Genomic DNA, 72,089 nt, shown 5'->3' with positions numbered 1-72,089 from the left:
CAGAAAGAGAGACACACACAGAATCCGAAGCAGGCCCCAGGCTCTGAGCTGTCGGCACAGAGCCTGACGTGGGGCTTGAACTCATGAACCATGAGATTGCGACCTGAGCCAAAGTCAGACGCGTAACTGACTGAGCCACCCCGTTGACCCAAGAATTTTTAGTTTAAGACTAATCCAGGGGCAGGTTTGCTATGAATTAATGAAACTTAATGTTTGGGGGGGTCCTTCATTTGCCGGATCTCTCTTCTAAATAAATGTTTACTCAAACCACTCATGTCTTAGGCCCCACAAAACTTGCAACAACCCCTAAACAGGTCGAATCTGAAAGCTTCCAGCACAGTTCTCCCCTGCTTATAACTTGGCCTCTGGGATTGGCTCACTTTCTTCCCAACTACTCATGTTCTTTGACTCATTGTACACGTCTTGGGTAAATCTAAGGGTAGGCAGGGCAGTAAAGGTTATTACCAGCAACTCCAAATATCATACCAGCTCTTTGTGGCTCAAGGTGTACCCTTCAACTTCCATTCTCAGAAAACTTCATCCTTCTCCTCTGAGTTTAAAGGAATATGTTTATGGTCACTCTGCTTATAAAATAAATGATTAAAAACGTACGACGTGAAGGGGTAGCCGTGGGTGTTTCTTTGTGGTGATGGAACAGTTCTGTTTTGGATGGGGATGGTAGTTACATGAATCTATCCAAATGATAAATTTCATAATAGCATGCATTTTGAAAGAGTGCAGGTAAAAACTGATAGTCTGAAAAGGGCTTGCAGTTTACTTAATTGCATTGTATCAATGTCAGTTTCATAAGGTACGATGGGTCATTGGGGAGCTTTGTCATTGGGGAAAGCTAGTGAAGGGTATATGGGAAATTTCTATGCTATTTCTACAACTTTTTGTGGTACGTCACTTATTGCAAAATATAAAGTTGAAAATACATAATGGATTACTTCTACACTTATTTGAAAAATTTTCAAGTTTGGGGCTTGGCTGATAATACAGGTCGAAAACCATCTCTAAGACACTGCCTCAGTCCACCAACTCTGCTACCCTCCTCCCCAAAATGGAAGAACAAAACAACAAAGAACGTAGAAAAGTCTCGGTTTTCAATAGCATCTTGTTTTAATATATATTCCAGGGCAGAATAAAAAGTCCCGCTTTCTTCTGCCTTTCTCCAAGTGCCGGAAAGGTGAGCGGTAGATTTGGGGGCACGCCTGCTGTGATCCTCTTTCCCATCTATCACTAATCACAAACAAGAGGCGGGAGGCTATGTGACGGCTGGATGTGCAACATGCAGATCTTCAAAGTGGTTTAAAGAAGAAGTTTTACTCGGGTGGAAGGTTGGACTAGGTTGGTGGTTTCTAAAGTGTAAGGACTATGCTAGTACAATATGAAGATTTGCTGCTACGTGAGAAAAGTAAGGAGAAGAAAATAAACAAGCAGTTTTATATCTGATGGACCTATTTTGGGTAAGGATCAATTTTGTTGTTAATCCCAACATAATGTCCTTTGAATTTTGTTTGTGCATGTTGGACTTTATTTTTAAACCCTATTTTGCTTCTATGCTGTGTTTTATGAAATAATGATGATAGATAATTGTGTGTTTAAAGCTCTTGGCAAAATAAAAAAACTGGCGGTTCTAAGTCACCATCCCCATGTTTTTCCTTCTTATTTCACCAAATCTGTGAAATCCAACTGGATTAAATGCCTTTAACGTATTTTCAAATTCTAATCATTGTTCATTCACGTAGCGGTTTATTCATGTCCTCATCTTTGCAAAGCACAGTCTTCGTCATTATGGGGTTCTGCTCTCCAAAAACTAAAGATAAGACAGGTGCAGAAATAATAATAATGCGAGGTAGAAAGTGAAAAATGCTGTGCAAAGTTTGGAAAATGAGCTGGGAATTTATTCTGACACCTATAAACCCAGGCAAAGCTGGAAAAGGTGGGAACTGAGATGTCAAGTGGCATGAAATGCATTGGCTCGACCTTTCGATAGACAGGGAGCCTCTCATATCAAGACTGACAAGGATGAAGCTGGAGAATGGCAAAGCCTGTCAAGCTCGAAATAAACATGCACTGAACTTGAGTAAGTTTAGAGGGGCTCAGACATGAACCAGAATATACATTTCGGGTGGTGGAGGGGGGGAGGGTCCTCACAGCACAAAGGGAATGGAATCATTTATCTCTGTACCCTTAAGCAGGTTACAATGACACTTCTTTACAAGCTAATCCTGAAAAAAAAAAATTGGCTCTAACCTTAGAATTGTTTGGTAGTAGATTTTTTTAAGCTGAATCCTTAAAGCCAGTAAATTTTTAAAAAATCAGTATCTCAATACCTGGATTTCTATAAATGATGAGCAAAAGAAAAAAGCAAAGCAACAAAGGGAAAGAGGATGCGAAAAGAAAGACAAATTGTAGAAGTTACCACTGCAAAAACTTGGGGGCAGGGGGAAGGGAGAGAAAGGTTGGTGAAGGAAGAAGCCAGAAATTCTTCCATTGAACAGAAGGCTTCATTTTTTCACTTCTTATTGTCACTTACAACTTTGTTCACAAAACACACAAGTAAGTATGAGTTTGAAAGGTCCAGGGTGGTGGCTGTATTTGTTTCAGTGTCTACACAGGTGAAATTCCAATCATCAGACTCATCATTAATTATGCTGACATTTTACCCCACTACTACAAGCAGGACAGTTTATAACACTACATGTTTATTATTCTTAAAGTTTCTGTGGTTCAGGAGTCTGGGCATAACTTGCCTGGGTCCACTTCCAAGAGACTACCGGGCCACAATTATAGTATTGGCGGGCCTCAGTCTCATCTGAAGACTCAACCGAGGAAGAATCTACTTCCATACTTAGAATGTGGGAGAATTCGTTTCCTGGCTCTGTATGCCAGAGGCCCTCAGTTCTTAGAGGCTGCCCCAAGTTCCCCAAAGCATGGGCTTCTCCACAGGCAGATTCATAGCACAGCAGCTATTCCTTCCAGAGGGGCATGCGAGAGACGGTATTCTTAGGGTCTGTCCACCACGGCTGCTAAAATAAACTTTTCATATTTCCAGTATCTTCTATACGTCAAAAATAGACAGAACTTAGAAGGTAAAAGTGATAATAGGGCACAGTGCTTTTTAATAGAGGGTGAAACGGTTAAAGAGAAGAACACTCTTAAATTTTTTTTTTTAATGTTTATTTTTGAGACTGAGACAGAGCATGAGTGGGAGAGGGGCAGAGAGAGAGAGGGAGACACAGAATCCTAAGCAGGCTCCAGGCTCTGAGCTGTCAGCACAGGACCCAATGCGGGCTCAAACCCACAAACTGTGAGATCATGACCTGAGCTGAAGTCGGATGCTTAACTGACTGAGCCACCAGGTGCCCTGAACAAAACTTTTTTTAAAAAAATGTATTTTAATGTTTATTTTTGAGAGAGAGAGAAAGACAGAGACAGAGACGGAGCCCGAGCGGGGGAGGGACAGAGAGCGAGGGAGACACAGAATCTGCAGCAGGCTCCAGGCTCTGAGCTGTCAGCACAGAGCCCAATGTGTGGGGCTCAAATTCACGAACCGTGAGATCATGACCTGAGCCGAAGTTGGCCAGTTAACTAACTGAGCCACCCAGATGCACCTGAAAAAAACTTTTTAAAGGTACTTTTAGTAAACTCAGAATAAGATTTTAGGAAATAAAATCCAAGTTTACACTTTAAAAATTAATTAAATGATAATTAAATGGAACTGAATAAATATGGTAGCTGATTTCTTGAAATGTTTACATGTTAGCAATATTTTTACATGTTCAAACAAGATACAGAAATCTAAAAAGAAAAAAAAAAGCAATGAACCAAGAGAAAATCTTTGCAACATATTTATTAGAGAATTCATATCCAAAGTACATGAAAAACTTCAACAACCCACTAAAGTAAAAGCAAACAACCTGAAAGAAAAATAGACGAATATGAATAGGCAACTCTCAAAGAATGTATATGGTAAATAAAGACATACATGCTCAATCGTTCTTATAATTAAGTAAATAAATGATCAAAATAATAATAAAATATAAATGTTCATGCATACAATTGGAAAGATAAAAAAAAAAAAGAAGATTTGTAATCCCAAGGGCTTCCCAGGATATGAGAAAATGAGTACTCATATATTTAGTGAAAAGATAAGCTTTTTGGAAGGCAATTTACCAAAACCTATAAAATTTTTTAAAAACCTTACTATTTGACCCAGCAATTTCATTTCTGGGAAACTATCCTAAAGAAACACTCCCACTTTTCAAGAAAGTAATACACAAGGATATTCATTGTTGAGTTTTATAACACTAAAATACCAGAAGTAACTTAAATGTACTATAATAAGGAGCTGAATGTGATAGATTCATGTTATGGAATTCTAGGTAGCCAATAAAAAGAAAGACTTTGATTTGTGGGTACTTCCCTTGAAAGAAAGTTCTATGACATATGGAGCGAAAAAACCTAAAGGACAACATATAAATCATGATCTTATGTATATAAATAAGATATGGATAGATATGTGCATATATGTGTGAAGCACATGGAAAGGGAACTGAAAGCATGTACGTTCAGCTCTCAACCACCCATACCTGTGAGTGAGATGTAGCAGTGGGGAGGGTGGCCAGACAGATTCTCATGCTTTGTTTGTGAACTTGATTTGGCTGCCTCATGAGCATTGAGAACAGAAATAAATGAAGTGGGACTACCTTTTTCTTTGCCATTCTAAGTGGAAAAACACCCCACTTGAATAGTTAAAAAATAACCAATATTTTTAAAAAACAACCACACCTAAATTCATTTCCATCCTTCCTTGCAAACTTCTGGCTGAGTCCGCTAATTTTCTGGCTTCTGATAAATATAAGGAAGAAATGTACAATATAAGGGAAACTTCTAATATCCACCTACTGATTGACCTACCTGCCTACCTACCTAACAATGTCCCAATCCCGCTATGTATATCCTCTGCCTTTCCTAAATAGCTTGCACTGCCCCGTTGCCGGTCCTAAAATGTACACCATCTTCCCCTCATGAGTTTTATTTCTCAAAACCCATGAACTAACTACGGCAGAATGGAAGAATGACAAGACTATAATAACAAAAGCGACAAAATTAATAGAAGAACTGTATCAAAATACAGCTTGAGAATCGTGGCATCATCTGAAAAACCTTCCCTGCCTGTGCTCAGTTGTCACGTAGGAAAGATTCAGTAGCTCTGTTTTCTCAGCAAAATGATAACAAGCTGCAAGAGGTTTGCCATGTAATTCTGATTTATTTTGTCACAGTGAGGAATTTTTTTAACATGGCCTCGTGTCACTTTCTGCCGATATGAGTGTTTATTGTCATAGTCGGTGCATTTTATTATGATACAAGCAACATTCTTCAAAAAGCTAACCCAACTTCTTTTCCATCAAAAAGAGCAACTAAAGAGCTTAAAAATTAAACCAAAAATGAGAAACATATGGTTTTGGGTCTTTGGATTTGATTGGGTAAATATGTATATAAATTCTACTTAGACTTGAACGCACCCTTTGCCTATTTTTACTTTATGATTACCTTAAGTCAGTGTAGTGCCTTGTAAAAATGTACCTATGCTGCAGCCATTCCATAAAATCTATGAAATAAAACACATCTCTCTGGCTCGGCGAAGTTCAGAAAATCTGGGTCTTTGCTCCTATAAATGTATCATGTTGCATTTACTGCCTAATAAAGTCTCAAAGAACAAGACTGCCCTTCTTTTCACAACTTGATCCTTTACAAATTTACAAATGTAATGCTTTAACCTATTTGAACTCGACTCTGGCTCCCTGAGGGAAGATGCTTAACCAAGTAAAAGTGTCTGTTCTCGGTTAGTTGGGCCTTGGCTAGCAGCAGCGGGTATCAGGAGGGCAGCCCCCATGCCGGAGGGGTACAGCTGGCCTCCCGGCCTCTGCTAGAGGTCTGTGGCAATGAGGTCAAAAGAAGAAGACGACAGGAGTGGGCACTGAGAAGGCAAAAACAAGGCCCTGGTACCAGAAGGTTAGGTCACAAGGGAGGGCAAGAAGTGTTATCAAGCTGGAGGCCAACTCCCTGAAAACCAAACAGAGATAAAACCAAATAGGTGACATTCTTCAGAATTGAGGCATTCATTCCTTCCCAGCCACCAAATGCTTAGAGAAAATGTTCTCCACAGAGCTTCTGTGTCTAGACGACCTCAGCCTGAAAAGCAGTTGGGACATTCAGGTGGCGTGCTGGAGGGGCCTGCAGAAAAAAGCCCGGACCCGAAGCCCACCCCCAACAAGTCATTTCAGTGTCTTTTTTTGCGAAAAGGTTATAGTTTCAAAAGCAAAGCTCCAGGGGAGGTAAATATGTAAGGAGGGAACTATAATAACCCCGTAGGCAGTGACTTGAATGTGACCTCGTATGAAAATGGAAATTTCTTTATCAAACACTGAAATGTTTTGTCTACACAACTCAAAGCATTCTGAACGTGGAGTAGTAAACCAGTGAGTTTGTATAGGAAGCAGAGGCAGGTGGAGAAAGTAAAGGCCAAGGAAGAGAGAAGACGTAAGGGGTAGGCGGACCACAGATGAAAACATTCCCTCTCAGGAGCAGGGGAACACTTCCCCCGTCACGTAAAAAGAGCCAGGCTCTGCTAGAACCTCAAAAGTCTGAAAATTATCCTCATGTAAGGTTGGATATTTTCGGAACTCCCTGGATATTTGACATCAAGACCGTTCGCCTAGTGAAATGGGCGACTCAAGCTGTTTCCTAAATAATTCAAAGAATTGCTTCAACCACACCCCCCAGATGCAACACATACATCATCTAGATACTTTCAAATCAAAGCAATTGTATCTAAAATGATTATCTAGCTTTCCATTCTGACCTGTTCGTTGAGGAACACTAGAAAAAGTCCAAATGATTTTTTCGAGTGCGAAATGCACAGGGCCCATGTGTATGGAAGTTTTTAACTGGGCAGAGGCACCCTTCCCTGGTGGTTAAGAGCCCCCTCTAACTACCTTGTTACCTCCTCAAAGAAAAAGCCGTCCATGATCACCACCAAAATGCTGACAATAGAATCTGTCTGTTTCACTAAGCTTCAAAACCAACCACGGAAAGCACTCAATGACCACTGGCCACCTCGTGCATGTTTCCTCCATCTTTTAACAATTCAGAATCTTATGGAAAGCAAGCAATTTTCATCAAAATGGTTGTAGTTCTGGCTGTCTCTGGATGAATATGGGGCCCTCAGGAAATAACTTTTCATAAGGTCTCCAATTACTAACATTTTAATCCAGGTGAAAAATCAAGTTACATGAGTCTTTGTGGCATCCCTAAAGAATGAAAGGAGATCAACCTGAAGGTGGAGGTGAGGAGGGGCAGGTAAGGAAATACTGAAAGGCCATATTTTCCGAAGAATGTTCTCAGGGAAACGAACACCCCCTCCCTTCCCTTTTCTGTTTCCACTCCATTTCCTATGATGTAAGAGATGGGTTTCTTTTCTTTCTTCTTTTTCATTTTTTTTTTTTTTAAGCCTCTATGGGGAGCCACCTCCATCATCCCATGAGCTGCTGTCTTAGTCCCACAAGGCAGGGGCTGAAACAACTATCTTCGATTAACATAAGGAGAACAAAATCCACCCTAGGTCCAGCCGAAATACCAGTCGATCTTTGTTTTACCAACGTTTCTGTAGTTCTATCTTTATTTTGGATGCACTTGAGACAACATGTTCGTGTGTGTGAGTGGGAGTGGGAATGTGTGTGTGTGTGTGTGTATGCATGTGTGTTTAACATTTTGAACATAAGAGAAAAGCTTTCCAGCGAAAAAATCTGTTTACAATGGTAACGTGCAAAATAACATGTCTGTTTGATCCAGAAAGCAGTTGTTCTAGAAGATAAGACAATAGACCCGTTCTGGAAGATAAGCCTGTATAACTGTCAATAGCTTACTGATTAAGCCGAGCAACTTGCTCAACAAGATTCTCTTCAAAACCCTAGCCTTGCTTTGCCCTTACCCGGAGCCATTATGGCACAAACTGCCCCATCTCCCCCAGTGAGCTCCTACCTTACAACACTCCCTTCAAAGCATCAGCTCAGACTCTCATCCCTTTCCCAATTTCTCCACTTTGAGGCATCACTGAGACTGTCCAAGTGGTATTCATTCTCATTGCAACGGATCTGATACGCTTCTCTTGGCTTGACCAGTTGCTTTTTCTGGTCGTTTTTGAAGATGTCAGTGGTTGACACATTCCTTAATAATATCTCCAGCAGGTTTCATATAGGCCATTCTGGAACTAAAACACATACCTACCTGGTCTGGCTTACAGACTTCAACTTATATCCTCTTCAAAGCACCTAGCAAGCCTTACCTCACCCCAGATGGATGGCTCAGGGGACTTGAGCTGGGGAGGCAACTTGGCTTTCTCTTTAAATCAGGGTGGGACAAGAGGGGAGGGACATGTGGTTTGAGATGGCCTTACCCTGTTTGAAGATGTAACACCTCTGGGAAAAGGAAGGATCTTCGTGGGTCACCAGTCAGCAGTGTGGAGAGCTGCTCTGGTTGGTTCCATATGTTTCCATGTCCACCAATATGGCGAGCCCTGTGTACATAGTATGCATGGCTTTCTCTGAGCAGAGTCCACACCACACTGGCCCCTCTCTCACTGGTGTCCCATCCGAAGAGGATCGTCCCCTCCATCAGTTTCCTGGTTCCATAACCTTTCATGCATTTTTGCCCTGTTCTTCCCCCTCTTATAAACATTGTGTCCCTTTGTAAGGAGACACAGGAACCAATGAGAAAATGAGAATAAAATAGAATATTGTTCTGAGAATTAGACACACTTTTCAAATATGTGCCCCATAGGCAGCGACTAGTAATCTTTCTTTCCTATTATACACAATACACTATGTTGGCAATATTACTTTTGTAATTAAGAATGAAATGTGAGAATATTGTATTAATTTAACAATTTTAAGAATATAAAGAAAGGCTCATAAACATTTGTACTGCAAGAACTAAATGACTTCGGTTTCGTCAAAATAGAAACCAATGCAAATTTGCCAACAAGTATTTTAAATTTTTTTTTTTCAACGTTTATTTTTATTTTTGGGACAGAGAGAGACAGAGCATGAACGGGGGAGGGGCAGAGAGAGAGGGAGACACAGAATCGGAAACAGGCTCCAGGCTCTGAGCCATCAGCCCAGAGCCCGACACGGGGCTCGAACCCACGGACTGCGAGATCGTGACCTGGCTGAAGTCGGACGCTTAACCGACTGCGCCACCCAGGCGCCCCAAGCCAACAAGCATTTTAAAATTCTAGTTCAGATCAAGAAGGAAGAAAACTTTGATGCTGGAGTGACACTCTGTTTTGGCTTCTTTGTTGTTGCCCCTTAATAAATGCTCTTCAATTTTCTTTAAAAACATGGATATTTCATTGTTGCTGTGGTTAGACGTGATTCAAGGTGTGAAATTAGTATGTGGCAACATGAAAGGGGGGTAGTTCTCTGCCTAACATCGTCCATGACATGTCTTAAACACTGCAGCCATTCGGGGGACACCCAGAAGAGCAGAGTGAGAAATACTTATAGCATATGAGTGTAATAAAAAATGTAATCATGAACAAACAATACATTAAATTGGTAGGACACAGTTTAGATTAGATCACAGGAATGGATATCAAAAATATAGTCAATATTTTTGAAAAAACAACCAGCAGTGAAAAATTTATTTGTAATACAAACCAGACACTCCAAAATAATTTGTGGTTTACTTAATTCTTACCGTTCATCCTATATTCTTTTGAATAAGCTGAAGTAAGGCACCCGAGTAACTACCTCAGCTGTTTTTAATTTTGATATTGAATTTTCAGTGAGATGAAAACTCTGGTCTATGTAACAAACAGAGATGGCATTTTTAGAAATTTGGATTTTTCCCCCTCAGTGTAGATTCCTATTAAAAAGAAATGTATTACGATAAATTACTATATTTCCAAATTGTCTCATTATTGCTGGGCAAACAATAATTGCATATAAATTCTGAATAAAGAAATATCACATTGCATTTTATGTGTTCTGCAATATGCACTCATAGAAAATCATTACAGTAACAGAACCAGCTGCATGTAATAGAAAGCAAATGATTTACAATGTTACTATGAGAAACTACTTTATTTCATATTATCATAAAAAGAGCAGAGCTGAATATTTGCATGACAAACAGAAGAATCCAGGAAATTCCAAAAGCAACTCGGTTTTTTTTTTTAATAGGTATTAATGCTGGAAGGTGATTTGAAAGCCTTCTACTCTAGAGAATATTAGCAATTATAATTTGCAGTCATTATTAGGCCAACAATTGAGAAAGAAAAAAATCTACAAACATTAATAGGATATAGAAAGAAATACTTGAAGTAACATGTTGTGTTTCTATCATACGACATCTATGTTACAAGAGCTTACATTTAGTGATGTTGAACACTTCATTTCATTTAGGCTGAGAAGTAGAGTGTGTTTTTGTTCCTAAATGAAGCTCAGTCCTGAAATTTGAGCCACACCGAAAATCTTCAATGTCTGTATTTTAATGTGTTTTGCATGCCAATCAACGTATCTGCCTATCAACAGCTCAGTCCAAGTGAATTGGCCCCGCCCACGTCCCTAGTACAAGGGGGAAATCATCTGCAGACCTCAGGGCCCTGCGCCCTCTCCTCCCACCCATCGTGTGCACAGGTGCAGGTGGCATAGGCAGAGCTATGATATGGCTTGCAGAAGAAAAGTTGGGCTGGGTTGATGAGACTCCCTCTCAGCCATGAACTTAAGTCCTGGCAAAGGGGAAGGAGCATTCAGATGAGGAAGAGGTGGCAGTATGAGGCAGAGATCATCTACACAGTCCAAGGTGGGAGTGGGTAGTAGGCTACACAGCGGGAAGCCAAAAGCAGCCTGGGCCCAGAGGAGACACACATCGGTGGTGGATCACTGGTGCAATACATAAACCCCTGCCACCAAGAATGCCAACCGTCTCCAACTCCAGCTCTGATCTCCCGGACACCAAGCCCAGAACCGACTCCTAGGCTTAAGTACCCATATCTCTAGTACCTCTCTCTAATTTTACTCCATATATTATCAGTGTAGTAAACAAATTAACTGGTAGGAGTCTCAGTTTGTGCAACCCCCAACACCTATAAATTATATATATATATATATATATATATATATATATACACATATACATATTAATTATATACCTTATACACAGTTCATAAATAATAAAATAATTGGCATATAATATGACATAATTGTATACTTTATATTTATAATATGGTATAGTATAATATATATAATAGTATATATAGTATATATATAGTATAATATATATATAATATAGTATATATATAGCATACTATATATAATAGTATAATATGTATTATATAATATATATAGTATATATAGTATACTATATACTATACTATATGTATATACCATATGTATATACTATATGTATATATGTATATGTATATATGTATATATACTATATGTGTATATACTATATATATATAGAATACTATATATACTATATACTATATATACTATACTATATACTATATACTATAGTATATATACTATATACTATATATAATAATACTATTTATAGTATAGTATATATATAGTATATATATAATAATATATAGTATACTATATAGTATATATATATAATAATATATAGTATACTATATATAATATATAATATATATATATAATATTTATATATTTTTAATATTTTATATAATACTAAATATATGGTAGCCACATATATGTTATATGCTATATTTACATGTATAACATTGTATGTTCTTATATAAAATACATATTTATGTATAAGTATATATAAAATCAGAGAGAATATATATTACCTATATAACACTGTATGTTCCAATTAGCGATCGCACTTTTCAAAGGATCAACTGGTTTGAGTTATTTAGTAAACTTTATGGTAGGAGCAGAGTATAAAACATATTTTAAACATAATTTTACAAGGCACTAAATGAGTACAATAAACTGATTCATGTTTTCATTGCTTACCGTTGTATCTCACAGTGAACTTACACAGTCACACACCAAATGCTACAAGAGTAGGTCATCCCTCTGAACCTTGGTGTTCTTGTAGGATGTCTTTGCTTTATAAATTTGAACATTAATGGTCCCTAAAGGATGATAGATGTAAGTGGTTAACTATGTCAAGTGTTGTTAGTCGGCCAAGGAAGATGACTGAAGATTGACTCAGGCAATATGTAGGTGTAGAGTGGCCAAAGACAAAAATCTGATTGGAGCATGTTCAAGAGAAAATGGGAGAAAGAGAGAGCAAGTATGGACGAGTCTTTCAGGAAATGTTTCTTTGAAAACAGAGAAGTGGTGTGGTAGCTGGAGGGGATATAGGGTCAAATGAGTTGTTGTTTTAATATGAGAAGTATTAGAGAATATGTCCGTGGATGAGATTTGAGTCAGCAGAGAAGAAAACAATTGAGAATGCAAGAGGGAGAAGGGATACGGCAGATGCAATATTCATGTGTTCATGAGAACATATGAGGAGATGAGGCCCATTACCTGTGCTGAGGAACTGTCTTCAGATGAAAACACAGATAGGCAATCACTGTAACAGGGGAGGAGAAGGAAGGATAGTATTGGGGCACCTTCGTGGACTGTATTTCCATTAATGCACCCAAAATTTGCATTAGCTTTTCCAGAAGCTACACCACAATATCAATTTCAGTGGCAGTTGGGTTCAACCATGGCCCTACATCTTTTCCCCGTATGCTGTTGTGAGGTCGTCCAGTTCACTTGCAGGTGATTTGTAAGACCACATTCGTTAGAGACTTCACTTCAGGTTAATACATTTGTATATGTTTTACATATGTTAATACATTTTAACAGGCAGCCCTAATGTACAACCATAAGCTGATAGAAAAGGAGATCCGACGCTATCTTATAACATCATGGAGGGGCCTCTCAAATCCATGGGTTCTGGCAGTTCCCCCACTTTTCTTGCAATGTATTATCCCTTCTAGCAAATGTAGCATTTCAGGCCACGTACTCAGGTGATATGAAAGATGTGTAACTCCATTTCCCTGTCATTCAACTTCATCTCTATTTGGGTTCTCCCATTTCCGCTCCTGTCAAAATTCATCCAGAAAACATCCTAACTGGATACATTCAGTCATTTCAGGTTTTACACTCAGTAAGATAAGAATTTCTGTCTCTCTAGCCTTCTCCCCCGGACAGATGTGAAATTCTAAGGGCTAAACTGAAGCGGAGGCCCCAGGGGAGAAGCCAGGATGAGCCCATGGCTGTCGTGTCTATTCCCACTGGCCTGTCATGTGTCCCCCATCATAGTGGGGCCCTTGTCCTTGATCCCTGTACTGCATATCTTCCAGATCTCTTGAGTTGGGCAATCATTTAGGTCTACCGGTGTTTTCTTAGTCATTTTCACACCTTTGTCGAGAAGATAAAACTCTCAGAGTTTATCTGGTGCTTCTGATGACAGGGAGCTCATGGAAAGCTTTCCTCCAAGCTTCTCTGTCCAGGGCGTCTCTGCCCTGCTAATCTGCTGCCACTGATGTTCCTTCAAGTCAGCATGGTGCAAGGCACTGGGGCTGGGGGGGTGGCTCTCGGACCTTCCTCACTTTCAAGGACCCTCCTAGGAACCAAGATTCAACTGATGACTGCCTTTGGTGCTCAAATTGGGCTGGAGGCTCTATCAACAATTTGCTCAGTTCCCATTGCCAACAAGGGGGAAAGGAAAAGGTCTTGGAGACATTTAAAAATGTGCAGCAAACTTGATCTTCTCCCCCAGTCTTTTTTTCCTTCCCCCTGACCAGTGACATCTTTGTCAGTTCAGGCTCTTTCTTCAACTGGATTCCTCCAAAATTCTTCATTTACTGCGTAAGCTTTGCTTTTTATACCTCTTCCCCTACTGGCTACTATGAAATGGGAAAAGTGAAAATGGTCGCTGGAGCAATAGTAAAGTCTGGCTCTGCCCAATGCTGCCTGAAACTGGGAGAAAGGTCACAAGGGGGACTGGGTACTATTGGGAATGAAAAACACACCAGTTATTATCAACATATTATCAACCTTACAGCCACATGAGCTTGTGAGAGTGTGTTTTTCCGAGTGTGTTTATCCACTTAGCTATCAAGTTCTTTATCCGTTGCCCTTACAAAGTTGATTGTATTCAACATAGAATTCTCTTGCTTTTAAATCTGTTCAACTCTCAATCATTTTAAGCAACTGTGGATGCCAGAAGAATGTGGGGATGCTACGAGGTGTGTGTTTAATAGATACATGTCTAAAAATTACGATAAAATCTTATATTTGTAAAATTTTTCACAGTTTAACAAACTGCTTTTCCATACATTGTTGTGTTTTGTTCTCCAGCAAATGTCCAATAAAACATAATGGGTAGGTTGAGATGGTGTGTGAGTTTTGTTCTCCTGAATGAATGAAAATCCAGTGTTTTTCTTTTCTTTTCTTTTCTCTTTTCTTTTCTTTTCTTTTCTTCTCTTCTCTTTTCTTTTCCTTTTTTTTTTTTTTTTTTTTGAGAGAGAGAGAGAGAGAAGCAGAGAGAGCGAATCCCAAGCAGGCTCCGTGCTCCCATGGGCCTCAATCCCACAAACCGTGAGATCATGACCTGAGCCAAAATCAAGAGTCAGACGCTTAACGGACTGAGCCAGCCAGGCGCCCTACGTACCCAGGATTTTTCCACAAGAGACTACGTATTGGCATTTTGTCTTTTGATTATGAAACTGGAAGAATGGGGTGATGTAAAAAGTGATTTTTTTTCTCAATGTGTTCAGTAATACATTTCAATCCCTCTGCAGTTTATGGATGCTGAACACCACAGCCCAGGCCTGCTGCTTCACAGAAGATGCTATGAGTTGCAAAATCGATCAATTGCCTTGTGCTTTTCACTAAAGCAGCGCCAGGCTCTGGGATCTGTCAAGGGTATTTTGATAATGCTTAAAGCCAACTGAAGAACAAGCATTGGTCAAGGGTATGAAGGATCTGGTTTCCAAGTTTCCTGCCTCATCCCAGTGTGAGCAATGCCTGAAGACGAGAATCCACCACACCGACGCCCTTCATTCTTTGCGATGGGATAGGAAACAACAATCGTTGTATTTGAGTTGACTATAGTGCTACCTCTTGGAAATCCAATGAGATTGTGATGTTAACGGCTTCGGCATAAGGTTAGCAGTCAGCATATGTTAGCCATTGTTTTCATCAAAAGAGATAACATGCTTAAAATTAGAGCAGTCCATGGGAGTCAGAAAACACCGATTAGTCGTGCAATGTTTGTAGCTAGGTGTACCAAAGGATGTCACACTGGTGTTTTAAAATTCGTAACATTTCGATGTGAAAATCTAGTGTATTAAAATATTATCTGGTATCTGATCTGTCACTCAAGTTTCTAATTCATCCACTTATAGCAATGGAAGCTTATATTATTTCGCGAGTCCCTATTTTTCTGCGACTCGGGAATCAGATTAATTCTTAGGAAGATGTTGAAATGATTGTTTAAAACGTCATCCTTAAATTCCAAATGAAGGTTTGAAACATTACTGGGAGAAAAGAAACATTCATTTCTATTTTTGTTTGGGAACAGTGTCTGATAATGTTGGGTTTGGCTTAAGACAAGAGTAACTCAGGGTCTCCATTCACTGGCTCCTGCCTGCTGGGCTAGGAGGGCACCTGCCGCAGCCCCAGATCCTTAGTTACTTGGTGAAGAGCCGCCCAGGACGAGTGTGCCATCCAGTCTTACCTTCAGAATGAGGAAAGCAGTTGCAAAGAGAAGTGGGGTTGATCACCAACCTCCCAGCAGCAAACATCTTGTGAGTACTTCCTACGCACCGGGCCCTCCCCGAGCTGTGTCCAACCCTTCATTTAACCCTCCCAACAGCCAATTTAGGGTTGCAGACAAGCAAACCTAAATTTAGAGAGTTTACACGATTTGCCCAAAGTCACACTGGTAGTGAGTAGTCAAGGGACAAAACCTATCCCGGGACAGCCACTCAAGGGAAGCTGAGGGAGTGTCTGTATCCTGGGAACTTTGGAGAAAATCTTGTCTTTGAAAACATTGCCGGCCCTTGACTCCAGATGTGTCTAATGCACCAGACTTCACTTGTATAAAGCCAGTTTGCACCTTCATATGATTCACTTCATACTTGGATGGGAGTAATTTTTTTTTTAAACGTCATCATTTTTTTAAGACCTCGGTTTACAAGAGCACGGTCATAGACACAGATTACACAGTGTAAACACCTTATCCTCCTGCGTAAGCCTGATAAACAACTACAGTAAAACAAAATGGCTCATTGGGGTGAGTCTACTGGGAAGACATTCTAGCTAATCTGAGATCCAAGTTTGGAGGTAGAAGAAATTTACAAGTTGCTATTTTACTGAGGAAGAATTTAAGTTGCTCAAGGTCGTACAAGCCATTAGTGGTTTGAACCAGATGACTTCTTCAGTTTGATGTTCCTTTCATTATACCACTTAACTTCCTGGAAGCAGGTATTTCTTCTCGGTCTACATTTCAAGCTAAGTCCTATGCTTAATTCTGCATCATCAGTGATGATTCCAATAGCTACAAAATGATTATGATACAGTCTCAGTAACAGTCCTGCTCTATATTATAACCCATAAATGTTCTGAAGGTGACCTAATCCAGACTGGATAAAAGATAAGCACCCAGTTCCAGGTCAAACCTATGAGATATTCAGATGGACTAAAACATTGTTCTGGATGGTGGAAAACTGCTTAGCAGAAATGGTATAAAATCTGACCCTGGAACAAGAGAGTTGGATTCATCCCTCAAATTGTTCCACCTAGTCAGCCTTTCTGTTACACACACACACACACACACGCACATCAAATACTTTTAAAGCCCTTTGCTTTGGTTAGCATACATTAAATAAGTATACAGGGAGAGACTACTAGATCCTTTGTATGAGAAAAAAACACAACCACTAAATGTTTTTGCCAGCTGCCCACCAGTTTAATGTCCTCCAAATGAACGTATGTATCAGTTCCAGAAATATTATAATTCTAATTCCTTATTATTTGTTAAGAAATTCTCCATCTTGGATTTTAACTGAACATGAAAAAATGTTAACATGTTGACAAAGTACAAAGATACTAAGTTTACGTAACTATGATAAATCTTACTTCCAATAATATTCAGAATCATCCAGTGTGTGTTAACCTCTACATAAATCCATATAAGTTGCAATGTTCTAGGAGATTTCAGAAAGGCTCATGATGACACAATTGAAACTTGAAGATAAATATCTAAGTTTCACAAAACTTCTTCCCAGAACCGTAATCTTTGCTCTTCAGTAATTTTACGTATATGTAAATTTATTTTATTTTGTATGTAAATATATCGAGAGAAATAAATCATATACAAATTAGTATGCTATATATATATATATGCTACATGATATAACCTAAAAGAATATGTTATAAATTGCACATAGTATGTATTATATATATTAATAGTATATATAGTATAATGAGAAAGTAAATAGTATATATAAATTAATGAGTTAATAGATATTATATAGCATAGCACACATGATATATATCATTCATAATATATATTATATGTTAAATTTATTATGTAATATATAATATATAATACATAATATTATATATAGTATATATTTATATATACAATAATATACATTATATAATATAAATGTATATAACAGTTATAATACATAACATATAATATAAATATACATAACATATATTATACATAATATAAAATATATATAACATACGTGTGTTTTATATATATATATATATATATATATATATAGTAATATACTTATAAAGGGCTTTGAGAACTCTGAAGATGGAAAGAAACTCAGTGGCACAGAAAGATTATGACTTGTCAGGATTACAACTCCTTAGTTGTAGATCCAGGATTAGAACACAGATCTGATGCTCAGACCCCTAGATTTTCCACACTACTATTCACAAACTCATAATAATTTCAATGTCAGCTGTCAGAAAGAGGCACAATTATGAAAAAAAGTTCCCTGCACATGTACACAGGAGACCTACACGGATATCTCTGCAGCATTGTTTATGATAGTAAAAAATTGGAAACAATTGAAACATTGTTCAGAAAGAAAAGAGCAAATGAGATTTACTCATCTTGCCCAACACCATATAACAGTTAAAGTACATGAATTCACATTCTGTGCATTAACATGGGTAAATTTTTTAAAAAATTTTTAATGTTTATTTATTTTTGAGACAGAGAGAGAGCATGAGCAGAGGAAGAGAGAGTGAGAGAGGGAGACACAGAATCCAAAGCAGGCTCCAGGCTCTGAGCTGTCAGCACAGAGCCCGAAGAGGGGCTCGAACTCACGGAGTGTGAGAGCATGACCTGAGCTGAAGTCGGACGCCCAACTGACTGAGCCACCCAGGTGCCCCAACATGGGTAAATTTTGTTGAGGGAACAAAAATCACACAACATTAATAGTATGATAGCATGAGGAGGAAATTAAAAGACGTCCACACAAAACTTTCTGATGTGTAAATATCTATTCTGGTCCATAAATTCTTGTCCTCCTCAGTCTGCATGTCTTTGTAGCTTGAAAAAGTTGCAAAGAATATCGATAGAACTTATGTTTATTACTACAAGTGAAAAGTTTAAGTCTTTCCAAAACCACTTATATGTAATTTCTTCCAAATCCTGGGCTGTTAGTGTCAATTTCCTCATGTAGAGTCTGTTAATAAAAGTTGTATTTACTTCCTTTCTGTGATGATCATTTTCATTTGGGAGAGAGACTCTCCAGACATTTTGAAGATTTTTTTTTCTCTTGAATTAGAGGATCCTTTATGAATAAGTTACATAGAAAGGGAATCTGCTTTAGTGTGTTGACTGAATTCAATTAGAAAATTAAAATGCAATTTGCTTCTTTGTGTTGTGGACGTACTACTTAGAATTATTAAATATTATAGAATGCTTTAGTGATTCCTATTATAGACTCTTATTTTACAGATGAAGAAACAGAGGTCCAAGGAAGGAAAATTACTTCCCTAAAGATATGTAGCTAGTAATAGGCAGACTGGGGATTAAGACCCAAGTTGCTGACTAGAGCTCTTTATGTTATACACCCCACTGCTTCTCGTGCACTATATGCTGAATCCATATACTGCCCAATCCCAGAAGACAAATCCACCAATCCAGCAATGAAAACAATCATCAACACCTCCCAATAGTAGTTTATTGTGATTATAATTGTAAATCAACTTGCCAAATACTCTTTTATTTTTTCACTGATTATGTGAAAATTAATCTATGTATATATCTTCAACGTGATTCTGGAATTTTGCCATATGTATATATGTACAAGTTATCTGTATATTTGAAGTGTGCGTGTGTGTGTGTGTGTGTGTGTGTGTGCATCCGAAGTCTGAAGATTGTAATGATACTTTGGAAAAGCTTCTTGCTGCCCTTATGTCTCTGAACCTCCAACTGAAAAATAATTAACATCTGTTACATTATGTATATGGGAATGACCTAGTGGGTTATTTAAACACTAAGAGCATTGTAATTGTCCTACAATAGATTTGCAAGTTGCAAGTTTAGAGATGCTGCTGCCCAAAGGGAAGAGTCTTTCACAGTGCTTGGAATAAGTCTCCCTATGGGGCGTTACTTAAAGGTGCAGCACTTAGTAAATATTTTAAACTGGAATCTTCCATTATTGGAGAATAAATATTGACTTTATTTTCTGGTCAAATTTTTCCTAATCATTGCAACTGGCTTTGTAACAGTTTAAAATGAGAAATTTCAGCATTTTACTCCTTTAAGCTGTGTTATTTTCCCAAGCCCTGGTGTTTGGTTTCCCAATACTAAATATTTCTGCGCATATCATTAGTCATAGGATAATAAAAACAAGTGACTGTTCAACTCTGGTATGTTGTCTTTATGTATGTAATCCTTCTTCCTTTTTAAAAAAAAATTAATATTTTTATTTATTTTTGAGAGAGAGAGAGAGAGAGAGAGAGCACAAGTGGGGGAGGGGCAGAGAGAGAGGGGGAGACACAGAATCTGAAGCAGGCTCCAGGCTCCGAGCTGTCAGCACAGAGCCTGATGCAGGGCTCTAACCCATGAACCATGCGATCGTGACCTGAGCAAAAGTCCAACGCTCAACGACTGAGCCACCTAGGCACCGCTCCTTCTTCCCTTCTTAAATTACCTTCCATGTATATCTTAAAATTAGTAAGAGATTTTTAAAACTGTAAGACAATAAACATTTTGCAGAACCACTTTGATCCCGGATCTTATATAATTGCCGTTACTTTTCACTGTGAGCCAACCACATATTCGATCCAACGGACAAGTTTTTACTCTCTTAGTAAACAATTGAGAAATTTCTTACAGGCAATCACTTCACTTTTACAATGTAATTCTGGCTTCTTTTTAGCTCATTTTTGTTGCTGTTGTTTATTTGCTTCCCTGGGGCAAAAATACGCTATTTTCTTATTCTGGCTTACGATCATTAGGTCGTAACTTCTGATCTTGCCAGATAGTAAATCTAAACAATTTTGGCCCTAGCTAGGTTTGGGGAAAACTCAAAAGAAATTTCGGTGCCACAGGAAGAGATGTTAGTAATTCCAGTTGTTTCGCTCTTGCCTTTAGAGTATTCCTTGAATTGTGTTGGAGTGTGTGGTTGTGTTGTTGTGAACTATTGCTGCTAACTCCTACCCTGGAGATGGCTGTATTTCAGAGATGAGTGAATTGATACTTGTAAACAAGTTGATAATCGTTAATAAAGCTTACCAAACAATTTAAGCTCTTTAGAAACACACATCCACTATTATAATTAATTGCCTATTGTTTATTTAATTACAACCTTTAATAGAGGCATGAAGGCTTCTAAAAATGCAACCTATACAAAATCTGAACTTACATTTGTTTTCACGATGTTTATTTTGTTTCCATGAGTTTCAGGTGTCAAATGATTTCTCCCTGGAGATCCTGGTTGAAATTCCACCATTGACTATTCAGTGCCCTCTTTAAAAATCATTAAGAATATTTTTCTTTAACGTTGACAATGGCCCACTCTGGGATCCAGCTGTTATATTCACAGTATGATGGTGATTTTGTTTTATTTTCCACACATGGCCTTTTCATACACTGTGTCTCAGAGATGGAAAATTCTCTTTAAAAAAGAGAAAAGAAAAAGAAACCCCACTTTTATAGCATGCTTTCTTTAGAATGACCTAAAACCAGGTCTTTTCTTTCTAGATGGTGTCTAGCTCAGGATTATTCAAGATTCATCTATAGTTGAAGATTTTGGTGGCAAATCCATCCAGTGTCTCTTTTTGGAGTGCCTACTTCATGCAGAACTCACACCAGCTTACTGTGTGTAAGCAGAACTAAAAAACTGGGAGTTTCCAATAGATGAGAGGAAATCTATAGACACTAGCAAGTGCCAGTGGGTCCCTGAAAGAATGTGCTAGAATCTGGGTAGTCTTTGAGATTTGTGGTGTCGTCCTTTAGAATTAGGACAATATCTTCTTTCTTCAAGATTAAAATAATGTATAAGGTCATCCCCTCCCTAACTAAAGTTTTTCACTGGCTGCTCTGGTGATACAAATATATTAGGCCTTCACACGCCTCCATTCAAAACACGTTTAATGAAAAGACCTTGTTTGTTAGTTTTAAGTGCTGCAGCTAGTATCCTGTAAATATGGGGCACTGAGGAATATGGACAACATAATGTCCTCAAATGGAAAAGTTGTAAACCTTGCCTAAAAATAATAAACACAATACCTTACTTTTACAGCCATTTTATTTTATTTTATTTTTACGTGTATTCACTTTGAGAGAGAGAGCCAGCATGTGTGAGTGAGCAGGGGAGGGGCAGAGAGAGGGGGAGAGAGAATCGCAAGCAGGCTCCTTGCTGTCAGTGCCGGGGGCTTGATCTCACAAACCACGAGATCATGACCTGAGCCAAAATCAAGAGTCAGAAGCTTAACCGACTGAGCCAACCAGGCGCCCCGTTTTACAGCCATTTTAAGTCGGAAAAGTATATGCACATCTATCATATTGTTTGGGTCTCAAAATTAGTCCTATAAAGGGAGAAAAGGCAGTAAGTCATTCAATAGGTCAAGTACATACTGAATGTCAGCCACTGTGGAGGGATGATCCATGATACACAAGGCAGTTCAAAGAATTTAGAATTTCCTTGGGAAGGTAAAACACGAACAGAAAGAAATACAATAAAGGTAGTATATGCAGGTCTCTTGTCATTGAGAAATTGAGGGGCAAAGGAGACTCGGTGCCACACTATGCTAGGAAACGTACATTATCTCAGAATACTCCTCCAAACTATTTTATTCACAATCAAATCAAATCAAAACCTATCTACAATCCAACAGCCACTTTATCTACAAGTTACGGACGAGTCGGAGGCTCCCAGAATCTCAGTTCCTTGCCTCAGGAGGCTAAGTGCCCATCACAAGCACTATACTGAATTTCTGGCAGAGGGTCAAGGAAGGCTCCCGGCTCGTCAGGCATTATCCATACTTTCCCCACCAGATCAGGCTAGTCCAGAAAAAGCTCAGCATGAACAGATCCCCATTTTCTTCTCTTAAAAAAAAAACCCCTTCCATTCCAGCAGCACTGGTGTCCATTCGGTTTTGCCCTAAGGCGCAGGTAAGGCCATAGTCTGTAGCCCTTGGTGAAGGAGAATCCTCTCTGGGTTTGGCTTCCGAACTAGGATAGTCTACCAGACTGTGCCCACGAGGTGTCCTTTTGACGTTGAACCCATACAGTGGCCAGCGGTCTCAGACACGGTCTTCTCACCCTTGAAGAAACTGGGGCTCAGGGCGGGGAAATGACTTGTCCAAGGTCACACAGGCTGATGATAGCAGACATGGGTGTAAAACCAGGCCTTTTGACTGCAGCCCAGTGTCTCTCGCGATCTTTATTAAATTCCTGTGCCGGTTTTGGAATCTTTTATCGGCTGCCCTCTCTTCTTCCACTGAGGTGGAGGGTGGGGGATGTGTTTCCAGTGAATTTGAGAAGAGTGGATAAGGGGTTGGGGAAAAGTGTGTTTTCGGTCAAGGAAGAGGGCCCATGCATCCCACCACCATTTATCTAAGGTCCGCTCGGTGCCGAGCGCCAGGCATCAGGGTACCCCCAAGACGGTTCCCAAAGATTAAAACTGGGTCTCTTCCTAGGTCGGGCTTGCCCGGGCCTTGGTTGCCACCTTTCAGGAACGTTCCCTGGCTTCCCCAGCCGCCCCGTGCAGGTGCCCGCGTCCCCAGAGCCCAGCGCCGTGCCAGGCCGCAGCAGCGGGCGCGAAACCCACGAGGAGCACTCAGCACTGGGAGAGGAGCTCGCGCCGCGCGCCCCCGGTCGCCACGGCAACCAGGGAGGCGCTGACCCTTGACCCCGCGGCCCCGCCCGGCCCCGCCCCGTCGCGTTCCCGAGATCAACATGGAGAAGGCCAACCCGGAAGTGCCGCCGCCGCCGCCGCCGCCCGCCGGGTGTTAGCAGCAGCCGGCCCGGCGAGGCCGAGCCCCGTGCCCGCCGCCCTGCAGCCCTCGGCCCGCCGGCGCCGGGGCGGCCGCGTGCCCCGTCCCCCGTCCCGCTCCACAGCCAGGCGACCCGCCCCCGCCCCCGCCCGAGAGGAGGAGCCGAGGCGAGGGGGAGGAGGAGGGAGGAGGAGGAGGGAGAGGGAGAGGGAGAGGTTTGCGAGAGGGAGCCAGGCCGCGCGAGCCGCCGGCGGTTCGTATTACCGGGGTCGGAAGGAGGAGCCGGGCCGGGCCCGCCGGCCTGCGCGGGCGGGCGGGAGGTGCGGAGGAGGCGGGGGCGGCCCGGCCGCGAGGAGGCAGGCGGGGGGCGGGGGGGGGCCGGGGGCTGCGAGTTGGGGCGGGCGAGCCCTAGTCGGCCGGGCGGGGGGCGCCCTCCCACCCCCGCAGCCCTCCGCGGGTCCCCGGCGGTCAGGCCTCACCTGCCCGCAGGCCCGGGAGCCGCCCGGCCCCGCCGCCGCCTCAGCCCAGGGCCCGTCCCCGCGGCCGGCGGCGCTTGAAGGTGCGGGGTCCTCGCGGAGGCCTGGGCGGCGCGGCCTGGGGATGGTGGGCCCCTGCGCTTCTGCGGCGGCGAGGGCACCCCCAGAGCAGCCGTGCCCCGGGGCTGCCCCAGCAAGGCGCTTGACAGTGAGCCCTGGCGAAGTTGGGCAGCTGTGAGTCTGCCCGTCGCCGTTAAGTGCCCTTAGGATGCAGCGATTAAGGAATTAGGCTCTCCCTCCGGGAGGGGCACTGCCTGCGCTTGAGAACCCGGTGCAGAGAAAAAGGACAGAATGATGCTGTCCGAGCAAGCCCAAAAGTGGTTTCCTACCCACGTGCAGGTCACAGTGCTCCAAGCCAAAGATCTGAAGCCCAAAGGCAAAAGTGGCACCAATGACACATACACTATAATTCAGCTGGGCAAGGAAAAGTACTCCACCTCTGTAGCCGAGAAAACCCTTGAGCCAGTCTGGAAGGAAGAGGCCTCTTTTGAGCTACCTGGGTTGCTAATGCAGGGGAATCCAGAGAAATACATTCTTTTCCTCATAGTTATGCACAGGTCCCTGGTGGGTCTGGATAAATTTTTAGGGCAGGTGGCAATCAATCTCAATGACATCTTTGAGGACAAACAAAGAAGGAAAACAGAGTAAGTTATATAATTTATTTTGAATTTGGGGGGAGATGATATCTTATTTATGGATTTTCTGTTCTTGGAAATTATTTGTGTAACTGGGGCGTTGGTTTTTGGACTGAAACATGACCTAGTTTTGGGCACCACATTTGCACACATCTGAAGTCGAAGTAGCCCTTGTGAAGAAATATTTTTTAAATGGAGTCGTTAAGGATCCATTACTCTCATTTTGCGTTTAAGGGAAACATCTTAAATAATTGAATATTTTGCATTGAATTGTAAGTAAATTGACATTGTTTCACTACTCCTAGGAGGACTGGATCCCAGTGTTGACCAACTAAAACTTGATGTATGTGTAAATTGTTATAATCATTAAACATTACAATTTTCCAGGAATTGGAACATCAGAAAATTAAGTCTTCCAATATCAGGTCACATATTGAACTCTGTCAGAAGATAAATTACCAAATTTAGAGCTCAGTATTTCATTGCAGCTTTATAAACTTGGCCTTTATTTTAGCTCAACCATCTTTCAGGGTCAGTACAGCTCGATGGAGTCTAAAGCCGTTACAAGAAAAAAAAAATGAAAACTATGTACAAATATTCTCAACCTTCAATAGACACTAACATTTTTCTTTGAATTTACAACGTATTGGAGGGAGTGTATTACTTCAGAATTAGTTCTGTAAAGTCGGCATGTTTAGACTATGTGGAATGTTCTCAGATTGGAGACAAGGGTTCAGTTCTGATGGAGTGATTTGATGACCTTTTCAATACAAACATGACCTTTTACCTGTGACTTTCAAGCTTAGAGTAGATACGTTCTCATTTAAAAAAAGGATAATATAATTTAACACTGGATGTTATGTCTCAAGTCGAAAAATAGTAAATTTCCAGGGATAGGTGTACTCACCCTTTCTTAAGCCTATAATTATTCTGGTCTGAGAGACCCTTAAGATTAATGGAATTAATGAGAGAAAAATACAGGTTGAATTTATAACAGGACTTCAAGTTTCCGAAGCAGCTTTGGTGTTTCTTTCAGTCATAACTGAAATTTATTTGCCCTTTTAAAAACTTTTTATAAGCGTAACTTTCTTGAGGTTCGTGTTAATTTCTTACATTTTTAGAACAACCGTGTCTTATTATGTTCTGTACATATCTTCCTGCAGGCTTCTCCTGGTTGCAGTTTTTATTTTTATTAAAAAATGTCTTTTAAATCGGAACTGTATGTAAGATTTAATATACGCAGGGTAAAAGGGTACAGGGATAAGTACTGGGAATGCATGAGGGAAAATGGTAAACATTTAAGCTCACCAAGAGATAACAGTATTTTAAGAAAAAGAGAAAGGGCTTAAAAAATGTGGAGTTGAATATATATCAGTGATGTTGATCACTGTTTGATTCCTACAAAGTGGTATTCAGTTTCCCCTGAGGAGTTCTTCATCAAATTTAAACTGAAAAAAAAAAAAGTGGATAATTAGCAAATAATTTGTTTCAAATCACCAACTTTGGATGGCACTCACTCTATAATATTTAAAGTGCTTTGAATGTAAACTTTTAAGTATATTATAACTTGAAATATTATGCTGCACTTTTGGTACTTTTTAGGTTATCGAATGATGTATCTCAGGCCTTCTCTCCAATAGAAGTTTTCTGAGTGAAAGTAGGCCCAACTGTGAATTCGGAAACTCAGAGGATGAACTAAGCTTTTAAAGTTCCTTCTTGTTGTACTCTTTATCTTTGTCAGCATCCGAATGACAATAAATTTGATCATAAGCAACACTCTCTTATCGTAGTCTCCCTACGGGAATTCTCTATTGGCCACTACATAAAACTGATAAGAACTTTTAGGGGGAAAACGCTTTTAAATGTTATCAACAGGGCTTGTGATGTTTATTGCATGTGAAGCGATTTTCATATGTTATTAAATCCCATTTTCTTTGTGGATAAATGAGGACCACATATTTGGTGAGATATCTTTATTGGTAATATTTCTGGGTTTTTAATATATTTAATAGCTTCCTTTTGCAGCACAGCTGTGCACGTGGCACAGTGAGCGATGAACTTGAGCCACCGGTGTATTGCAAGAAAGATATTTAATATTCTGCACAGTGCTGAGCCTTGTCGGCCTATCCCCAAGTGCTTTTTAGAAAACCGGTATGAGTGATGAAGGCCACCAGCTGATTTAGAAGTCCCATGAAGCTGCTGGGTGTGACACTTTTTACTCTCGACGCTGAAGACAAGTATTTACAGCTTGTCTTCCAATTGTGTCATGATAGGGAGAGAAGCATGAAGGCTAAAACTCTTATTTTGCTTATTTTTATGATTTGAAATTAAATGCCTTTTTTTTTTCTTTTCTTTTCTTTTCTTCTCTTCTCCTGTCAGGAGAGGGAAAGGGCCTGAGCCAGAACACTTTGAGTGGGGCACGGAAAGAGAACTTCTGTATCTCCCACTTTTATGAGTGTCTGGGTTGGTTCTGGCACAAGATTTAAGGAAATAATACAATGTTTAATAATAGGATGGTAAAATCGTTCATGCTGTTATGTAATATCTATTGATTTTTTTCTTTTTTTTTTTTTTTTTTTACAGCAGAACTGGGTGATGTTGATTTTTTTTTTTTTTTTAAATGCTCATGAAAAGTAATAACAATCAGAGTCCCTCGAGTTAGGTATGACTCAAACACATGCAGATTTTAGGACTTTTGTGTGAGTCTGCAGTGCACCTGTGTCCTGGCCTCTGGCACTCTTCCTGCCAATCTTGTCCCGTTTCTGACCACACAGCACCGATTGCTTGGGAATAGTTCCCACATGTGTGGTGGCTTTTGAACAAGGGCCTGTGCCCGCTAAAAATTGAACAGAGGCCAGACGCAGTTGAAACCCGGTACTCCAGAGGTGAAAAAAATCAGCATTAATCCACTAAGCCCCAAATGATGTGTCTTCATTTTATCTTTCTGAAGCCTGGGAAAATAAGTGCTATCTCTGGAATGATTCTTGAAGGTCTCATTAAGACTTCTTCCCCATTATATCACTTTCAAAACAAAGCAGCTGAAGTTATTTGTCATGCCTAAATTTTAAGTTTATATATTCGTTAAAAGTGCTTTGCAGTTTTCTCCTTGGGGTGGGGTGGGGGGAGGATGGAAAATATACTATATTTACAGTTTGTATTCAAATACCGACTTGCTTGATCCTTCAAAGCTTACCTAAGTCTTTAGTGTTCCCTACCATAAAATAAAACAATGCAACACACACACGGAATTATAGCTCGGTTGTGTTAAAAATAGAGTTTTAGAAAAAGTATTCAGTAAACATTTATTGAGTGCAAGGCAAACTCTTCAAGTAGCTTACCCTTTAGCAGTAGAAAACCTGTGCTGCCTTCCTCTTTGGCTGTCACTGTCTCTTGATTAAATAGAGTGTTCTATAACATGTGACCAGCCCTGCCTTTAATGTTACTAACATATGTGGTTCATCACATAGGAAAGAGCAACTGTTTTCATGCACATGTTGTTCAACTTGGATATTTTCCTTATTGAACTTTAATCTGACATTGGGAAGTTACTTACCGTTTGTGCCTCAATTTCCTCATCTGTGAAAAGCGGATGTTAAATTAGATGATTGGTTTGGCCTTATCTCTGAAATTCAGTGAGTTTCGATTACTTCTACCCTCTTCCATTTATTGGGTTATTGGTTTATTGGTTTATTTTTTTTTCCCAGATTTGCTTTGATTTGTTATATACATGAAAGGCCTACATGCATAGGTTTTTTGTTTTGTTTTTGGTATGTTTCTTGCAAAGTGTATTTCGCTTATTTTGTGTAAAGCCTAAAATGGTACAGAATATTTCCCATGTACCCTCCGTCAGAAGCATTTCTCCCCTATTTAAAATGGCTTTATTATCCCAAACTGGGAATTAATAACTGGGTATATAACCTTGTTTTATCACCAAGCTTTTCAAGTGCTAAGTTCTGTATTGTTCAAGGTTTTCTATTCCACAGAGTTTATTGCTGTCATTTCTTATTTCTAGTCCCTGTGTCTTCAGATTTCACCATTGGCCTCAAGGGCTTTTCTCAGTTTAGGGTCTCTGATTAAGGCTTTCTGTTATAAAATACTTTATTTTAATAAATTGCTTGCTTTGATGCAACTAAATCTTAATTGATTGAAATGCCTCAAATTAACGAAGAAAATATTTCTCTTGTGTGCTGCTTGCTAAGATGTGGCTGGTATATATGCTATGTGCTAATTTCCTCTCCTGCCTGGAAAGACCCGTGAACCAGTCTTCGCTTGGTGTATGGTAAACATAAGCTTCTTCTTGGGTATCTTCTTAGTAACAAGGAGAGAAAGTACTAATGTAAACTTAGATCAGAGTTCCTTTGTAGCTAAGAAAATGTGTTACACTTTATTAGAGCTGTATTTAAGTACTAACCTGTGTGCGGTTTATGCTTCATTGTTAAGTAATGGGAAAACACTGTAGAAACCTTCTTCTAGGCTCGATTTTGCAAATTTTTTTCTTTTTCTCTTGGCTGTTTTCCCTATAGAATGACCACTTGTAACACTGACAACTGAAGACTTTCTCGTGGATAAAAGTACTGTGAACAAAACCAAAATAAACTTTGCCTCTTATCCAGTAGCCCCTTTTATCCACGGGGCATCCGTTCCAAGACCCCAGTGGTTGCCTAAAAGTGTGGCTAATACCCCACCCTAGATACACTATGTTTTTCCCTATATATGTGTGCCTGTCATAAAATTTAACTTATAAATTAGGCACAGTAAGAAATTCATAATACAACAGAACAGTTGTAACATATGCTATAATAAGAGTAACGCGAATGGGGTCTCTCTCTTCACATCTCTTACTGTCCTGTAATCATCCTTCTTGTGATCATGTGAGATGATAAAATGCCTCCGGATTGAGACGAAGTGGGGTGAGTGATGTAGGCTTCGTGACCTAGCATGAGGCTACCGCCGACCTTCTGAGGAAGTACCAGAAGGATCATCTTCTTCCAGAAGGCGGTTGACCACTGGTAACAAGCCGTGGAAAGTGAAACCGCGGATAAGGGGGACTCCTGTAACGTCATTTGAGAACGGGCAGTGCAATTCGGCGAACTGACTAAAAGCAGAAGATTTGGCCCCAATTAAGAGAATTTTTATTTGGTATTGTTACGGTGGCAATAGCAAATGAAGCAAGTCCATTCTAACAGGAAGCATTTAGGCTTTCTTTTTTCTTCAAAACCCTTACAAGAGTTATTAGCAATTGTCACTTCCTACGTTTTACACATTTTTCAGATTTTATTCAGGAGAAGACTTTGACCCACTTCACATGGATCTAAATTCACATCACATGTAATTTTCATGATTAGCAAACTCCGGTGCAGTGGTCTCCAATATCAACAACATTCTTTTAGTAGTTTTTAGAGAAGAAATATTTGGGGGTTGGGGCTAAATATGTATTTGTTAAAAAATGTGATCCTTTATCATTTTATAGTGCTCAAAAGTAGTTTGTATTGATGAATTCTTTCAGTAGTCTTTACCTCAGTGTCTTTTAAGCTTAAACAGTGTTCTTGGGCCACTAGCAATATTTACGTCAGATGGACACATAATCACTGTCATGCTTAGAGTGCCTTGATTTGTAATAATAGCTTAGCCTGAAAAGCTATTTGTACATAACAAGCACATATCCTCTCTTTGTTACATGTTACAACCCAGTTTTTTTTTTTCCTTCTCTTTAAGGTGGTTTAGATTAGAATCCAAACAAGGAAAAAGAGCCAAAAACAGGGGTGAGATAAAGGTCAATATTCAATTCATGAGGAACAATATGACAGCAAGTATGTTTGACTTATCAATGAAGGACAAAACAAGGTCTCCTTTTGCAAAATTAAAAGATAAGATGAAAGGTAGAAAAAACGATGGGACATTTTCTGATACGTCTTCTGCCATCATTCCAAGTTCTCACATGCCCGATGCCAGTACTGAATTTTCAAGTGGTGAAATGCAGATGAAATCCAAACCAAAAAAGCCTTTCCTTTTGGGTCCTCAGCGACTCTCTTCGGCACATTCGATGTCTGATCTGACTGGGACCCACATATCTTCTGAGAAGCTGAAGTCTGGCACCGCTGGTCAGACACATCTTCTTGGACGCCAGATAGATTCCTTCGGAGCGGTTCCGGAAAGTGGTAAGTGACACTTTCTAATCGTAGCCTCAGTGATCTGAACTACCCTTTTAATTTTCAGAGTTTCACTTAGAAAATTAGAAAATTAAAAATTGCAACTTCTTGATAGTTTTCAAGTTTAGTTATCCAATCTTTGTTGAGTGCTGACTATCCTCAAAATTGATGTTTATTAAAGGCAGAACTTGTCTGCATTCAGCATTGTGGTTATATTAAGTGATAACAAAAATAAGTCCCAGTTGCTTTTCAAAGCCTGGATTCTCTTTCTCTCTCTCTTTTTTTTTTTTTCTTAATTGCTGTTTCTTCAGTCTCAGAAGCCTGAGACGTAAATGGATATTCCACTTAATCAGAAAGTTCCTAGAAGAAAAACCTTGCGTGTGCAGGAGTAGGAAAGTATATTTAATGCTAATGATGAAAAACGTCTTTGAGAATTTATAGCACCATCATGCCCACCAGAACCTCTGGTTTTGACATTATAGTGTGTTTATATGATTGTTTCTTTCTGAGCTGAGTAAATTACTGATTGTCTAGCAATATGCTAATTATTAATAGCCTGCCTACTTCAGACTGCTATACTTTAGCATTTTAAGATTGTTTTCCTTGATTATTTTAAAGGTTAATATCTTTAAATAGCTAATTGCTCTCATTCTAAAAGCAGCAGTGTGCACACAGAATCTGTCAAGTAGCATGATGCAATGTGTCACTGATTATGTACTAACTACAAAATTGTTTGCAGGAAGTCTCAAATCTCCACACAGAAGAACATTAAGCTTTGATACTTCTAAAATGAACCAACCTGACAGCAGTGTGGATGAAGGTGACTCGTCTTTCGGAAGACAAAATGACCCATTTACAAATGTGACTGCTTCATTACCCCAAAAATTTGCAACACTGCCAAGGAAGAAAAATCCATTTGAAGAAAGCAGTGAATCCTGGGACAGCAGCATGAATTTATTTTCAAAACCAGTTGAAGTAAGGAAAGAAAATAAAAGGGAGAAAAGGGAGAAAGTTAGCCTGTTTGAAAGAGTGACTGGAAAAAAAGATAGCAGAAGATCTGATAAACTTAACAATGGGGGATCTGATAGCCCTTGTGACTTGAAATCACCCAATGCATTTAGTGAAAATCGTCAGGACTATTTCGATTATGAGTCAACTAATCCGTTTACAGCAAAATTCAGGGCTTCAAATATAATGCCATCTTCAAGGTAAGCCTAACATGGGGGAAGTTGGGCTATTTTGAAAAATAGCGTCCTTAAAGTATCAAATATCCCTTTAAAAATACTTTAATGTTTTAAATTCCTTTTATTTGACTTGAACAAAATTCTTATCTTATTTTTATAATTAATTATGGAGCCAGGAATCATTGCATACATCTTTGGAATTGAACTTTTTATCTTAGAAGGATAAAAGATTCTTAATCCCTACCCTAGCCTATTTTCTACTTATGTGAGCCAGAAACTCAACTGAAACTTGTGAAGAGAGCAGCATAGCTTTTGATGAGACATGGTGAGAGTGAATCACCAGTGGGTGTTCATTTAAGCCAGAAATTTAGGTGATATGTTGTGTTTCTAGATATTATTTTCCAGGGATTAGTTCCTGGGCTCTCTGGAGAGGATTAGTGGACCATAGCAACCCGTGGGCTATTCTCTAAGAATAGCTGGCTCATGTTAGGTCTTACTGGTTTTCATAGTAGGTGTCACCTGCCTTTAGCAAGTGGCTCTTTAGAAGTAGCTTTTCTTTGTGACTGTTTACTGGAATTTTGTGACCCTTGTGGGTACTGTAAATATATCAAAGTGCATCTATATGATGATTTGTAGGCATGGGAATGATCGCTCTCATGGTAATGATAAAGATTAGGTTTTCAAAATCTGAGTTCTCAGTTATGCATATAACGGTACTTTTCTTATTCCTTAGTACAAGTTGGAACTGCGAATATACCTTTAAATGAGATTATGGATTTTGCAGAAGTCCACCGTGGAACAGCTGATTAAAGAAACCTTAAGCAAAGACTAAGATGAATGTATTGGAATCCTAAGCAATTATAGAATAGTATCGTAGAGTGTCTGCCATGGGAAATAGAAGTTTTTCCTCAAGGCAGTAATGTCTAGAATGCAGACCGGAGCGGGAACCCTGGCTCGCTACCTCTGTGACCTCTATAAACCTCATCATCTCCATCTTTGAAACAAGGAAAAGAATACCTACCTGGTAGGACTGGGTGATGATAAGTTACAAATCAAGTACATGGTATAAAGCCAGGGCCCAGATAGGGAACCCGAGAACGGTAGCTGTTATTATGTTTTATATACTGTCATATCATACTTTATTCAAAAGCAGTGCTTTGTTTTGTCCCACTATAAGCGAAAACTACAGTGCTAACAAGCACCCGTTTAGACCGTACTCTCCCACCTGTCTTCCGTTCTCCTAATGACTCGTTAAAGTAGGCATTTAACATTTTCACGGGAAACGTGTTTCTTTCGTTTTCTTTTAGCAATAAATATTTGCCATGGCTTTAAAAAGTATTGTTCGGTTTTCTTTATAAACTACACTCCAAAGAAATATATTTTTATCATGTGGTATTAATGTTTTATTGAGTCCGTAGTTTTGTTATGCCACTCTCAAATATTTCATTTTGGGATTTTACGTAGTATATTGCATATATTAAGTCCTAAATTACAGGGGTAAATAGGAATATATTTGCTTCTCCCCACTTTCACTGAACTTCTTTTTATGAAGAAGATAATTAAAAACAACTGTCTGAGATAACTTAGAGATTGGGTAATTTATATAATTTTAGAGTCAAAGAAAAGCAAGAAAAATGGGAAATGATAGGAAAATAAATTTTTTAAATTATGGCAGCATATGGAAAAATAAGTGTCCTCAGCTCTTTAATTGCCCTTTACTTGGGCTGTTCACATGGACTGCCACAGATTTGAAAAGTGAGTGTGGCATTTTGCCCGATTCAGGCTTTGTTTGGGCGATTTCAGTATGAGTGCTATTTCTGTCAGAATTAGAGTTGTTTCTTGATATATGCGTAAAACGCTCGCAAGCATTTAAAAAAAAAACAAAAAAACAAGATTTAAAAATTTTATTTCTCTTCTCCCTATTCTTTGGGGTGTCAGGTATGAGGATAACAACCATCCAGGTTCCTGGGAAGTTAACCTTTCATCTGTGTACAAACCATGTTTGTGGTAAATGTAACACATTTGGAATAAAATGGTTGCGGGTTGCTCTAATTTATAGTGTAAAGAAGGAGGATCGACTATAAATAGGTCTTGGCAAGGAAAGCAGTTCAAACTTCCAGAAAGCAGCTTTATCTTGAGTGGAATTTGGAGAATACGGTCAAGGTAGTTAATGTCGTTACGTAACAGTATGTTCCTGTTTCTCGTCCCGACATCAGCCGTCAGTGATAGGAGACATTTTAGATTGCTCACATTAATATCTCCACCGAAGGTATTTTTGAAGCTATGGACTCCTATCACTAGGATGTGTGTTGCAGGTTATTTTTTTCCAGTTGTGCTAAATTGATCTGTTTAGAGTCTCCTGGACTCTTGGGACTAGTGTCCGAGAGAATGCTGAGCAAAGTTGAGGGTAAACTGGGTAGCTGTGGAACTGGATCGTGTTCTTTGTGATGTCTCTGGCTCACCTGTGATGGCAGGTGCAGGGAGGCCGTGGTATTGCCCTGCGTGTGCATAGCGTAGGATTAAAACTGGAAAGGACCAAGGAACACTTTCTTAGACATCACAGTTTTTCTTACTAAAAAGTGAAATCCACCTGAAGAAAGCACCTTGTAAACCACAAACAAATATGGTATTTTGCTTCTGTTCTTGGAATAGGTCCTACAGTCTTGCATCAAACTGATAGGAGAAATGAATCAGGCTTTTTGTGGGATTACTCCAACAGAGAGCGGGGGTTCTACGCTTGTCCTGGCAGTCACTAACTTGCAGTCTCTTTCATCTCCCTGCCCCTCTTCTCGGAAGCCCGGCCTGCTCTTTCTAGGGAGGTGGAGAGGGTAATTGATCCGTGTGCTGCAGCATTTTCTTACGTAAGTCTTCCTTTCTACGGGCCTCCCATCGTTCACTGTTACAGGCTGGTCACTGTTTTCCCTCCCGCCGCCGTGGAGAACTTGAGGGCAGTGCCCACATGGCATTCGTGTTTCTGCCCCGAGTCTCCAGCCTGATGCTTGGCAGGTAGCAGGTGTTAGAAAAAAACAGTTTTGAGTGAATGAATACAAAGCTTGGCAGACCAGTTTCCTAAAATGTGCTTTTATTCCTTCAGTCTCCTCTTCCAGCCCAGGGTGGGCTGCAGAGATTGAGATCTTCTGGGACGTGGAAGACAGAGCCACAAAGGCAGATACGTGCATTTTTTGTGTACAACTAAGCATTATTCAGAATCTGAGTGTGTTTAAAGGACTCCTGAAATGTAATATTCATACCCTAAATAGCACATTTTCTGGAGTTTCCTAAGAACCCAGTGTTAGGCAAGTTACCAGCTGTAATGTAATAACCCCAGATTTCAGTGGCTTATCACCTATCACGGTACAAGCATACAGCTCTGTGTCGTTGCCTCCTGACTCACGATGCCGGGGACGAGGGAAGCCAGTGTGTTGCTCCCTGCAGCCGTTCAGCGCCACCCTAGTATTCTGGAACCAGGCTCCTCCTTTCTTGTGCCACCATTTACCACCTTGTCTCCAAGGTCAGGCAGCAGGCAAAGCGAGCGGAGGCCCCCACGCAGCACGCTTTCATGTGCCAGGCCTGGCCGTGCTGTACGTCACTTCTGCAGATGTCCCCTTGGCCAGAGCGCAGTCACGTCCCAGCCTCAGTGCAGCCAGTGAAGAAATCGGGCTCAGCGGTGGACCCGGAAGAAGCTGAATGGGGTGCGGTGAGTACACCGCATTGACTTTGTGGTCTGTGCCACCTCTGAAAAGTCTGGATGCCGTTGAACATTTGGCATGCTGCAAAGCACCTACTGCACGTGGACTGGAAGGTGTAGTTGGAATTCTTGCCATTTTCAGGAAGATGTTTCATCGCTTTATGATGGGTATCGAGTTATCTGTGATTTGAAATTGCTACGCTTGCTTTTTTTAATTACAAATCACAGGTGCTTTGGCATCATCAGCATCAACTAATGTGTTGTGTGGTTAACTCCACAATTCGTAAAGTCGTGCCTGTTTGCATCAGCAGTATATAATTTTCCGAAAACGAAAAACCCCTGTGTGTGTGTTGCACCATTTTTAAATAATCTGTTCACAGCCATTTCTTCTATGACGCTGGGCCGGTCTTCCAGTGGAATGTGGAAGGGGTGGGTGTGTTCAGCACACATGATGCCCTTTCTTTTCAGACAGACACAGACCCTTAGTTAGGTGGGGACATGTGACGAAGTTCTGGCTTAATGAAGAGTTAGCCGAAGAGATGTCGACCATCTTCAGGTCTGTTCGTGAAAACGTACTGGATGGTCATCACTGTTGCCTCTCTTCCTCACTACCTTAGACCAGGGCGTTGGCAAACAAGGCTCGGGGGCCAAGTCTGGCTCGCTGCCTATCTTTGTAAGGAATGTTTCAGTGGAGCACAGCCTACCCGTTGGTTTATGGGTACTTTTGTGCTACAGTGGTAGAGTCAAGTAGTTGTAACGGAGGCTGTATGGCCAGGAAGGCCAAAGCCAAAGGTATTTATTATTTGGCAGTTTACTGAACTAGTTGGCGGAGCCCCAGGCTAACTGAGTGGAGATCTTTGAGAAGGGCAGAGCCATAAGATAGGGGCAGCCTGTGTCCCTGAACGCGTGTGGAAGGCCACCTAACGAAGCATAACTGGTTAAACCTTGTCTGAATGATACATCTTTACAATATTAAGTGAACTGCAGTTTTTGCATTTACTTCTCACAACCCTTAGGGCTATTATTAATCGTTAGGGCACAGGGGCCATGGTAACTTTGGTGTGCTTAAAAAGCCTAGTTGAAAAAAGTTTAAGAACCACGGATTTGTAACACCAGATCCAGACTTCCTAAGCTACCTAAGCTTCGTAACAGCTATGCTGAATTCTTCTTTTGTGGGTGCCCCACAGCACCTACATCGGTGCACATCCTTAGTGCTGATCATCAGGGGCTCCTAGGGACTTCTTTTCAACTTACAGTTTGTTGGGTCCTATCTCATACTGAGTCAGAATCTTTAGTGGAATGGGCCCTGAAATAAAAATCAGCCTTTTTAAGGCTTAACCACTGATTCTCAGTCAGGTTTAACAATCACTAATCTAAATTATAGCATGTATTTCCTAAGAGCTCCGTAAATACTCATTGATGACTAGGAATTAGGAGTCCTGTTGGTGAACTCATAGTTGGATAGGTGACATCGTCATGTCAGTTTTGCTGACAGGGCCTTCGCTAAGGCGGAGGCCAAAATAAGGAGATCAGCTTGACTGTAACAGGGATGTGGAGAGGACTGTGAGATTTGGCCGAATAGCTAAGACACATCTAAATCATGGTAGGCATTGAAATGTCTGACGGTTTAATATTTATGGCCTCTGTGCATGATTTGTTTCGCAGGGTTCAGGTAAAACCTAGGCATCAGTAGTGATGAACAACACTTACAAAACATGCGTGTGTTTATATGCTATCTATAATAACTTGAAGAGAAACTCTGAGATGGGTGTTCTTCTGAGCCTCCATGAAAAAGTGTAGGATTGAAGAACTCCACCCAGTCAAGGGAATTCGTTAAGGAGAAAGTTCGTTGGGTATGTCTTATTCTGAAATTAAAAAAAAAAAATACACAGTCGATACTATAAGCGTACCCTGTATGGAGAGCTGATGTTTGATGTTAAGAGAGGAAGCTCGTCGGAGAGCAAGAACTTACGGGAGGTATTTTTACTGGAGAATTTCGTTTTGGGAATATCCTTCCGTTTGTGACTCACACAAAGAACATGCTTTCCCCTCATTATTTTTCCACCTTACTGTAGTTGTGAATACCATGTGGCAAAAAGTCTCAGTTGCTCTATGTTCACTTAATGGTATGTTTTATAATATCATTCTGGGTGTTACTGATTTTATTGGAACATATATGCATGGATTTCCATTGACAGTATTTGCTATGGAAAACCCTGTGTGCCCCTTAGCTGTTTTTTAGGACAGTGCAGACATAGTGTCTGAGATCAAGAACTCCTATCTATCACTAGTATTTTATAATTTTGCATGACAGAATGCCTTTTACTTTTGGGATCACATTCACCTACTTCCCTTTCTCCCTTCTTTCTTTCCTTAACTAGTCAATTCCTGTCTATGGTTGTATCATACCTTTCTTAGAAGGTATAAAAAATTGTTACCTAGAATGTATATTTAAATGTGTTTCTTATTTTCACAAATCACCAATCACCATAGGCTTATAAGTGTGTAATCATTATTATGGAGTTGCAGAACATGTTCATGAAAAAAAGACTGTTTACTATAGGCCTACATTTTGATTTTAACAAGTTATAGCGAACAAATGCTCCTAAAGAAATAATCCCATTCATGGTTTTAAAATCTTCATTTTTATAACACTCCTTATGGACCTTTTGTCCCCCTCCCGTGTGAATTTACAACCCAGTCTTTGGCGTGGTAAACCTTAAAGTGCATGAGGTTTATTTTAATAGCAGTATTTACTTTTTGTTTGTCTAATATTAAAGATAATTTTGCCTATTATTCATGACAGGCTATACACCTTTTACATAGCTGAAAACTTGTAGCCTCATTTATGAGACAGAAAACAAAAACTTTTGAGGTGATTTTTAGAGCCGTTAATCCATTAGTGTCCCGGGATTTGCAGAATGTATCCAATGAAACAGTGACTGGGAGCACGGAATATGCAATATGATGAGTTCCCTTAACACTAACTAGAACTTTCCTGCCGAACTCCCCAGATGCCACTTGAAACTTTTTTTACCCTTTGTCATCCTAATACTCATTATAATAGCTCTCATTAATTGGTACATTTCCCGATGGGTTAATTTGCAGATACCGACCATGCCATCCTTTTGCTAACTCACTAATGCAAATTGATATTTATAGACTTCAAAATTGAAAACAAAAAAAGCTCCATAACTAAAAAAGACGAAACTTTGTTAAGTTGTTGTTGTTGTTGTTATTTTGAGCTGAGAGATTAAGATACAGAGAGATTTTGTGAGAGAAGCAAACCAGCCAAAAAAAATCCACAAAAACTACTGTAGGCTAATAAACTGATGTGAAAATTTCTCAATTTACAGCACTTGACAGGTGCTAAAAGAAAAGCATCTTTAATTTTAATGTGTTGTTAGGACCTCTTTAGAGAGACTGTACAAGTTATTAACAAGGTCCTCTGAGACAGGAGACGGGTAATTAACAAGACCTATGGAGATATAGTTTAGGTAATTAACGAGCTCTTAGGCACTGGACACAGGATAACACAGCGAGTCCAGTAGTTAAAGAGAACAAGTTGTTATGATATGATCAAATACAAGATATAGTATATACGTCCCCTTGAGATTTCTGATAGGAAAGTATTAAGATTATATTCTAGTGACCCCAGTGCACCAAATTTTGTAAATCAATATGTAAATTTTAATTTTTAAGATAGAATTTGAGAGGATTATTTCTTTGTAAGACCAACAAGCAGGGAAGCTTGCTACATATAGATTAATAATCTTTGTTAATCGCCATTAATGAACCTGTGCATTATGAGAACAATACATTGGAAAGACACAAATGATATGATTCTAATTGTTTTAGGCATTTGCTGTTCTTTTTAGTCTTTACCTGTGTCCTGTCAGCTAAAATTGTCTATTCCAAATTGACCTTGCTTTCCTCATTCCCTTTAAAGCTCTCAGGATCAAGGCCAGAAAGGCAACTGGTTTTCACCAGTGTAGCTTTTATATAATATGCACAGGTCCCTCCAGTCATGCTCTTATGGTACTTTCTAGAGATTCCCAATTTCAGACATTTGGTGCGTTTTTTTTCCTGCATAAATTTGAAGTTGTTGGGGTATGAATCGATTTTTGGTTCAGAAGACTCCCACAATCAGCAGACCTTTATTATAAACATGTTATACTCTGAAGATTAAGAATAAAAAGAAAGCCCTTGCAGGTCTCCTGATTCATTCCATTGCCTCCTCAGGGTGACTAATCCAGGCCTTCCAGATGATTTACTCTAAATTTCAGATCTGAGAATCAAATGGTATTTTCATTTGCATTATTTCTGGATACTTACTATATACAAGAAACTCAGAGGTTATCAAGGTATAAATCCTGCTCTTAGAGTTCATAGAAGCAGGCATGTACGTATTAGGTCTCAATTCCATGCTAAGGACTGGACATTGTATAGGCACTGGGGAACCGTGAAAGATATTTAACTTAGGTCGTGATAGGATCAGAGTAATTATCTTAGCTAGCCCTGGAGCTTGGGGGACTCTGGTGGGGACATGAATGGGAAGGGGGAGAAAAGCTAGTTAGAAAGTTAGAACGATTGTGGGGGCGAGAGTTGGTGGAGATTACTTGGCAGTGAGGTTGGAAAAGAAAGGAACGTCTTGGAGATGTTACTTTTGCATGCAGAGGTCTGGATGGTGGGGGGTTGGTAAAGCAGAAGAAACAAGGATCATTCCAATGGTATGTCTTTCATCAGTGTCTTAAATTTGATGAAACACAAGTTACAATGGTTCACCTTACGAATTTTCAAGTTTGCGATGGTGGTAAAACGGTACGCATTCAGTAGAAACCATGCTTCGGAATTTTGAGATTTGCTCTTTTCCTGGGCCTATGAAATGCTGTAGGATCCTCCCTCATGAGGCTGGACAGCGGCAGCCACCACAGCTTGCGGTCAGCCACTCGGTTACGAGGTCAGACAACTTAACAACCACTCTGTACCCATACAGCCATCCTGGTTTTCATTCTCAGTATAGTAGTCAATAAGTTACATGAGATATTCACCACTTTATGATAAAATAGGCTTCATGTTAGATGATTTTGCCCAACTGTAGGCTCATGTAAGTGTTCTGAGCCCATTTAAGATAGGCTAGGCTAAGCAATGATGTTTGGTAGGTTTGGATTATTAAATGCTTTTTCAACTTATGGTATTTTCAATTTATGATGAGTTTATTGGGCCATGACCCCATTGTAAGTCAAGGAAGATTGTATTACAACAATGTCAGACCTATTTTTGAATCAAAGTTGGCATTTTAGTCTTAATGGAGAGGTTCAAGTTTTGGGTTTTTTTTTTTAATGAGTTGCTGTTTTGTTTATTTTAGAACTTTATTTTAGAAATTGAAATCACGTGTTCTGAGTTATTGAAGACAAGGAAATTAGTATCAGCACAGTAATAATAGTTCTTGAGATTTTGTGAATACTGAAACACACTTGGCTTCTTTGAACACAACAATGCAGATTTCTGTAATTGCTTATGGATTTAATGCATTTAAAGCGTGTTCACCTTAGCATTGTAATGACTACATGTACTTCTCTCCAGCGGTTTTGAGTTTACCAAATCGTGTCCTTGTTGGAACCCTTTTGTTTGTTTCTTTCAAGAGAATAACTTCTGTTTCTTCCATACTTAGCCCTTACTTCTGCATACACTACTTGTGCAGGCCCCTGCTTCTATGTTTAGAACATTTTCTTTTGCGCCACTATGACTAATGACCTCACCCATGGTTACTTCTTGCCATAACAGTAAAGCTTTGACTTTTGAAATACAGGTACTGTTTTTATATTTTAATATATGGTAGGAGTGTTAACCTGTGGCCACGTTGTTTTAAATAGCTGCCGATGATAGAAAATAAAGCAACTAATCTGATTATGAAACAATTTCCTTTTTATACGTTTAACTAGTTTCTCAGAATATTAGGATCCAGATATTTGACATTTGTCTCCTTGAACTTATATTTTAAGAACAAATTATTGTTCTTTGATTTGATGTGTTAAATATAATACAATACTACTATATAGCATAATACAAACATTAACATGTGATATATAAATATTGTATGTTAAATATAACATGTCATACATCAGATAAAAATGTGTGTATTTTATGTATTTATTTTAATCTTAGAAACCTTTCTGACAAAAGTGCTAATACCACTTAAATAGCAATTACATGAGTCAACTTGGCCTGGAGTAAAACGTAATTCACCAGTTTTTAAAAATTGTTGTAACAGACATGCATATGTAGCTCTACTAGGGCTAAGGGTGGGTGGCTTGAAGATGGAATTCATAGTGGACTAAAGTCCTAGTAGCCACGCAAACTAGGGAGAGGGATATGTAAGCAGTGACCCATAATCCAGGCAGAATGAACTGTGTGTTGTTGCACACGGAGTTCACTATAGACAAAAGGTAGACGAACACTTGGCTAGAAATTGGGAAATGCTTCCTCAAGGAAGAGGCCTTTGAGCTTAACCTCGGCCATCAAAGATGATTTTGTAAGTTGGGGAATGAGTGGAGAGACGGTTATTTTAGTAGCTAGCAACAAAACTCATTGAAAAAAAATGCGAGACGCATTTTGAAAGGATATTTGATAAATAGTGACTGTATACTGTTAACTTCATTAGCTCTTTACTAACTACTTGGTAATTCTGCCATTTCTTTTTTTAGTTGGAGTCTTGGAGCTATACTCTATGTCTGTCATTCCCTGCCCGGTAGGTTCCTGAGGAAGTACGTTTGCTACTTCAGGGGACCAAGGAGCCAATTAGCCAGGGCCCTGCAGCAGCCCTGCGTTAAATATGAGGACCTCTTTGTTGTGGATCCTGGAGGGGGAAGGGGGGGGGTTCAGGTTCATCACGTGTTTGATGCCTAGAGGTAAACAGTATATTTGTTTCATATAGATTTTTTTTCCATTTTCAAAGAAATTAAGTGCCCCGCATTAATGAAAAATGGAAATCATACTGCACATAATTTAATATTTGTTTCAGAACGTATTATGTGATTACCTTCTTCCACTCAAAGATTTTGCTGGGTAACATGAAAATATAAATACGGTAATAGTAGAATATTCTGAAGAGAATTTAGGAGAGGTACTAAGAGTTCAAATTTAGGCCTCAGGTCTGGATTGAGACCTGTATGGTCTTATTTAAAGCCTTTCTAAGCCTCATGTTTTTCAGCTGTAAAATGGAATAACCAGCTTGGTAACCTTGGAGTCGTAGAAGAGATTGAATAATGTAGGTGCACATGAAGTGCTTAGGGTTGTTTGCCACAGGGTGACCCGGAAAGTGGGGGCATCTTCCACGGCATCTACAGAATATGTAATAATCGCTTTAAATAAGTTACATTATTTCCAAGTAATAATATATTCTCAACTTAAATCTTAAAGTCGAATTTAGGGGCTCATGTTTCTCATTGATGGAGGATATACTTTTGGCAGAAAACAATAAACTTGATAGTTTTTCTAGTTTCTTTCAAGATGTATGTTCCATAATAATCTTTGATAAACTAAGTCACATTAAGTAAAATATTCTCCGTATTAAGTAGAAAATGTATTACTTTGCAAGGCAAAAGTATTATAATCAATATTGCTATGAAACCTTGCGTTCAGAAATTCTTGCATAGCTCTAATAAGGATAGGGTAAATATCTAAGCTTTGGCTTTACCTTAAATCATGGTGAATATTTTCTAAACTCATGTGGCTGAGCTTAGATGTGATATATATATCTGTTAAAGAAAGCAGTTCAGACTATCAAAATAAGAAGGATAAGTGCTGGGGCGCCTAGGTGGCTCAGACGGTTGGGCGTCCGACTTCTTGGGCTCAGGTCATGATCTCGCGGTTTGTGAGTTCGAGCCTCGTGTCAGGCTCAGTGCTGACAGCTTGGAGCCTGGAGCCTGCTTCGAATTCTGTGTCTCCCTCTTTCTCTGCCCCTCCCCCATTCACACTCTGTCTCTCTCTCCTTCAAAAATAAATAAACATTAAAAAAAATTTTTCTTTTAAAAGAAAGATAAATGCTGCCTACAGAAAACTCCTCAGAACATTCCAGAGTGCCCTTTGGGAAAAGGGTCGCTGCCTTAGGAAATTCACACGGGCACTAGTGTATCCCTTCTAACCAGATTTGGAGGTGGGCTCTTTCATTCTTTGTTGGGGAAAGCGTCCTATATTCTATTTTTCACCAAGAAGATAAGATTGTGCTTGAGTGGTTCTTTAATATGCCTGAAGTAATATTAGTTGATGTTTTTAATGTTCTATCATTCTGGTTTTAAAAAATATTCCTCACATAAGAGAAAAAATACATATAACCAAAATTTAAGGTATTTTTCTATTGTCATCAGTTTATTTTATGCAATAATAGGGATGGGTAGGGTCTTATAATGCCATCTTTTTGTGCCTTTTATCTTTAGACTACAAGACAGTATGTATTAGGGTGATATCCTAAAAAAAGATGTTAGTTTTAGAACTAACCAGACGCTTCACCTACTGAGCCACCCAGGCGCCCCTATGACAATTCTATCAATACTGTGAAACAGGGATGCATAAGGCAGTGTCTCTGTCTTTAGGATCATTGGCAGGTAGATACAAGATATGTAATTAATTGTGCTAATTGGTGGTACAGTTAGTAAATGCTCAGAGAGCTAAAAATGACAGGAGATTAAATGGGTGAGGTCAGGCAGTCTAGGCATCATGGAAAAGGTAGAATTGTCAGAGCCTCAACGGATGGATCTCTGAAGAGAGAGGAAAGTGCTGTTTTGAATGGAGATTAGAATGAGACCAGTAAATGAGTTAAAAGTTAGTGTTTTAAGTGGCTATCAGGGACCTAGCCTACCTGAAACTATTAAGGTTGGAAGGTAGCCGTGGAGATGGGACCTTGTTAATGGGAACGTAGAATATCAGAATGAAGAATTTGCACCTAATGCTATAATAAGTGTAAAGATTTTTTTGGCATATGAGCGATGTGAAAGGAAAACAATTGTGGGGACGACCAGAGAACAGCGACATGGCTACTGCATGTATGATATGGGCCGGAACAGGAAGAGACACTCACGAAATCAGAGAATGATGCCAGTGAAACCACATTTCTAAGTTCAATTTTTAAATTTTTTTTTTTTTTTTTCAACGTTTATTTATTTTTGGGACAGAGAGAGACAGAGCATGAACGGGGGAGGGGCAGAGAGAGAGGGAGACACAGAATCGGAAACAGGCTCCAGGCTCCGAGCCATCCGCCCAGAGCCTGACGCGGGGCTCGAACTCCCGGACCGCGAGATCGTGACCTGGCTGAAGTCGGACGCTTAACCGACTGCGCCACCCAGGCGCCCCTCTAAGTTCAATTTTTAAATTTGAATAGAAACCGTTGGCAGTGAAAAGTAATTTTATTTATATCGCTTGTAGGAGCAAGAATATGAGGAAGTTACTGTGGCATCAGAAACTTGCAAATGGGACAAGGTACACTCTTTAAATCAGTGGATTCCTGTGTTTAAAATGTTCTTAGTGGGGTGCTGAGGTGGCTCAGTTGGTTGAGTGTCCTACTCTTAATTTCGGCTCAGGTCATGATCACAGTCGTGAGACCCAGCCCGCTTTGGGCTCCTCAGTGAGCACGGAGACTGCTTGGGATTCTCTCCCTCTTCTTCTCTCTCCCTCCCTCCCTCTCTCTCTCTCTCTCTCTCTCTCTCTCTCTATCTCTCACCCCCTCCCCTCTTTCCCTTTCCCTCTCCCCCTCTCTGCCCCTCTCCCCCGATTATGTGCCCACATTCTCTCTCTCTCAAAAAAAATAATAAAATGTTCTTGGTTTTTTTTACTATTAATAATAAAGAACCATTTTAATAATGAAGAACCATTCAGAAAAAGCTGGCTGAGGGATACAGTATAATGTATAATTTCCGATAAAAATAATTATATTTACCGACTTTTGGAGTGTCTAGGGAGTATATTTTTACACAAGACAATATATTTTCCGGCAAAATTTTATGATTTCGTAGCCCTGTGAAATCAGTTCTTGATCACCCGGAAAGTTTCAGGGCTGGCCTTCTCAGCTGAGGGTGTAGAGAAGCCAGAAATCTCCCAGTTGCCCCAGCAGCTCTGCTTGCAGAGAGTATGCACAGGAGTCTGGGGTGCAGATCACCTAATGGAAGGGCCCTGGTAAGTCTGGCTGCCTTGGGCGTCCCTCCTTGAAGGCTCAGCAAAGATGACTGGGGTTGGGGAAGCTGCTGCTTTCTGGCCAGGGGCCTAATTGCAGGATGTTCTTGAACCTCTGAGGCCTCCCTGGTGACCAGAGGGCTCCATTGACTTCCTCTCCACAACTTGACTTTGTCCCAGGTACAGAGCCAGCTTGGTACTCTTGGCCCAGAGTATTGTGTACTCTCTGGCCTTCTTTACCTAGGCCAAAGGGACCCAGGGCCAACTTGTCACCCCTTCCCCTCCCTCCAGGGAGGAGTTTCCTTTCCCCAGGTCCTCAGCCTCTCACGAGAAAAGGCTGATCAAGGGTGCTGGGTTGGCCTTGATCATACAAGCCATAGGGCTTAGGTTTGGAAATTTGTGAATGGTTTGACCTACTGTATTTAAAATAATTATTTCATTTCTTCATCAGGAGAAAATGGCAAGTTAAATTGGATTGAATATGATATTCTTGATGAAATGTACCTTAATTTCATAGATCTCTTTAAGTCCTCAAATTTTAGGACATCTTCAACAATATATTCATTACTATTCATGATCGAGAAGCAGCTTGCTCTGAATTTGCTGTCCATGATCTCTGGTGTCATTGACCACAGGTTTTAATTGTCTTGCCTGTGAGATCTCATGAAAGACATCCTGTGAGAATATTAATAAGTAAATTACAGTTAATCCCCATAGACATTTATGTATTAGGTTTTGTTTTGCCATTCAGGTATTCAGTGTGTGTGCCCAGTCCCAGGAGAGATCATGTAGTATTTTAATCTAAAATATCATTAATTTGATTTGGAGCTAACTTTTTCTTTTCCTAAAAGGAAGGGAAAAAAAATACTGCGTTCCACCTTGCCTCTGAAGCCCTCTTGAAATATGCTAAAGGTTGTGTTTACTAGTGAAATCTCTCTTTGGATACTTTATTTTTTAGGACTTTTATAAAGAGGATCATGAACATTTCTTTAAACTCCTTTAACATTGAACCTCTACGGAATCAGTGTTTTCAGGATTTGCCAGAAAAATCTCAAATTAATCTGTATTGTGGTCAAATACTCAAACTGGTAGACCTGATTGGTAAACTGGATAGATTCGCTAGTTGAACTGATTTTATCATAGGTCACCAATTTGAAACTTAGGTCAATTCATATTAGCAGTTTATAAGCCTCAGAATAATTCTTCCTATCTTAAAAAGAACTGAAAGACATTCCATTAATATGCTGTCAGGTCTAGGTATAATTAATTAATCTTTGTTACTCAGACAAATGATTTCCTCTGCTCTTTGGGGACTTGAAATCTTGTTGTTAAAATTTGTATTGGCCTACCATTGATTTTCTTGGTCAGGTATTAGCCCAGTTCTTAGACATTGTTATTAAGCACTGGCTGTTGTCAACATCTATTTGTTAAGCATCTGCCATGCTCTAGGCACTGGGTCAGATGCCAGGACTGAAAAGATTAACGACGTATCATTTCTTTCTTCAAGTAAGTTATAGCAGAAGGGGCGGGGAATCCAGGAATTAAGATAGATTCCCAAAAGGCAAACTTAAAAAACAAATTGTTTATTTTTTTAGAGCAGTTTTAGGTCACAGCAAAATTGAGCAGAAGGCACAGAGATTTCCCATATGTGTCCTACCCCCACACATGTGTAGCCTCTGCCATTATCAACATCACCCACTGAGGTGGTACATTTGTTAAAATTGATGGGCTTACAATGACACATCGTAACTCTACAAAGTCCATAGTTTAGGGTTCACTTGTGGGGGTGTACATTCTGTGGGTTTGGGCAAATATATGATGACACGTGTCCACCTTTGTAGTATGATACAGAGTGTTTTCACAGCTCTGAAAGTCCTTGGGCTCTGCCTGTTGATCACTTCCTCCCCCCAGACCCTGAAAACCACTGATCTTTTTACCGCCTCTAGTTTTTCACCTTTTCCAGAATGTCTTATAGTTTAGCCTTTTCAGATTGGCTTCTTTCATTTAGTAATATGCACGTCATGTCTTTTTTTCATGGCTTGATAGGGCATTTCTTTTTTTTGGCACTGGATAGTATTCCACTGTCTGTGGTACCCCAGTTTATCCATTCACCTACCGAAGAACGTTTTGCTTCCAAGCTTTGGCAGTTATGAATCAAGCTTCTGTGTGCAGGCTTTTGTGTGGACGTAATTTTTGACACCTTTGGGTAAATGCCATGGAGTGCTCTTGCTGGGTCGTATTGTAAGAGTATGTTTAGTGTTGTAAGAAACCACAAACTATCTTCCAAAGTGGCTGTACCATTTGGCATTCCCGCCAGCAATAAACGAGAGTTCCTGGTGCTCCCCATCTTCATGGGCCTTTGGTGTCGTCAGTATTCTAGACTTTGGCCGTTCTTACAGGTGGATGGTGTCTCATTGTTCTAATTTGCATTTCCCTGATGACACGGGATGTAGAGCATCGTTTCATATGTTAATGTCCTCTGCATCCCTTCTTTGGTGAAGTTGTCTGTTGAGATGTGGGGCCCATTTTCCGATGGGTTTGTTTGTTTTCTTATTGTTGAGTTTGAAGAGTCCTTTGCATATTTTGGATAACAGTCCTTTATCAGATGTCTTTTGCCAACATTGTCTCCCAGCCTGTGGCTTGGCTTGTCATCCTCTTTAATGTCTTTCACGGAGCAGAAATTTTTAATGAAGTTCAGCTTATCTGTTCTTTCTTTCATGGATCATGCCTTCGGTGTTGTATCTGAAAAGTTATTACCATACCCAAGGTCATCTAGATTTCCTCCTGCGTTATCTTCTAGGAGTTTTATAGCTTTGTGTTTTACATTTAGGCCTGTGATCAATGTTGAGTTAATTTTTATGAAAGTCGTAAGATCCGTGTCTAGGTTGACATACCTTATATTTGAATAGCACTTTGTCATAAAAAACATTTCATGTTCACTTCTTTTAACCTTCTTTTAATCCTGATATTTTGAAATAGGCAGTGGCATTTCTTCGTTAAAAATCTGAAATTTAGAGCAAATAGGTTGAACCAGGGGATGGGCAATAAGTTTGGAAAGATAAATTGAGCCAAATCCAATAGGCTTTGCAAACCAGGCTAAGAAATTGGTTTTTTTGTGAGGAAGTTGGAGGCCGGAAGTTTTTTGACAGATGACTGACAAGGTTAGACTTGAGCTTTAGGGCGTCCTACCCAGCCGTGTTGCCTAGGCTGAATTGGACAAGGAAGATTGTGAAGATTGTGAAGGCAGAGATTGTGAAGAGGCTGTTGGATTAGTCTGGACGGGGGGTGATGTGGTCTTAGGATCAGACAGGTAGCAGTGACCACGAGTAGGAAGGAAACCTCGAGAGACCCATGTCCAGAATCTGGCAGCTTACTGATGAGGCATACAAGCTGAGGGCTGGAGTCAGGGGTATCTCTGAAGCTTCACCTTGGGGCACCAGGAGACTTGGTTGTACCAGAAGTTGGAAAATCAGACAGAACTGATAAGAAGTCAAGATGATGATTGGTTTGGGACATGTTAATTTTGAGGTACAGGTAGGATATCCAATCCTAGACATTAAAGAGACATTTGTAAAGGTGGTATTACAGAGGGTGATGCAGTTGTAGTTGAAGAGAAAAGATTTAGCCGTCACCAGGCATTATCGCGGTGGTAGGTGGAGTGGTGGGAGAATATGAAAGCACCAAGGTACAGTAGAAAGAGGTCTGAAAACAGAACCTTAAGAAATACCCAGCGTGAAAAGACAAAGTTGACAAGGAAAAGGAGTCATTGGTAACGTAGGAGAAAATCTCGGCTGCCAGATATCACAGAAGCGAGTCCCCAAAAGAAAGACCGGTCTTTTGGTGTCAGATGGTGCTGGGAGGCCAAAGAGAATGAGGCTGTTGGTTGCCTTTGATAAAAATAATTTGTTGGTGATGATTATAAAAGCAGCAGCGAGTGTTGGTGGTGGGGGATAGTTTCAGATGGTAGCAGGTGAGTAGCAAAGTCAGCGGGGGTTACTTGGGAGGGATTAGAACTTGGCAAAATAAAAATGGGGCAGTGTCAGAGGGCTGTGTGCAAGCTCTGGTGGGAGAGGTGAGGAACCGCAAAGGATTAGGGAACGACTGGGGTGGTGGTGAGTCCGCAGAGCAGGTCCGGCAGAGGGAGCGAGTAGGGGAAGCACAAGGTGAAACTGATCAGCCGGGATTTTGATTGAGTGGATCTGGCCGTGAGTAGCCGTATCTCACCTTGAGGACTCTTCCTTTGGAAAACCGTTTCAAGAAATTCGGTTTGTGACAATGTGTTATAAATTGTAAGGCAGTATATAAACAGGAGGCGGGATTATTCAAATTTCCAGTCACTTTGAGCAGTGACACCATTTCAGAACTTGCAAGTGCAATCAGTCTTTAATAATGTAATTCTGAGTTGAAAATAATTTTGAACGTGCTCTAGCTCCATGAGTGTGAAAAGTGTTGTTAAATGAAGGCCCGGAACTTTTCTGCGGCCGGCATGTAAATGTGAATTATCGTTTACAAAGTGGGAGACTGTGTATATTCTGGGAAGAAAGAAAAGAGTGTTAAAATGAGTAGTTACAGAGCAAAAGCCAGAAATCGCAGGGAAAGGGGAAGTGGAGATCATTCATATGAATAATTGTGGTAGATTGTTTTCCTTTGGTTTTCTCTTTTTTCTTTCTTCCTGGTAGATTGAGAGGACAAGCCTTTGTCTTTAACCACTTTCAGTTACGAAGTTAAGAGTTTATGGCATGTATTTTATGTTCTTGTGTCCGCTATAGAGCCCCAGCAGGAAACAGATGACACAGAACAGATCATTGAAGAACGTTTAGTGAGAGACCAGGTACCGGGGGGTGCCTGGGGTTAAGGACACCGAGGAGGGAGGGGACAGCACCAGGAACCAGCAGCGTCTTGAAGGGACTGCCGTGCTCAGGTGTGAAGGGACAGCTGTGGCTGCATCTGTGGTTGTTGATAGAGAACCTACTGCTTCAACCTGGAGCACAGCAGGGACGGCTTGAGGCGGCGGTGGGGCGGGGAATGAAAACCCTGCCTCCCCTTCTTTCTGTCCCCCGTCTCTTGCAGGTGCCTCCCAGGAACAGGGAACAGAGGAACAGGAAGCCGCTGGGCAGGGCGGCCCAGATGATGCACTGTGCAGAGGTCGGCCTGCTGGGGTGTAGGGAGGGGCAGCCTGGAGCAGGAGGGGGGACGCTGAAAACGGTGGGCACAGTTACTCCAAAACCTATTGCTTTTCAGCCTGTTGTCCGGCTCTTGAAGACAATCTGAGTCTTGGGCTTTTCGTAGTCATCTCTGACTGGGAGAAACCTCGGGAAGTGGCCCTGGACTCCCCGAAACCAGCCCTCTGTGAGCTCACAGTTCAGAACACCTGTGCGGGAGAAGCGGGGTTCATGGCCCCAGAGGTCGGGCGGCGGAGCTTGGCTGCTTTTCTTTGAATCCTGACTCTTCGACTTAGTAACTCTGTTCCCTTGAGCCAACTTCTTAGCTTCTCTGTGCCGCTTTCCTCTTCTGTAAACGGAAACAACACAGCACATCACAAGGATTAAGTGAGTCAACATGTCAAGGGCTCTGAAAGTTGCCCGGTACCACAGTTAAGGTCGATAAAATACCAGTTGTTGGGGCGCCTGGGGGGCTCAGTCAGTTAAGCGTCCGACTCTTGATTTTGGCTCAGGTCACGATCTCACAGGTCGTGAGTCGGACTCGGTGCTGACAGTGTGGAGCCTGCTTGGGATTCTCTCTTCTCTCCCTCTCTCTCTGCCCCTACCCCGTGCGTGCTTGCTTTCTCTCTCTCAAAACAAATAAATGTTAAAAAAAAATTTTTTTTTTAAGTGTCCGTTGTCGTAAGGCTCACCTTATCCTTTGCCCTTGCTTCACTGTAAATGGGGCATTTTTTTCTTTTCCTCTTTTCAGATTCATTAAAAGTGTTACACGTCACGTGTAGTTCTTAGGATATGCTCCTCTCCCAACTACATTTGCCACCAAGGAGGAGCCCTGGGGGTCTAGTCCCTACTCTTACAGTTAATCAGGAAGATCGGCAGGATTGTGTCCTTTGGAAATGCTGTCAGAAGTTCTTCTGTGGTGGTTTAAAGTTCTTCTTCTTCCCCATCCTCAGTAAGGAATTGAATGGTGTTTGAGAAAAGTGACTCCATTATTACCCCCCTCCTTTCCTTCTTTGCCACTTCCAGCCAGGTGGGTCACCTACCTCCTGGATTTTGCAGGTGACTTGAATTCACTTACTAAACACACAGTGAGTCAGGTGGTAGGCCAAAATGGATTTAGCTTTATAATTTCAGCAGTAATGAGGGTTGGAAAGCGATATTATGGAAGACGTAAGAATACCTGTTTTTAAATGCCTTCGACAGCGCTTCAAGCATTGTTACGTGACTTTTCACTGAAAGATTGAAAATCCTAGAACCGGGAACTTACACAGTTTGCATTGTCTTATGCTAACAAGACAGTTAATCAGTTTTCATAGATCTTTGCTCTTCTCTGGGTTTTTGTTGCTGTTGTCGTTTCTTTTTCTTGACAAGCCCTGTATACATTTTTGCTCTTGATGGTGTCTGCCCTTTCATAGATACTCCTGCCCCCCAAGGTTGGTATTTGGTAGAGAAAATGAAGGACAGAGAAGAAAATGATCACTGCCAGATGCTTCGTGATTTGTGTGGTGATCGGTTTGATCACTTTGTAAAGATTGGTAGACTTCTCTGGCCTGCCTATGGCAGGCTGGTCTCTAGTTGACATTTTAGGACAGTTTCAAGTTCTCACCAATTTACTTATTTCCTTACTCAGTATTTATTTTACCTTCAAAATAAATTAGTAAGTGATGTTATGAAAGAGATACTAATGGCTCCTTGGAATCTGTTCGAGCACTACTAATTTCAAAATTGTCAGAGTTTACCAATTCTTTAAAATGGGGGAAATATCACGCGGTGAAAAATAAGCTTTTAGGTAAGAACGCTAGAATGTTAAGGTAAAATACTTCCTTGGCTTCAAATCTTTTTGAAAACGGGAATTCAAAATGTTTTCATCAGCTTAAAATTTGCTTTTAAGTTCTTTATTTATCACCCCCAAATTCCTTCCGTTTTGATTTCTAACATTAAGTTTGTTTTAATCTTACGTTGAAATTCGTATAGACTTTTTCAGTAGGAGCGTGTCTAAGTTTATCCTATACCTGGTTAAAAACACCATTTTCCCTAACCTGTCAACAGCTTAGTTGAGCAGTCAGACTGTATTATTCGGTATCTTGTCTGACAGGAGGACAGCAGTCCAAAGAGAAAGATAACACAAATCGGTGCCACACTTCGATAAATAGAGACATTTTATTTTTCACCAAGCTGATTCAATCCAGTTCAGTTAACTCGTTTTCCCCCTGAAGGACAGATCAAAAAAAGGCAGCCGTGAATGACTGAGTTTGTCATGTGTTTGACACGTCAGTGTGTGAAAATAAAGCCGGCCACAGGGGAGGGGCTGTGCCTTTGGATTTCAGACAATGCCCCGTGCAAGAGCCCTGTCCCTCCGCTCTGCGCTGTGGGCCGCTGGACAGTCCCAGCCCTCAGCCAGAGTGGGGAACCTGGGGACGGCCGGCATTGTTGCGCACGACCCCCTTTTCCCTTCCAGCCTGCGACCGTTGTGATGTAATCATCCCTAAGAACTCTCGGGCATTTTTCAGACTGCCACGGTTTCACTTTAGTTCCATAGGCTAAAGCTATTGGTTATTACGTGGTGGTGGTGTCGTGATTTGGGTAACACGTGTGTCCTAAATGTCTCCTTTCTAAAAATCTGTGTTACAATAAATACACCACCATCAGTTCAGTAATTTCTTCTTGAGATGCAGAATGAAATGTCTATCAGCATAATAATGTTTATGATACTTGTACGGTCATAATTATTTCTTGTAATGCTGTCATTATACCACGGGACATGAATTGTCTAAGAGGCATTTATGAAGGAAGATTTAAATTGTCAAAACCCTGCCTGTTGCTCCACGGATCAGGTCTAGGAGCCCCATCTTCTGCACCCAAAGCCTTCAGGGACTGCTTTCCCCTCCCCTCCCCCCCCCAGCACAGCCCTGCATTCCAGTCTCTTCAGTGTCCTGCCAAGGCACTGCTGTCGCCCAGCCCCAGGCCCCACGGTGTCTGTCTTTGGAGCCCTCTCTCTCTGCCAAACCCATCCTTCACTTGATCTGGAATCCTGCTTTTCCCTTGACTTTGGCCTTGCTCAGCTAATTGCTGCGGTGGGACATCTCCTTCCTCCGTGTGGTCGAAAGCTTGGACTCTCAAGGGCGTGCTCCCCACCTCCCCAGCCACAGCTCTGCCGTGTGCCCGCTCAGAGGGAGGTGGTGCTTCTTTTCTGGGTAATCCACGCGTCCTGCCTGTTCCGGGCCTCAGCCGTGCCGCCGGTGCCCAGTGAGCAGAGAGCAGGGCTCGGGCTCTGTGTCACAGTGAAGAGGACAGGTTTGAGGGCCAGATACCCCACCCCACCCGCCTCTCCTACCAGCCGTGGGACCACACTCAAGTTACCTAACCTGTCTGCGACTCGTTTCCTTATTCTGAAAATGAAAGTCATACTCACCTTGAGGGTTGTAAAGATTAAATGGGTTAATTTTGGTCAGGTGCTTAGAATCGTATCTGGCACAGTCCAAGTGCTGGGTAGATGTTTACTCGGTAATTTGCTGAACACGTCCTGTGTGAGTCACTCTGCTGGGTGTTGTCCGTGTTGCTAACTCTTCGTCTTTCCGGGAGTCTCTGTGCAGGTGCGTCTGCAGCCCCATTTTACAGACGACGCACCGTTAAGTGACTTGCTCAGGGTCACACGGCAAGATTAGGGCAGAATCAGGATTTGCGTTGATGCCACTTGGCCCCGGGGCCCTCGGTCACTCCTCTCCTTTAACCACCGAGGCGTGCTGCAACCCCGGCTGTAAATCGCGTTGTCCTTGAGACTCAGTGGGACGGAGGGAAACGCAGCTGGATGTGTCTCTTGTCCTCTTCGGGACAGCGGTGTGCTGTGAGGCGACGGCCGGGAGGGAGTCGTCCCACTGGTCTGCCGTGGGCCGCCTTGGACTGAAAAATGGGCAGGACGGGAACCGCACGTGTTAGCTGCTCCCACGGCACCCCCGGCCTAGCTGTGCCGTACGATAACGGATTTTATTTTTGGTATTTTCTCTTAAGCCACTCTTTTGTTAGGCTCTTGCGGCTTTGCTGGCACCACTGACTCTAGTCTGGAACCATATAGAACACCGCAAAGACAGGGAAGGAGAGAGTGGCTCAGCCGCGTCAGCCTGCTGACGGCGTGTTCGTTTGTAGGTATTTAAAGCGTGTGTTAATATGCTCTGCCGTGGCACCCGGCTCTACTGAAATACCAAATTTATCCACAGGGATTCTAGCTAGAGAAGGTCAGCAATCAGTTCTGGAAGCTTGTACTCCAGATCTTAGTCCTAGCCGATGAAGCGTCGGGTTTGTGAGTTATTCTCCCGTGCAGGTACGTGCACAGAGGCCCTGCAGATTGACCGCTTGGGCCGTGCACCTGCAGCGATAGGGATTTTCCAGACGTCGCATCCAGCTGAGACTTTTCGTGCACACCGCCCAAAGTTTTAAAAGTGAATTTCTTCAAAGGATTCCAATTATTTGGCTGATAAAGCACAGATAATGAAAAAAAAATGTATACTTTACAGTTAAGTCTTTTTGTTTGGGGGAAGGGGGGTAAAAAGTTTCCGAGGACAGTAATGCTTTGTCGAGGCTCTAATGTCCAATACTCTTAAGTGCCGGGTCAGAGTTAAACTTGAATGGCAATGATGAAATATTTACTCATCAGATGGCTTTGAAGTTCAGCCTCTTTTTGGTCACAGCCCCTTCCTAATGGACATGTTTCAAAGAAGAAAATGATTATAGCATTCAGCTGTGACGTTCTCTTACTCTCTGCATGGAAGAAAAACACATTTTGTTTGGGTCCATTTGGGTATTTAAATTTTGAAGGCCAGTTGCTTGGAAATCACATTAATGACGGAAATCGTTCATACAACTCTGACTCCATTCTCATTGAGAGGATAGTGTATAAAAGTTAATTTTTCTAATACCTCTATAATGTTTTTAAAAGATTGCTTTAACTCATGTATTCTCCAGTCTTTCCAATCTACATTTATTGAATTCTCCATAGTTTATAGTACAAGGCTTGAGGTGAGTGCATGTATGTAAAATGAGTAAGTTATAAAATTCAGTTTTATAAACTCTCCTGCTGGGTAAAATCGCTTATGTTTAAAGATGTTTAGAAACTGTATCTATTTATATATAGTTCTTCAGTTCTGATAATAACTGGAGGGTTTTCCTTTAAAGTTTAAAATTATAGATACTTTAGGATGTTGAGTAAATACTGTTTTCCTTCTACATCCTGGATTAGGTTTCATTCGTCCAAGTAAATTAGGACTTTAGAAATTGTTCGTGCAGTGTGGGTTAAAAACGTTATGTTTTTGTTTCCTCAACCACTGTGGACTGTGTGATATGCTTTTAACATGGATGTTTGTCTTTTGTTACTTAGTTTTCATATGAATCCAACAAGCAATGAGGACCTCAGGAAAATCCCGGTAAGTTGCCGAGGGGGGGTTAGTGCATCATCAGAAAAGAAACCACAAACCGACCTTCTGCCTGGCATACATTTTTGAAAAAACCTTCATCCTGAACCCCTCAGTTACCTTTGGATGATAGCTTAATGTGGTCATCTGGGGAGAAAGAAGAAAAGCAAAATTCAAACTCAGTCTTTAACGTACGATAGGGTGTGACTTTATGATGTGTAGAGATTCAAGCAGTATTAGAGTTATAACTGAAGCCAATTTAGAATCTACACATTTTGTTTACAGACTTTTAAAATTAATGTGAAAGCTGTAGGTCAAGGTCAACATCACGGTTATGAAATGAGAGCGTGGGGAGAAAATGGACGTTTTTTGTCGTTGTGACAAAGATCGAAGAAAGAATAAAACTGCCTGTTAACTTTCAAGAATAGGAAAAGCATCTTGGCAAGAGATCGAGGTAACCGGGAGAGTCTTTGAAAGAACCTTTAGGACACTTACCTTCTTAGAACAAAACCAAATATATTAACAGGCTTGGAAGCGACCATCTAAATGTAACTCACATTTTGCAAGGATCATTCAGGTATCTTAACTTCATTTTACTGTGTTTGAAGTCCAGGTTTGGATCTCTGTTCAGAGTTCACTGCATCTTCAGTCGATTCTAAAAGCATTAAAATCTAGAGAGTAAGTTACTGTACAAAAATATGGGCACATGTTCTCGGTAGAAAACTGGATTCCCACTGAATAACAGAAATAGAGCCGTTATTCCAAGAGGCTGGTGGTTGCTGTTTGAACCATCTGTCCTTAATGTGTGTGATCCAGATGTATAATAAGAATTTTTTAAAGCAATAACATATCGCAATTTTCTATGATGTGATATGCCTAGAAGAAACTGGTGTGGTGTATAAACCGTTCTAAATGTAGTTATTTGTATTTAAAATTATAGAAAACATTATAGAAGCAGAGGACTTTGTACTGCATTTTTGCTGTTTTATGTAAATGATTTATAAGTTTTGATGTTTCATAAATACTCGAGTCTTTATAATATGGCAGTCTGGCGAGAAATGTCAGAATATATGAAGTCAGCCTTTGATCAGATAGTAAAATGAATTCTATCAGGCGGTTACTTAATCTCAAACAAAATGCAACATCAAAAAATCGATTTAATGTGCAGCTATTGTTTATTAAGTAACCTTAATTACAATTTCTGTGTGCTTGTAAATGTACTTTTCCCAATCTTGTGATTTATTGCCGTAAAAGCATCCTTAGAATTCTTTAAAGAAATATAAATGTGAAAATTGTTTTAGTTAAAGGATTTAAAGGTGATAAAAGAATGCTTGATGTGCGATTCTTTTTCTCTGGAATACTAACTCTTCTAAATGACAGTTGAAGGATTACTAGGTGTTGTTAATTTACCGCAGGATGCAATTAAGAGGAGAAAGCTCATCCTTCTCCGGATCGTTATTGAGGGAAAGCATTTGAACAATTCTTCTGTTGAAGATTATAAGATGTTTGAAGTAATTTACATTAAGTTCTCCAATAAGAGCCATCCCCCAAGTTATTTTTTCCCCTTCTGGGCCTAGTATTTTGTAATTAAGTTTGTATGTCTTCCATGCTGGTGCCAACACCTGTCTGTGAAAGCGCAGTGTTTAAACAGGAGCAGTAGCCAGTTGAAAGGGCAGCGCGAGCTCTTTAAGGCCTAATTAAGAACTGAAAGGGAGGTGAAGGCAGTCGGACAAAAGATGTGAAAGTAGCTGAGATGATATTCCCAGAGCAAAGTTCCTCATTAGAACAATAATGAGAAGATCAGAGAATGCCAAGCCTTCATCTTTCTGTCTCTTTCCCCTGGCCGCCTTGGATGGCAGTTAGTGCCCCACCAATATTTGGTTGCCAGGACAACCTCTCTTGAAACCTCCAGTTATTTTGAGTCCTGATAATTTGCTTTTGTTTAAATTTCAATATTGCAAAAAATATACATTTCCCGGTGTAAAAGGCTAGGCTACGTGTGAAGTAAAAATAGCTCCCTGGTAATTCTCAAAAGTCTTTCGTACAACTGTGTTACTTAAAATTCCGATTGGAAAACTTCACGTCACGATTCTGCTGTCCTCTCACCCCATCCCCACTGTCTGATATCTGCGTATGGAAATTTTGAACCGAAGTTCCGTGGGGATGACAAAGGATGGGTCGTGAGAGGGGAAGAGAGAAGACACATTTACGTTAAATTTCAATACAAGAAGACAGCTTAAAAACATACGTGCTGTCTGTACGGAGTGCTGGAGGAATAAATACTGAGTACCTAGGAGCCCTGCTGGGGTTATTTGAGTCTCCACCAGTTTGGAGGTTTCTCCGTTTTAGAAGTTCTTCTGAGAACAGTGTTAGAAATATCTTTTGGAAAAATAATTAATTTTTATATTTGCCTGAGAGTTTTCCTCTTCAAGCCAAAGGACTTTTGTAACCAGCAAATAACTCCATTCCCTATTGTATGTGTTAATATTAGTCTGTATTGTTTTGTTGGGAATTGTATCAGCGAACAGAAGGAGACATCTATATGTATTCACTGAACAGGGCAGTCAGTGCAAGCATCTGATGCCTAAAATTAGAAGGGTTAACTGGCTTTCAACTGTGGGATGAAACCTGGAACTAAGCACAAAACTGTTTTTAATTATTTTATATTCTTTTCCAGAATATAGTTTATAGTACATGTGTTTCTAAGATGTTTTCCTGCCTAGAAACTCAATGCAGAAATTTGGGGGGAAATTTTCACATAAAAGGACAAATGGAAAATTTATTGAGAAGGCCAGAAATGTATTTCCAGGAAATCTGTCTATATATAAGTATTAGATGGTCGGGAGGGGGGAAAAAATAAGCCAAATAGTGGCTTTTCTACGCCAGATTATGGCTTTAAAGCGTTGAGCAGTATTTATGGTAATTGTTTTGAGAGATTAAATTGTTAGATCGATTCATATCATGGCTTTCATGTAAACTACACATGTCAAAATAAGGATTCTTTGACATGTTCTTCATCCTCATTGTCTTCACAGAAATGTTTAAAAACGATTTCCATTACATTATCTGATAGTCCTGGTGTGGTGGTAAATATAACCATCTGAATGATTTTCTAACTGTGTATCGTCACTTAATTAGTTTGGAGGAATCAGTTCATATATGTGTAATTTGATTAAGATTAGAGAGACTCAGGCTGACGCTGGTTATTATGTTAAACTAAGAAAACACATAAAACAGTCAACTCGGCAGTAATGAACCCTATTTAGTGCAATTTCATTAACCCCTGCAGTTCGCACAGGAACTCTGTTTTTCAGTAAATGTTTTATTAGATAAATGAAGTCACGTGAGTTGGATGTCGCTACTTTTTTAAAAATGGAGTTCAGAAAAAAATTGCTTTGTAGACCAGGAAATCTTAGAATTGAAAGGAACCGTGGAGAACATCTCATTTATCAGATAAGGGAAGTGAGGCCTAGGCCGGTATCTGTCTCAAATCTATGTAGAATTACTTAGGTTATAGTAAGAAAGTTTAGCTTATTTTTAAGACATTTTAAAAATATACTTACCTCAGTATTGAGTACTACTGTAGCTTATCTTTTCTTTAGAAATCTGCTTAATGTAATAAATGTTTAACAAGAATGTGGTTAGGAAATTATAAGTTTTATATCTCTAAACTGCTCGTGACCAGTTATATAAGTTAGTAAACATGTGAGTCTGTGTGTGTGTGTGTGTGTGTGTATGTGTGTTGTGTGTATAGTCTTATTATTACAAAAGATAGAGAAGAGAATAAAAAGTAAACCAACACTTCTCTCCAGAGTTGTTGTGAAGTAATATTCTTAAATGTTTTTAGGGACAAAGGTAATATGACTCATAAAGTTGTATCTGCTCCCAGTTTCTAGTGCTAAAATAAGTTGTTTTAAATATAATCTTATGGAACGGAAGCTCACTTTTCCATTAGCATCCGCTCTGTCCTTTCTGCTAATCTGTTGGAGGCTTTTATTACTTGTCTTTAATGTTTCATTCAGTAGCTTTACAACTAAGCTCCTCCAAATGATCCTACCCACTGCTCCCATTTTAATTTTCCTAGAACTTCGCTTTAATCATACTCTGCCTCTGTGTAGAAACCTTCCATGGCTTCCTCACCATTGCAGTAAGTCTCAAAAGTCCTTAATAATAGCATCCAGCATCCTTGACAGCATCCTTGACCATTTCAGCCTCTTGGCACTCTGTCCTGAACCTTATTTTCCAGCTGTTCTCCACGGATTACCTACTGTTGACCCTTATGCCTTGAATCACGTTTCCTCCTTTAAACGAGCAGAGCGCACTGCTTCAGATGCCCATGGCGTTGGACCAGTTTTGGGTCCTGAATTTTTCCTTTATCCTTGAGAAGGGAGTGACTTTGATAACCTAAGCATCAAATGGGCATCTGTACTTCAGGTGTTTCTCCGGACAGCAAAGTCAAGGTGCCGGCGGGGAGGAGGGGATAAAAAGTTACACTTTGACTTTCCTCATGAGCACCAGACACATATCAAATTAAAGTAGATCCTGAAAAAGGACTAAAGACAAATTTAACCCAGCGGAGAGAAAAAAGAGTCAAAGGCCTTTCTGCATTTACCCAGCAGTCCCCGTTCTCTACCCTCCACTGGATAGATTAGATCAGTTAGTCCTTAAGAGCTAGACCCATTTCCTCAGTATTACAGGGTTTTTTTTCCCTTAAAGCCAAATGGAAATGTTTTGAAAGAAAGTGATAAAAACCTTTTTTAAGTTGTTGATTAAGGACAGAACTGTGTAAAAAAGGCATAAAAGTTGTTACTTTATATTTGGACACATATACATATTGCATATATACACATATAATGAAAAATCTAAATACTCCACACCATAGGTGATGTTCCAGTGCTGTTTTGATTAAATTTATGACAGATGTTTTTCTTTTAATATTAGAATGCTTTGTGATAAAGGTCAAATCCATGTCTTTCTCTGTTTTATTATTTTTGTGTAAAAAGGAACATTCATCAATAGGATAAAGTTAGCAAAATAAGTAAATGAGTGAATGAGAGAACACAGATCCACTAATCCTAAGTGTTAGTTAGCATGAGTGTAGTTGAAGTCTGAGTTTCCTAATAACCAGGGCAAAAAGGGAAATGAGTTATGTGGGTAGTAGTCCTAGGAGGAGGAAATAGACCAGTTACTGAGGGGAGAAAAAGCTTTGTTTGCCTCTAAATTAAAACAGAAATTAACTCCCATGGGTAATTACTTCTTACAAGGCTGCTCATTGGTTTAATTCTGAACGACTTGAACATTTTACAGCAAATTGGAGAAGCAGATTTGATACGGCTGCTTTTTGAAACCATCTTCAGTAAAAAGCCAAAGTCATAGCATGAAACCACAGTTCAGTAGAAGCAGTTCATGAGGGCTAAGCTATTGTGCAAATGTATACTTTTCCATAGCTACTTCGAGTTTTTCCAAGTCAAATCTTAGAGATCTTTAGTCTTTGTCTATTTTAATTATGTTTGTTGTAGAGCATTTTATCTGTTAATCCTAAATTGTGTGTTCAATTTCGTCTATTAGGACACTGTCCACAACGTAAGGAACCGTTCTAGAAAGATTTAGAATTACAATCGAGGCTTTGGTGTGTCCGCCCTAATTCTTGCCTCAGGACTGGCTAGCCACTCTGAATGTCACATTGGTTCTAGCCAAGGACACAGAAGAAACTTGATCGGGGTTTGAAAAACCAAAAGTTGAAGTTCCAGATAATTCTTGCCTTGCCGTCCCCTCCCCCTGGCCATGTTCTGTCTACTGAAATGACCACCTTTCTCCTGTTCCAGGACAGCAACCCTTTTGATGCCACCGCAGGGTATCGTGGTCTGACCTACGAGGAGGTCCTACAGGAGCTGGTGAAGCACAAAGAGCTCCTCAGGAGGAAAGACACGCACATCCGGGAACTCGAGGACTACATCGACAACCTCCTCGTAAGGGTCATGGAGGAGACGCCCAGTATCCTCAGAGTGCCATACGAACCGTCCCGGAAAGCTGGCAAGTTCGCCAACAGTTAATAAGCCAGTCGTACTGTGCTTGCGTTAGGGGCAAGAAGAAAAGAGACAAAGGAAGAAGGATATCTCGGTACTGCGAGAAACAACACGATCAGGCTTCGTTACATACTCGCCTTCATTGCGAAAAACTACGTCCCGTGTAAATACTAGCAGGGACTCTCAAGAGTGACCTGTGAAGTGAGCTAAATTATTTACACTTTTAAAGTGAAAAGGGGCCAGATTCTCCATGAATAAGCAGTTCCTTCGGCTTCACTTAGGTGCTGGTGTCGCCCACGAACCTGCCATAGGCCTAGGGGCAGCTTCGGAAGTACACGACTCGTGATTCCTCAGGAATAGATTTCTCCTAAAGCAGAATCGACGCCGTGGCCGGTTTCTCAGAAGTCGGTTTGTAGACACATTTAGCTGCAGGAATACCGTTCATTGTAAACACTCAAAAGAAAGTTCCTATTTTATATGCATCCGTATGTGTACATGAATATATGTTCATGTATCTTTGTGTATAAAATACATGCATATACCTCATATATACATGTGTTTTTAAAACATTTAAGAACAACTGGTTGCCTCTAAAATTAAGATACCAATTTCTCAATGTGAAGATCTATGTGTGCTCTCTCGATGCAAAACAAAATCGTCATCGCTACCGTATCACGTACGGTTTGTTACCGGGAAGCTGCTTCAGATCACTCTTGACTTTGTGAACCTTGGTTTCACAGAGCTGCTCCCCTGTGTTATTCCGGTATCAGATGTTGCTCTTTTTCTGAAAGGAATGATCCAAAGTTTTGTGAGTTTTGTTTTTGTTTTTGTTTTTGTAGTTTTTTGAAGCATGACCTATTTTAGGAAACTTGATTAGCTTCAGGAGAGTAACTTGTTGTCTTCGCGTTTGAGTTTCGTTTAAGTCCAAGAGAAGCTAAGGTAGTCTGTTTTGTTGAGATTCTGAATGCCTTTAGATCACTAGCCAGAAAAATATTAGGAAGTTAGATCTGAAAATCATTCTGAGGGAAAAAAGGAGGTGATCGTCTGATGCCTGATAACCCAAAGCAACGAGCAATTCGAGGGATGAAGAATTAGGCTTAGTTTCAAGTTACGTAAATAATAGAACAGACGGTTGCATTTGGGTCTTGAACCAGAAGAAGAGTCACCGAAGGAAGAGTGAATCGTTGGCCCTGGACACAGTTCTACATCTGCCCTTAAGAATTGGTTTATCACAGAAGTATATGTTGACCCTTTTCTTAAGTCAGTTCCCCCCAAATGCCAATACTTCCAAGAATTATCTTGATATATCTGTACGAAATTAGCCTGAAATTTACAGTGGAAAACAGTGGTCTAAAAATATCGCTAATCATCTGCTTATTTTTTCCCGTAAAAATCTAAAATAAATTATGAAACACTGAATCTGTGTCTCCAGTTTTCAAATGGGAAAATTTGCTTGTCTCTGGAGACATCTATTCTGCAGTCTTTTAATGAACCTCATTTTTGTCTAATATTTATCTCTATGAAGACTCCATTGAAAGTTCAATGCAAAGCAGAGAGAAGAGTTTGGCTCATTTTAATATTCTGAATCAGATAATACTTGGCCAAGTTTAGATTCATAAGCTAAAATTGCTTATTTGTGTTAGCTGACTCTTTAGTTTTCCTATGAGAGCATACATTTGGAAATTCTGAGAACTTCTCCTACATACAAAAAATTAGGATTTTTTTTCTTTTTTCAAAAATTAAATAACTTTTTAAATGAAGAAATGGAGAAGGAAAAATAACTTCCACCAACCTTTTTTTCCCCACTTATAAATTTCTGTAATGACCCTCAGAATTTGGTTTATTAGTATTTTATTTTCCCATTTGAGGTCTGAGTCATTTTTTTTTAACACGGTGCCACTTTTAGTTAACATTTTATTAAATATTACAAAACTTCCAGCATTTTTTTTCTGATGTTAGTACAACCGAAGCTCTTCTTACACTTTTTAAAATACTAAAGTCCATGTGTTTGCAGTATTGTGATAGATTATCTGCCGATATTTCAATATGCTTTGGCCAAAAGATGTCAGTTTCGTATTGGGGATATGTTTTACGTAAATCGAGTTCATTAAAAAGTATTACTCACATACTGCTCTTTTTATGAGGAAATTTACTTTTGAGGAGAGATTCTTTGCCAATATGAAACTGTTAAGGATTAGACCAATCAGATGTGAATGATTTGGTTATAACTGAATCGATACTTTTGTTTTTAAATCTAAGACAAGACTTGTATTGAAAACTGAATCAGCACTTGGCATGGCTGGTTGTCGGCATTTGGGTCCAAGTGTCGTTCCAGTGTTTATGAACTTCCACTCATGACCCAGAGTACAACTTTGTGTATGTTTTCGTAATTGGTCACTACAATATGCTGAAGTCAAAAAGTAAAAATGAGTTCCCAAGTAAACACATCAGTGTTTCCGTGTTTGGACAGAAGTGCAAACAGAGCAGTTTTAGTTTCTAATGTTGTAGGAAAAAGGCCATCAAGATCACCTTTAGTTAATTTCTCCAAAATGTGACTTTTAAGCATTCCAATGGTGTATTTTGTTAGTAGCGTAGAAATAGAAATAAAATACGTGTGCTCATTAAATAATGCACAGCACAATAGACTTTATAAACAGATTTTACTTTTGCTTTTATGCTGAAAACTGCATGCGGTAGGGCATTCCCACTGTGAGAGAATTTCCTGAAATCCCAGAATGGGTATCTATCCTAAACCTATCTTCGGCGAACGTACTTCTGTTACCGATAAAAGTATTTCTGCTATTATTTTCATAACAGTGTTTTACAGTTGGTTCCCTTCCAGTTCCAAAATTTGGCTTTGAAAGTTGAACACGCTGTCTGTCCTACCATCCCATGCGTCAGGTTTCGTTTTCTGAATACGGTCAGACCTGGGAAATGTATATAAGGTGACGCGTCACCCATTCACGAAAACGTTTAGATAGTTCTTTGTGCCGCTGTATTCTACATTGAGCCTAGTTTGCCGTCCCCTCCCGGGAACGTCATATTATCCATAGATTATGCACAGCTACGTGTATTGCTTTGGGCAGTAAATGAAGATTTACTTGTAATTTTCCAGCTGTGAAGATGTTGCCTCGTATTGAAAAGGATTTCATGAATGGACACCTAAGTAAAACTCAGCGCATTAGTGACAGACTTGCTTTCCTCACATCCGTCCATCACCTTTTCCTCCAGCCTCGCCTCCCTCCTGCCTCCCACCCCCATCAGAGTGCTTATTGTTTAGCAAGGAGAATCTTAAAACAGAAACTAAAAAACTGCTGTCTTCAATGTATCTAGTCATTGTTACACTGGAGCTTGTTATTTTCCCTCGGTAGCCTTTTTAGGAGAAGCACCCTACCTTGGATTTGTAAATCCAGCGGAAACTTTTTGCTGTCCGTGTGTTCACGTGTCTTCTAGATATGCTAGGTGTCGTGTGTGTGCGTGCGCATAAAGCATGCTCATTCACTTGACGTCTTTGAAGTAGGAGGTAAAGGACCACGGTGCCGCCGGTTTATGGAGATGTAGGGGTCTGTCAGCACACATCGCAGGCCCCCATTTCCACAGCTTTATAACCTGAATAATCCAGATGCAATCATTGGAAGTATTTAATATGCAATAGGTAGCACCTTAACTAATTAATCTGCATATGAAGGGTTTTCTGATGTATTTAATAGGAAGTGTAGAAGCTTTCGAGCATTAAACTAGAGTTGACGTTTTATTTCATTTATTTCCTATGTCGACATTGACATTTTCCACTCTTACGATGGAATGGAAGTCTGTAAAAAAACGATACATTGGACTCATTAATCCTTGAAGCTCCCAGGTGGTTCGTTTTTCGAGGTACAAAAAAAAAATGCTGCAGATCTGTAAGTGTATATATTTAGCAGGTATTTGAAAGATAAAAGCATTATTTATAACTGAGGAGTATTACACTTAAGTAAAAAGCTCTGGAAACTTGTATACATTTTTTTGCAGGTACAAACTCAAAAGTCTGTAAGCATTGCATACGTGACAGCTGTATAATTTATGTAATCTGATGCATGAATCAGAATTTTATATAATGTATAAGTATTGATTTATTATAGTTGATTAAAGTGTCTAATCTTAATTCAGTTGTCATAATTTCCTTTATTTTTTTTATTAAAAAAATTTTTTTAATGTTTGTTTATTTTTGAGAGAGAGAGACACACACACAGAGCGCAAGAGGGGGGAGGGGGCAGAGAGAGAGAGGGAGACACCGAATCCGAAGCAGGCTCCAGGCTCCGAGCTGTCAGCACAGAGCCTGACGCGGGGCTCGAACTCAAGAGCCATGAGATGGTGACCTGAGCCGAAGTCGGCCGCTCAAACGACTGAGCCCCCCGGCACCACTGGTTGTCATAATTTCTTACTGCAGAGAAGACTGTAGGATGTACGCATTTGTACGTGAGTCCTTCTTGCCTTTGAAAAGTACTTAGGATGCCTCTTACTTGATGTATTACGATAGCAAGTGTATTTTAAGGCCTAAACTCACTTCACTGCGGAAGTTGTTTTGCAAAGTGACTCAGAGTGGTTTTGCAGCACCTTAGAGTGGACGTTCTTCAACAGATGTGTGAGTGCCCTCTGTGTGTGAGGCATCCCCTCACAAAATTGGAACTTACGGTTTGGTAGTGAATGACATTTTAGTATTCAGATGGAGGCTAAGGCCTCTCTTGAACGCTATTTCTGCATTTTTAAAAATGTTAATTGGAGAGGGAGAGAGGGAGAGTGCGCATGGGGGAGAGGGGCAGAGGGAGAGAGAAAGAGAGTCCTAAGCAGGCTTCCTGCTCAGCACGGAGCCTGACACCGGGCTCGATCCCACGACCCTGGGATCATGAGCTGACATCAAGAGTCAGACGCTCAACCGACTGAGCCACCCTGGCGCCCCTCGTTAGACGTTATTTTATTTACTCCTCACAACAGCCCTGTACGGTGAGAACCGTACAGGCTTTCGGAGGAAAGCGAAGACGACTAGCGAAAAATCTACGTGTGAAACTCGAGAGTAAGTTGGCGGACCCATAGCACTTCTCACCCCTTACCGTCCAGCAGAAATCGCTCACCCGTCACCGCTTCCACCCTCTCGGCCCAGCAGTCCCAGGGCACCCCTGCCCATCCCGGTGCTGGCTGCAGGAGGCAGGAATGGAAGGAGGATGGCTTGGGTGCCGTTATGTATATGGCAGCGTATCAGGCAGTTCTGTTACTCCAGACGGTGAGATGGGATCCGTGTGGAGTAGTCTGGGCCATAAGTTGCACACGTTTGGAGCCAGGGATTTCTCTGCAGACCAGAACACCTTCCTGTTCTCTAACTGCTGGGAGGGTCCATTTAACGTATCCCTGCACTCCCCCCACATTGCTCCCCTTTCTGCCTATCCCCACACGTATGTTCCCTTAGTCTACGGAGACAAAGATATTTGGGGTCATTTGGGAAGAGGCACATATTTTTTTTTTTTTTTTAGTGTTTAATTTTTATTATGTTTGTGAGAGAGAGAGGGAGACAGAGGATCTGGAGTGGGCTCTGCAAGGACAGCAGAGAGCCTGATGCGGGGCTCGAACTCACAAACCGCGAGATCATGACTTGAGCTGAAGGCAGATGCATGATGAGCCACCCAGGAGCCCCAAGTGTTTATTTATTTGGTGAGAGAGTGAGAGCACGGGAGGGGCAGAGAGAGGGAAAGAGAGAATGCCAAGCAAGCTCCGTGCTGTCGCGGGGCTCAAACCCAGGAGCCATGAGATCATGACCCGAGCTGAAGTCAAGAGTTGGACGCTTCACTGACTGAGCCAACCAGGTGCCCCAGGAACAGGGACATCCTCTTAACGTGGCCATTCTCCCCCTAGCGTTTGTTGTAACGCGATGCCTGTCTCAGAAACGTTCCTGTTCAGTTTTCCAAGGTAAGGGGCTTGTGACCTGGGTGTCTAACATTCTACATTTCCTCCCCCCCGCCAAATAGTTTTACATGATAACACAAATGGCATGCTTTCACGTTTTTATGATTGTACAGAGATCCTACTTACAAGCGACATTTTTTAATAAACCTGTAATTACATGCACTAGGAATGCTTGACTCTGTTCTTTTACTCCTCACATCCTAAAATCTGTCAAACGTTCAATGGTTTCATCATTTGTTGGGCATACCAGCATTTATGCTGGGAAGCCAGCGATCAGATTTCTCCATCGGGTTTTCCATTGTAGTGCGTTGTGGTCAAACGTAAGGTATGCCCGGCTGGTCACTGATATTAGTGCCCAAGTTTGCACGTGATTTTTTTTTTTCTTTTTTAACGAATTAGAACAGAGCGAAGGGTCCACCATTATAACGTTACGTGCACTCTCTTAGGCTCTGGCAAATGACCAGAGAGTGTAGGAGACCGAGTCCACAGGTCGTGTTCGGTTCCCAGCGAACTTGCTCATTTGTACAATAGCCTCAGTGCACGGATTGCAAGCTCCAGGGTTGACAGGGTCCGGTGGTGAGTAAGGCAGGCCCAGGGTAGCAGAGCAGGGATTCCTGGGGACAGTAATGGCAATCCGGACAGCCTGTTTTCTAGCTCATGCCACCATATGGAAATGAACGTGGGGCCAGGGCCGCCAAATCCGATCTGCCTAGAGAAAATGAAGATACAGATTTCTACGTGGAATATGATTTCCAGATGTTAGCAACTAGTTCGTTGGTTTTTTTTAACAAGCAGTCACCAGTGTACTATCTCGTCCTTAGTCACTGGTTCTGAGGTACCATTGAGTCATTGTCGGAGCAATTCAGAGTATGTTTTACTCCCCCCCCCCCCCCAATGGTTCTGTGTTTCATCAAAACCTGGGTTGGCCAAGGGCCCTGCGGGCTGTGTGGGAGGCGTAACAACCCTGTTCAAGGCTCACAGGGGGTGAGAAAGAGTAACTATTCAATGGGTATAAAGTTTCGGTTATGCTACATGAATAGATTCTAGAGCTCTGCTCACGACCTTGTGCCTACAGTTAACAACACTGTTTTGTGCACTTACAAAATTTGTCAGGAGGGTGGGTCTCATTAAATTTTCTTCCTACAACAAAGAACAAAGCCTTGCCTGATTAGCCTGTCCCTGAACCCGAGTTGCTTTTAAGAAGGATAACAGTCCAGGTAAGTCCAACTGCACTCTGAAGGCCCCTGCTCTAGTGTTTAGAGCTTTTTAGAATGTTTTCTCAGGATCTCTTATATACCTTTTTTGTGGTAATTATGATTTTTCGATATCTTATCTATGAGGTCCTTGCCTTTTGGCAAAAATTGTGTTAAAATTCCTTAGTGTCTCAAAGATCAGTGATGCACATAACATTGTGCTCTGTTAAGGTCATGTGGTATGTGAGTTTCCAGTAATACTGACTTTATATTGACTCTGTGTTCCCATGTTGCTTTTGTTAGGACAGGAAATACGTATTTCAATGAAAATATAACGGCTGTTGATTCCATAATTTGTCTGATTTTTGTACATCAGCCATTTAAAATTCTAGCACACTGTTTGACTCTAGCCAGATCAGGAAAGGTGAATCGTTTAGATCACTGGTTCTTAAAATGTGGTCCCTAACACAGCAATGTCAGTATCACCTGGGAACTTGTTAGAATGCACTTTCTCAGGCCCTGTTCCAGAACTACTGAACCAGAAACTCTGGGGGGTAGGACTCAGAATGTTCTTAGAATAAGCCCTCCAGCCACATTCAAATTTGAGAACCACTGAGATAGAGACCCCACCCTCTTTTTGTAGCTTATTATAATCTTTTATTTTTGTTTACTTAATGTAACTTTCCTCACCAGTCCTGAATTTATGAACCTATTTTTTGTTTCTTTAGTTCCTTGGTGACTACTTTACATTAAAGAAACTTAGTCGTCAAGATTGATGAAACTTAATAGAGTAGAATCCTCCTAAGATAAACACAGCGCATTATGCAAAGGAGACACATAATGAATACTATGGATTCATCGATACGATGTTTTGGTTCACGCGGTGAGATTTTGGATTGGAAATGAGACTATGGGCTTCCGTGTAAAAATGCCAGAAGGTCTTCCCTTTGTTCTGACTTGGTGATTATTCTACGTTTGGGTAAGGAAGGCAGTATCTTTCTCCGCTGGATGCGGAATGTGGTAGAATAAAGTTGTGACTCTATGTGTGAAATTGGGTAGCGAACCTTAACAGAACAAATGAAGCCAGCTTATGACTGTAGCTCAGAGGCTTTATTTAACAGCCACCTCATAACTTTGCTGGTTAGAACCATTTTGTCAAATAGTTGTGAAAGCATGTATTATTTTCACAATTAAAACTGGGTTGAATTCTCTCATTTCCAGGGGAATGTAGAATGAAATTTAAAAAGTCTTGTAAGATCCTGCATCAATTATGAGAAACACCAAGTGATTAGGAAAAGGCCATCATGCATTAAATTTAAGCAACATGATTTAAAATAAGGGTGGTAGGAGTGAGAGCATCTAATGTAGGGAGAGTCTATGGGTTTTTATCCCTTGGCGGAATAATGGCTAGAACATGAACAGTGTAAAATGGATTCAGAGACATCTGAACACTGGCAAAAGTTGTTGGGGTTGGGGTTTAGTTTTTGCGAGTTCCCCCCGTGGAGACCTCAGTGCCAAACTTGGCGAGTTGTGGAAGGAGAACTAAGAGCACAAGGGCATAAAGTCACGGCCAGTTCAGAATCCTCACCGTGACCCTGTAGCTTGAACCTCTTTCAGCAAAATTCTGCTCAAGTTAGTCTACAGAGTACCAAAATCGGCTTACCTATTTCCTTTCCTTTCCTCGCTGTGAAGGAGGGGTTAATGAGAGGAAAATGGCAGAGGAAGCCACCAAAGTTGGGTGCAGGCCAGAGTGAGCCAGGCCCGCAGGTAAACTGGTTGCCAGCCTCAGATTAGTTTAGGTTACAATCTGAGACCCTACAGGACGACCACCTCTTTTAAGAAGTAATTCATTTGTCAGGGTGCCTGGGTGGCTCAGTCGGTTAAGCGTCCGACTTCGGCTCAGGTCACGATCTCGTGGTTCGTGGGTTCGAGCCCCGTGTCGGGCTCTGTGCTGACAGCTCAGAGCCTGGAGCCTGCTTCGGATTCTGTGTCTCGCTCTCTCTCTGCCCCTCCCCTGCTCATGCTCTCTCTCTGTCTCAAAAATAAATAAAACATTTAAAAAAAATTTTTTTAAATAAAAAAAAAGTAATTCATTTGTCATAAACAGTTGACTGATCCAATAGCGGCATTAAATGTTTTTATGTTTACATTTAAAGATTTTTTTTTATTAATGTACTGTTATTGAACATCTTTCATGATTTATAAGCTGTAAAATATTTTAATCCTTGACTCATTTGTTTACCAAGCTATTCACTTAATGCTATATAATATGTAGCACTTGAGACCATCTGTTGGGAATATTTGAATAATATGCATGCTGTGAAGATATGTACAGCAAGTAAAGCACAAAACACATGAAATATTCAGGAAGAGTTTGTGAAGACAATCCATGTATTTTAATTAAAAAAAAAATGTGGACTGAAATCTAGCAGTAAGTCTTTCCAAAAAAGCAGCTCACTTCTTATTCTGGGCAAAT

The 72,089-nt window shown here is 40.5% G+C and overlaps 1 protein-coding gene across 5 annotated transcripts; it reads left to right on the top strand.

Annotated features, from left to right (window-relative positions):
• The first annotated feature begins 24,182 nt into the window (after window positions 1-24,182).
• On the top strand, window positions 24,183-64,399 carry RAB11FIP2 (RAB11 family interacting protein 2). 5 transcript variants are annotated; one of them, XM_047073503.1, is made up of 6 exons: window positions 24,183-24,711; window positions 30,418-30,860; window positions 31,591-32,059; window positions 42,431-42,474; window positions 56,424-56,469; window positions 62,283-62,336. In XM_047073503.1, the coding sequence occupies exons 1-5, from the start codon at window positions 24,359-24,361 to the stop codon at window positions 56,432-56,434; spliced, it is 1,320 nt and encodes a 439-aa protein (XP_046929459.1). In that variant the 5' UTR covers window positions 24,183-24,358; the 3' UTR covers window positions 56,435-56,469; window positions 62,283-62,336. The 5 variants fall into 5 exon arrangements, 4 of the variants coding, with proteins under 4 accessions (XP_046929459.1, XP_046929460.1, XP_046929462.1 ...); XR_006960940.1 differs by lacking the exons at window positions 42,431-42,474; window positions 62,283-62,336 and adding an exon at window positions 35,130-35,732 and having other exon boundaries at window positions 24,184-24,711; XM_047073502.1 differs by lacking the exon at window positions 42,431-42,474 and having other exon boundaries at window positions 24,188-24,711; window positions 62,283-64,399.
• Window positions 64,400-72,089: the final 7,690 nt, after the last annotated feature.

This window comes from Lynx rufus, unplaced genomic scaffold (genome assembly GCF_022079265.1).
Source record: "Lynx rufus isolate CCGP_SWC_20201006 ecotype Redwood Valley unplaced genomic scaffold, mLynRuf1.p SCAF_11, whole genome shotgun sequence".
In the NCBI taxonomy this organism is placed as follows: domain Eukaryota; kingdom Metazoa; phylum Chordata; class Mammalia; order Carnivora; family Felidae; genus Lynx; species Lynx rufus.
This window is presented reverse-complemented; position numbering and strand designations above follow the sequence as displayed.

Excerpts from the sequence above, each read along its gene's own strand:
- RAB11FIP2 (XM_047073502.1), top strand. The coding sequence starts at position 24,359 with ATGATGCTGTCCGAGCAAGCCCAAAAGTGGTTTCCTACCCACGTGCAG. Across the intron at positions 30,861-31,590 it reads CGGAGCGGTTCCGGAAAGTG|GAAGTCTCAAATCTCCACAC; the intron begins GTAAGTGACACT and ends AATTGTTTGCAG. Across the intron at positions 32,060-56,423 it reads AATATAATGCCATCTTCAAG|TTTTCATATGAATCCAACAA; the intron begins GTAAGCCTAACA and ends TTTGTTACTTAG.